This window comes from Varanus komodoensis, unplaced genomic scaffold (assembly GCF_004798865.1).
Source record: "Varanus komodoensis strain SLA01 unplaced genomic scaffold, ASM479886v1 scaffold62, whole genome shotgun sequence".
In the NCBI taxonomy this organism is placed as follows: domain Eukaryota; kingdom Metazoa; phylum Chordata; class Lepidosauria; order Squamata; family Varanidae; genus Varanus; species Varanus komodoensis.
The window spans coordinates 3,607,673-3,677,910 of record NW_025336248.1 but is presented as its reverse complement, the minus strand read 5'-3'; the positions used below and the strand labels follow the sequence as shown (position 1 = coordinate 3,677,910).

Sequence of the window (70,238 nt, the reverse complement as noted above, 5' to 3'; positions counted from 1 at the left end):
AATGTTTTTGTTGCATGCAGAAATAATTTTTTTTCTCTGTAGCAGTTCATTGATTTCATAAATGCAACACACTATAGTTTTTTTATACATAGCATAAAGGTAAAAATGATATATGCAGTGTTATCTTCATTTTAGATGTCAAAAGGGTTTGCGGCTCCCAGTGTTTTCTTTTCTGTGGGAAATGGCTGTTTGAGTGTTTAAGGTTGCTGACCCCTGTCCTAGGTCCTGAGGAGACCCAGCAGAACAAACCACCTCCCACTGCCTGCAGGTGTGAAAGCTCTAAGGTCACAGCTGATACCAGGGGAAGGGAGGGGAGACCTGACCCAATATACCAGCCCATCTCAGCTTGTAGACACAATCAAGCTGCAGTCATGGGCAGGGACAGGAAGGAGTACATTCAGCTGGGTCTCCCTGGAAGAAACCCCAGGGACCATGCTGTTCACCTACCATCCTCCACCTGCAAAGTCTGCCTCAGCCAGGGGCAGGATGGTGAGTTCCCACCTAGTATACTCCTTCCTGAGTACCAAGTGCTTATAAGCAATCTCATCAGGAGTTACAAGATGGCATGACTCTGCATCCCCCACTTCACCTTACTACCTTCCTCACCTGTAGCTGCTGAGTGGGAGATGGCAGAGATGGGGGGGGGGGCTCCATCCCACCTGGCTGCCATGGGGAAGGGCCTTTCAGTGTGTGGCCTTTTTCTCCAGCCAGCTCACAGGGTGACACAAATGGCACTACCTGTTTGGCACCTGGGTGGCGCTGCGTGGCAGGAGTTTCTGCACATTTGTTAGGGTTAGAATTTGGTTTGTGGCATGGACTTGTGGGGAGGTTGAGCTTGCTGGCATAGAAGAGGGGACAGATGCTTAGTACCTGTCCCATCTCCTAGTTCTTCCTCTAGCCCACAGATACCAGGTAGCCCTATCAGCTTTCCCTCTGGCCTGTTGGTGCTGCTGCTTTATGGCAGGTCAGTCTGTAGTAAAGCTTCCCTCATCCAGAATTTAATTGTGGATGTGAGGGCTGACCTGGTATGTATTACTGAGAGCTGGGTGGGATTGGAAGGTGGACTTCCTCTCACTCAGCTCTGCCTCCCCCTTCACCACAGGTTACTCAGTGCAGCACCAACACTGTCTGGAGGGACAGGGAAGAGAATTGGTATGCACATTGGTGTCCACAGTGATGCATAAGTGACCACCCTACTAGTGACCTACTTGCTTCTGACAGTGAGGTTTGTACTGGCACAGAGAAATCCTTAGAAAGAAGCCAAATCCTATGAACTGGCAGTGATAAAATTGGCAATGATTAATAAGATACATGCACACATGCACACACAATGGCCAGGTGAGAAAAGAAACAAGCAAAAGCTTAGGGTGATTATTAGATTATAGGGAAGGAGAGGCAGCTACATTTAGATTTTCCTTATTTAGCCAATGCTTATCATTCCACTTGCTTTAGCTTATTATTTAAATATTTGGAGTGCAAAGTATCCACTGACTTCCCCATATGGGTGATGTGGCAGCGTCAAAAGAGAGAACTACCCAAACTGGCAGGCCTTGATATCAAGTTTCTAACCTGTATTATTTTGATAAGAGTCAAAAGTTTTGTTTTAACTTAGTGAGTGACACTGGCTGTATGTTTACTTGTGTGCCAGTCTTGTCATTTAGAGCTAACTCTCAAAGGGGCATCTCCCAAAAGCACACCGACACCACAATTAGGTCTAATTATCACTGAGAAGTCCACAGAGGAGTTCAATTATGGGTTGTATCCAGCAGGCAAACTAAGTTCAGAATGAACTTTGCCAAGTAGCTGATTATTAGTTGCTACAAGGAGAGAGATTGGCTCATCAGTCCCTTGGACACAGCTGTTTCCTCTAGCACAGTTCTCTCTAATAACATCAACAAGTATATGTCACAGCTGGTGTCCAAAGGGAAATACAGAAGCAATTGGGGCAGTGCAGGCCTACACAAGAAAAAAAGTTTGAAACTTTCCCTTGATTCTGAATGATTTCTCATGCCACAATTTTTACTCAGACAAAACTCTTGCAGTATCTTCTTCTAAATTAGCTTCTCTTCTGCTACTTCTGCCATCACTGTAACTATGGAAAAGAAAGTGGAAATGAAGCACTTGTAATGTAAATGAACCCTCAGCCTAGCAAGCATTAGAAATCACCTGAAGCAGGGAAGGCTTTAGCAAGTTAGTGCAGTTAGATTATTTTAGACTCTGGATTTCATGGGCCTATGACAGGGCCACTCATTAATGGCCTGGCCCACACAATCACAGGGAGAGGGGATGTGACTGGGGTAGCTTCCAAACCATCCCAGAATCCTATAGCAAGCCATGAAAGCCACGCAACTCTTACCAGGCATGGACACTACACAGCCCACAAGTGGCATGCATGGGGAGGGGGAAAGAATCCACTGTTACTCCTTTTCTTCAAATGAGCAAGTAAACCCAGCCAACATTTATTATTTTGCTTCCTTCAGAAGTGGTAAGCTAGCCTCACTATGTTCCAGAGCCCTCCTACAATCTCTGCTGAGTGGGGCCAGGTGTATTATTTCAGTTGTGAAATAGACAACACTTCACTTTTCCCTCCACATCAGATCCATGCCGAACTTTACAAGCACTTTTACATTAGCAACAGACTGAGTGAAAACACCCCACATGAAACATGCAAATATCATGCTGCAAATCTTGATTTTAGAAAGGAAGGAAAGCACTAAGTCTGTCCAGTTCTGTACTTAAAATTCAGCTAAACTGTAGCATGCAACTCACACACGCACACACAGAACCATGACTGCAAGTATAAAATGAACATTGCTTTCTGAGTTTCTTGTGTACTGAAACAATAAGCCCTAGGACAGGTATCCACAGCCTAAGACCCCCCTCAGCAACAATAAAACCCCCACTTAAAAATCTCAGTTCAGACAATATACTTTTAAAAATAGAGGTATTATGCTGCATCTGCAGAGTCAAAAGGAAGGTCTATTGATAAACTTCAGAAAATCATTTTATATTCTCTAGGAAATTACAAAAAGGTGAATTCATTAACACATACACACCACTACAAAATTCAATGTCCTTCATGTTACAGCCTCTCAACAGGTTGTTATTCCCATTTCTACCTGGTGGGGAAAATTCCACTTTGAAACTCAACTTACTAGATTTCAATAAGTAGAATTCTCCCTTAACCCCTGTCCTGTTCCCCCACTATTAACAAGAGCCCTGATATTCTCCTGCCATTATCAAAGGGAGCGTGAGGGTCTTCCAGATGACTGCCTCAAGGCATTTTAATTTCTCTGCTAAAGTTTCCAGTACACCTGGCTTACTTATTTCTTTTCCAGTTTTATCATGGGCAAAGATCTACATCTTGGGATTTCTGCTAACCTAACAAAAGTTGTAAAGGAACCACAATAAAAAATGTCCCTGTCCCTTCTCCTTTTTCACTCCTTTATGCAGCATGAATTGATATGTTAAGATTGTAGGAATTTAAAAACAGAACAGGCAAGTTCAAGTGGTCTTTTAACAAGAAACAATTTTATGATGGGAACATAACATAAACTGGAACAATAACAGAAAAAAAGATTTCTATTTTATATATGTAGAACAAAGATATAAGCTAAAGAGGATTCAAACAGATTCATTTCCCTTTACCTTTAGTTTGTTCCCTCATGTCAAATTACAGTCGAGGTCTTTATTTTGCACTTCTATAATGTATGTCTTTGGATTGAACATGTCCAAGACACCTCTGGTCCAGTCCAAAATCCTAGACAGCTACCAGCAGCACTTGTTTCCTGAAGGACATTCATGGGTGCATGTGCAGGAGAGTGATCAAGTTTACTTAATCAGACCACCAATGACTCTCATGCCCTCACCTGCTTCCATTTTCTAAGCAACCAGAAATTCTCTACTCCTGGGTTATTGTCACTATATCTGAACATGGAAACTCTGGATTGTTTTGGGATCCAGCAATCCAGAGTTAATGCATAGATTACTGTTGGGTTAACTCTAGATCTTTTGACATCCAGGCAATTTGGGGCACCTGGGTTTGGAAACAAAGATTTAGTTTTAATTTTTGAATTCCAGTACAAGCAAAGGAAGGGAAAACACAAAAGAGAAGGGGGAAAGATGGACAAAAGAAAGAGAACATATTATAAAACATTGATATGAAGTAATCATTTCCATCACCCTTGAAATTTAAAAAAGAAAGGGAAAGAAGGATTTAACATTTCTGTTTCAAATGTGCAAGCTGCCCGCTTATCTAGACAAACATCCATATGAAATTGACAGGTGTAGGAAACTGAAACTGCCCAAGGACAATGGACAAAACAACTCATAGTTAACCATTATGGCAATTTCTCCCTGATTACATGACTCCAGTCCTCCATCAGCTTCACTGGCTTCCCATTGAAGCCCGGGCCCAATTCAAGGTGTTGATTATGACCTATAAAGCCCTAAATGGCTTGGGTCCTGGCTACCTGAACGAGCGCTTACGTCCGTATATGCCCGACCGCCCCTTGAGATCTGCGGGAGAGTCCCTTCTCCGGGAACCCTCCATGAAAGAAATTAGGAGAGTAAGTACTCGGAGGAGGGCTTTCTCTGCGGTTGCGCCCAACCTATGGAATTCACTCCCCAAAGAGGTCCACCTGGCACCGCCGTTACTGGTTTTTCGGCGCCAGGTAAAGACCTTTTTATTTAAACATCATTTTAATTGTTAAAACATATGATCTGGCCAGGGCAACTTCTTCTTCCTTCTCTTTTCTCCTCCTATATTATTTATTTACTTATTTTATACTGATAATTTTAATTTTATATTATTATGTTTGTAACTCAGTGTATTTTTTGTATTTTTGTATTTAATGGTAATTTATTATGCTCTTTTGTATTTCAATGTATTTTATTGTGTTGTAAGCTGCCCCGAGGCTTCGGCAAGGGGCGGCATAGAAATGTTATAATAATAATTATTATTATTATTATTTGGCTCAAATCTGACCTCTGTCTCTTTCACCCTGAAAACATGGGGGTGCTGTGTGCTTCCATGCTTGAAATAGATTTAGTCATAGAGGTTAGTGAAGGTCTTCAGCCCTTCCCTGACCTCTCTCAAGTAGACCCACAGGAGAGAGAATAAACATGGGCACTGCAGCTGTATAGTCCTTTTGCTTGATCTGGGCTGCAATCATATCTCCCAATCCTAACCAAAGCAGGCATGTGCTACCTTCAGAGCATGAGCAGAAAGCAAAACCAAAAACTTTAAACACAGGAAGAAAATCTTTCTAAACTGATGAAACTGACTTCACCCAAGTGCTCACCCAGCAGATATTAATATGCAATTGGGGTTCCTAATGGGGGAAACATGACACACATGGTCCAGGCTTTCTCCTTGTCTCACAGAGCAATCCAAGGATGTTTTGCAGTGGTTGGCACTTACAAAAGAGATGTTTTGGATACTATATCAAGGTGTGAGACTATGCCAGACTGTGACATTATGCAGGGACTGTGGTTCATTTATCTGACACAGCATCTGAACATGCTGATGCAAATATTAAGGAATTTGAACCTTAAGGTTTGCAATAATTTAATTAATATTAATTCATTTAATAATTACTACCCTTCACTCTTAAGCACCCATTAGCACCTGGGGAAATCCTGGTTTTTAAACATGTTGTATCCACCCTTATTATTCATACAATACAATTTATGAATGGGTAACATATTATGGGTACTGCAGGTGGCGTAGTGGTTTAAACCACTGTGCTGCTGAGCTGGTTGATCGAAGGTCACCAGTTCGAATCTGCACAATGGAGTGAGTTCCCATTGCTCCGTCCTAGCTCCTGCCAACCTTGCAGTTCAGAAACTTATTATGGTGGAGAAACAAGATTTGCTGGTTGCAGCCAAACTAGCAGAGAGCTTTGTCATACCTTAGAAATGAACAAATTTATTGTGGCTCTTGCTGACCAAGATGAGGGCAAATTTAATTAGCTTCTTGGACTGAGGAAATGTATTCACTCAAGTTTCTATCCTACAAAACACAAGATGCAGTTGGAGGTCATAATAGGGGGGAAATATAATCTAGATTTTCTCCCTTGCTTATAAACTAGCCCAAGACAGCTTTGCAACAGTAAGTCAGCCGTTTTCAAAGGGAAGTTCTGAATGCTGTACCAAGTGAAGCCATAACATCATGCTGCTGTGCACATGTGCTCTGACAAGATTCCCAGGTGTGCACGAGAGATGGCCCATTTTGAGCCATCTGATAGCTCAGACATGGGGGGTGATGTGGGGATGGCTGGACCAGAACAGACTCAAAGCTCACCCTCTGATAATGGAATTGTTGTTATAGCTGATAGGCCTACACCTGCTCTGGATGAAAATAGCTCAAGGACACCCACAGGGCCCAGTCTACCTTCCACCTGTGGGAATGGAGCAGATGAAGGATGGGAGGAGGGAGATTTGGAACTGGGTAGTCTCTTGAGTGGAGAACACGAGGCTTCTCAAGACATGGACCCAAGGGCCTGTTGTCACACCCACAGGCTGGCTCAATTAGGGGCTCAGAGTGCAGAACACAGATGTGTGAGTTTTCATAGCACCCCTCCTTCCAGAGACCAGCCCTGAAGGGTTCTTAAGGAAAACTTTGGGTAAAGAGGGGCAGAGAGGGGGTCAACAATTCTCTTCGTGTAATCTCAGAGGCTTGTGAATGCTTAGATTTCTTGTGCAGAATAAAAGATTTTACAGGACATGCTAGAGTGATTGTCCTGCTTGGAAAGGCTCTCCTAGCTCACAACACATGCTAGGACTATGAATCATTAATCTGACATTGCAGATTAGGATGATGTGTAACACAGGGGCCCAAATGCTCCCCTTTAATTAAAGTGATTCACAAAAAAGCACTCCACAATTCTACGCATGAAAATTCTTCTGCTTAAAATATGATGCCTGTTTAACCAATAACATGAAACTTTGCACCTATGATCTACCCAGGGAGGTTTACAGTTGTGTGTACAACTAACGTATACATATGTATATATACTACAAGTACAGAAAAGAAGGAAGGTGGGGTAATAAAATGAACCCAAAAGCCCAAGCAATGCAATGCAAGCAATTGTCAAGCAAGGTGAACATCAAAAAAAAAAAGAAAGAAAAAAATCCAGTAAAAATAAGAATGAAACACCCTGGCAGTTTCTCATGACACAAGAAGCCATGCTGGTTCCTTGAGCAGGATGGTCTGTTGTGTCATCTACACCCTATCAATTGGTTTTCAGAAAGCACAATGAGAAACAATGTTGTGTTCTACGGTTTCCCCTCTACTTTATGGTTTCTCCACTCCTCCAAACCTGGCATCATGGCAGGCACCATCCTGGGAGTCAGCTACTACAGAATCCCCTGAGAAAAGCACCAACTCCATGAGCTGCTCCAGCCACCCAACAATGGATTGAAACTTAGGTGTGGTGGCTGATGGGTTACATGTCAACAGTAGAAGGACTGAACCAGGAAGGTGGAAACCATGCTAGCATAGAAACCACTTGATTGGCTCTTCCAGCACAGCAAGGCAAAACTGTGCATCACAGAAACCCCTTAGGGTTGTTTGTCATGACATGCGTACCCAGCCTCTGTCTGTGTTAGGTGATCACTGTCATGTATGTAATTTTGGATTAAAATTTTCTGATGAGAGCTTGGGGTTGAAATGTATGGGGCATGGACAGTTTTGATGAAACCAACTCCTGGGTTACCTTTGTCTGTGATTTTCTCTGTGTGGCTAACAGAGGCCATTTTTCAGTCTCACATTACTGGTTTTTTCACTTTTTCCCCATTTTTCTTGGGGAAAAAAGTGGCTGATAGTCCAAGAGAGGAGCATGGCCACTGGCACCCTCAATATGTCTCACACACATTTTCCTCCCATTTTCCCACTCTCAAAAACATCTGAAATGCTGTCTCACTAGATTCTAATTTGGAATATATGCACAGATACACACAAAGGGAAATTTGCAGAGATCCTCGCAAAGTGCAAGTCTTGGCTTGCAGAAGGCATTCCACAGTCACTGGGAAGGTGAGGTCTCACAGATAAAGGGAAAAAAGAGAAAGTGCAGCCAAAGATTAACAAGCATTCCTATGCAATCTCCAAGTCTCAGGTTGCAAAACTTGGGGGTTTGTAGGAAATGTCCCCAGGACAGCTACTGCTCCACAATGAAAACCCTTTTCAATATTAGTCAAATAATGTGGACCTTGTGCAACAAATGAAAAGTAACTTTGCATTTATTGTGCATGGAAAGTACTTATGGTGGGAGAATGCCCTAAGAGATGTCTTCCCACACAATCATCCACAAGCATGACACAATCACTTTTAAGGCTTCAATCATATGGTCACTAACTTGGGCAACAAACTCTATTGAACTCAGAGGGAATTAGTTCTGAATAAGCACACATAGGATTGCATTCTTTATCTTTCAGCAAAGGAGTAGTCTTCATCAACAATGATACAGTTTCCAAAAATTAGATTGGAGGTTTTTCTATATGAGGCATTTAACCCAGTGCTTTAGCAGTTTTTTAATTCCCCCAGGAGTTTCCTCTATGCCTTTTTATATGTTCCTATATGTTCTGTTGGGACTGCAGGACACAGTGGTTTAAACTGCTGTGCTGCTGGGCTGGTTGATCGAAAGGTCGCCAGTTCGAATCTGCACAATCTGCTCCTGCCAACCTTGCAGTTCGAAAGCATGAAAATGCAAGTAGATAAAACGGTACCACTTCGGTGGGCAGGTAACAGCATTCCGTGCACTTCAGTGTTTAGTCATGCTGGCCACATGACCATGGAGACTGTCTGTGGACAAACACTGGCTCTCTTGGCTAGGAAACAGAGATGAGCATCGCTCCCTAGAGTCAGGCATAACTGGACTTAATGTCAAGGGGAAACCTTTACCTTTACCTTTATATGTTCTGTTACACAACAGCAGGTGGCACTGTGCTATAGAGTGAAATGCAGCTTTTAGTCAATGCATCATAGCAAATAAGAACATCACCCTGTGCATAAGCCGTGTTCTAAAAGAAGCCACAAAAATGACTGGGAAATGCAAGAAAGGCCATGGGAGGATGAGAGTGTCATGTGAAAAAGTGCACAATAAAAAGAAAATCCTGTAGAAAAGCCCTGCATCCATTCACCCCAGAGAAGTAGTGCTCCCCATAGCCCCATGCACCTTGGTGTTCAGGACAGGCCTTAAGATTGTCCCAGCCTGCATCACAGAGAAAGAAAATTAGAGTGACCCCAGTTTTACCAAACAGCTGTAGGAAGGACAAAATCCTACATTCCTTCTATGATGGGGTTAGTCCTCAGTGATCAAAGGTATGGAGGTTGATTGGTGGTAAACCCAAGACAAGAAGGACCCTCCTCCATTCCTACCACTCACCCACACCAAGATCCATATAAGTTGTTTAAATAAATTGATTAAATGAATAAATAAAATCCAGACAAAGAGGGGAGGAGAATTAAGACTAGTCCCTCAGAAAAGGAAAGGCATAATAATTTATACTGTGTTACCTTTGCCCATAAAAGCACAGTTGTGGAAGCTGCAAGTCCCCATTGACTTGGCCACTACCATCTTTCCCTTTGAGGTGTCTTTAATAGAAGTGATGTTGAATATCTCATAGAGAGGGACTAACACTTCCTCTTCATACTCAAAAATGGACATTTCACTTATCTCAATTCCCTTGCAAGTAAACAACTTGAAGAAGGTTACACTCTGAAACTTCTTAGCCATGTTTTGGTCCAATGAGGTGGAAGTAAACTGCCCAAACCGGAAATGATTTCTGACAGAAAACTCTACACTGACACCTCTGTAGACTTTTGCACATTTGTGATTCTTGGGCCGGCGTAGTCTGGATGTCCTGGTTAAGAGGAAGTGTAATGACTTAAAAGGGTAGTGTCCATATTCCTCAGGCCCCTTTCCTGCTGTGCATGTGGCAGCATTGAAGGCTCTGTGGAGTGGGGGGCTTTCTATCGTGTATGCCCAAATGGCCACCTCAGAGAGCTCTGTGACATTCCGTGGGTTGAGCCAGGACTGGTTGGTCTGCCAGAGAATCAGGACCTGATTCCAAGCTTCGTTATACTGCTTCGAAAAGCTCAGCTCATTTTGAATGAGAGCAGTCAGGTGACTCTCCGTGCTTGCCATGCAGCCTTTATACCAGTCATCAAGGGAGTAGCATGCCATGTTCAGTTCTGGGTTGGACTTGTTTGTTGACATCTCATCAGAGCCCATCTGAAGCCAATTGATAAGGGCAACATATGAGACAAACTTTCCTCTCGGAAAGTATATGCAGTTTTGCTATCCTAATGCAGGTTTTCTGGTGCAGATCAATCCAATCCACTCATGTCTGAATAGTCCCTTTCACTATGTGCCTGGGGTGTGGAATGTCTGTAGGCTAAACCCAACCCAGGGGTTCTACGAAGTTCTTTTCTGGTTTACACCTCCTTTTTCTTGATCACACCACCTTTCCTCAGACTACCAATCATCCAATTTGTGTATTTTTTCCATTCTAAAATGTTTATTCCTTATGTACTTATTATATTCACATCCTGCCTTTTTTCCTGCAAGGAGCCCAAAGCAGCTTACATAATCCCACCCCCTCCCCATGTTCTTCTCATGACAACCCTATAAAGAAAGTTAATCTGAGAGTCAGTGAATAGTCCAAATTTACCCTGTGAGCATCATGGCTTAAGCAGAGACTAGAACCCAGAATCTCAGTCCAACCCTACTGCCTCTAACCCTAACCCCACTTCCTCTCACCCACTGGAGGCTGGTGGCTCCAATGTCAGCCAGTGAGTCCATTCTGAGTTGCCATTAGAAGGTTTATGAGCTGTCCCTTGTACTGAACTTATTAGGGAAGATGGGACTCAGCAACATGACTACCTCCTTCAAAGTTTAGACTAAAGCCTAGTGTGAATACACCACCCCACAGACATTGGAGTCACCAGCCTCACCAGCCTCCACTGCTCCCACCCACTCTGGGCAGACAAATTCCCTAAAAATAAACAGTTACTTTTGTACAATTGCTCCAGTGAATGCTGTAGCATATGTACCACACACTGTAGTGCATGTACCACACTTGACCTTCTCCTATTCCCTTTTGACATTTGTGACAGAGTTTTGGCACTTAACTTTCAGCATCTGGCACCCTGAGTAAGAGCCAATGGGTGGGGGGTGCTTGAGGGACTGCTCCTCCTTCTGGCAATGTGGTCCTAATCCAGCTGACTCAAGCCAGTATGGACCCATGAACTTATGTGAAATATGCACCCAGAACCCATTGGCTCACCTTTTGTACTTCACAGAGCCTGGAGCCCTCCCTCCAGTAGCCCATCCCCTGTGTTTGCCTGGAAGCACAGCCTTCCACAGCTTCAGGGCACTGCCTTCGCACCCTCACATACCCTGGTGCAGTTTGGTTGAGTGAAGGCCTCTGTGTTCTCTTCTGCTGCCTGGCTAAAGCTGAGCAACTTCTAGGACATTGTGGGGAATGGGGTACAGTCAGCAAGGTGGCGGGGCATGACAGAGAGAGTACAGAAACCTTTTCTCTGCCTGCAGAAGTGAGTGAAGGGCCAAAGCAACACTGCCGCTGTCTGCTGTGGGTGATCATTGAGTGGACTTTGGAAGTGGAGGCAGTGGTTGCAGGAGAAGCCATTTTCAGGTGAGTGAGGAGGACATGAAAGGGAGCTAGAGAACAAAAACGTGCTTATTTTGGACCTGGGGGCAGAGACTGAGAGGACAGAGAAACTAATTCAAGAGACATTAGGAGAGAGCAGTGAATAGATTTTTCCACCTATTCATGGATGATCTGGAATTAGGAGTGAGTGATGAAGCGGCCGAGTTTACTGATGACAGCAAACTATTTAAGGAGGTCAAAACCAAAATGGAATGTGAAGCCCTCCAAAATTATCTCTTCAAGCTGGGAGAATAGGAATCAAAATGGCAAATGTAGTTCACAGGAGGAATCATGAGCTACCCAGATAATTTTTTTTCCTGAATTTGTTAAGCACCTAGATCATTTTTAACCCTGAACTCAGACATGTTCTTAATTCACTCAGGGCGCGACATGGGTGGGTAGGTAATAAGTCTAGAGGAAATTACTGTTGGGGTGTCCTGGAGGTGTTCTTCTTGGAGCAAGATCTAGGTAGCTAATGAGTTCAGGAAAAATTATCTGGGTGGCTAAAAATTTCCTCCTGTAACCCCCCACTCCACCTTCTGTTTTCTACCCTGCCATCTGCTCCAATTGGTACCAGTCTCCACTGAATCCAATAGCAAGATATTGGTGAACCACTGGACCTCCTTACAAAAGACCTGAAATGAGACTCACAACTCATAAATATCTTCTTAGCACAGTGAGGATACTGATCTCTTCCCCTTCCTTGCTGCATTACATCTTTTCTCAAATTTGGAGGAAACCCTGAATGTTTTCTTGGCTCAGCTTTCCCAAAATAGCCACTGGTCACTTCAAAGGGAAAGTGTGGGACTTACCTCTGTCACACCTTGAGTGGGCCATGGAATGAAAGCCACTAAAAAGCACACCATGTACTGAGGTTTCTCCATCCTGGTGACCCACTTCATTCTCACACTGGTGCAGAAATTTTGTCAAGTAACACTTGCAGAAGCTTTACTCTGCAATTTAGAAATCCAGATCCAATGGCAAAGGACAGAATTCCTAAAACAAATTAGGATTTTTTTTCTGTTGGCTATATGTAACATTGCCTTATTAACATTGCATGATTCTGTCCACAAAAGTGGGAGGGAAGGAGTTAAAACCATAGACAACATGAGATGGACCTCTCTACTTAAACTATGTCCTTCCTGTCCATTTGTCTTCCCACTTCACCTGGAAAGGCAAAAGTCCATATGACTATTTGCCCCCTCCTTCTCTCTTTCCCACTGAAGAAGTGTGTTTTCCATCTCCCCATCTTTAAGCTAACTAGCCAACAATGAAGCAAGAAATCCTGCATGAACATATCAATATCTCCCCTTAATGCACATTACATTTGAGTTGTTTATATGTAAATAAATCTTCTTACCTTTTGTTAAAAAACCTCTGTGAGGATTTTGACAGATCCAGATGCAAGCAACAGCTTCTTAACTAAATCTGTTGTTTAATGCTTACCTCTGTTGAGCCTGCATATAACCAAATATACAACATACTCTCAACACTTTCCTCTTTGCTTTCTGACTGCAGTCTCTTGGTCCTCTTTTTATAGGAATCTGTAACATGAACAAAACTTAATCCAGCTGACATAAAGCCACAGGATGGGTCATATGACAGGTTTAAGCATTGCTGGGAAGATAACAAGATAGGTACACGGTATCTGTGGGTCAAACCGCTCAAGTGTAGAGCAAAGATATTGTCCATTATCTCATGAGTAAGAGGTGATCATTCTACTACGAGGAAAAGAACTATCAAATGAGTCCTTCATACCATTATGGATGGACCCTGGTCCAAGTTACTACAAGCAACTTGAGAAGAGGTACCATGTTGGAAAAGAATGTGAACAGTGAACTTTGAGAAGCTTGTTTCAGCCCTAGAGTTTAAAAACCCAGAAGGCTGATATTTTAAAAGCACACAGTTAGACAGCCGAGGTGCCACATAGAACTTGGCCAACACAATCTGGTAACCTGTGGTTTCTCTACATGAAGCGTATAGTCCAGAACTATATTGAGGCTTCTTCTTCCATTTGCTTTGCAGAAGAATTACAGCATCCTTCACATGAGAGTTTTTTCTGGAGGTTTTCCTCTCTGCCTTTCTATATGTTCATGCATGTTCCAGAAAAAGCCACAAAAATAGCTGAGGAAAAGTTATTCCCAGTCCTTTAGAAATTGCATAGAATTGTATGCATATTGGGTCTTCAAGGATTCATCCCTGAAATGTTGCCAAGCTTTTCACCAGTGGGACATGAAAATTAACATCAGTGTTATTTGGCTAGATTCAGACAACATGATAACCCGAACTCAAGGGTACAAACAGGAGTACGAATACAAACTACCAGTGAAGAGAACCCATGGTTTGTTGTTGGGTTGTGCACTGTGGGTTGTTCACTATAGTTTGTTATCCATTCCATTTCTCTGCCCACATATAGGTTAGAAAGGTTTGAAAGATCATTTATAAAATAGAGGATTAACCAGAAGGCCAGTTTGTCTTCAGAGCCTTTTGCAAATCGTTATGCTCATCACTCCACTTGCCCCCTTTCATGGGGTACTGTCTATCTTTTTTTGCCCAAGAAGACAGAGAGAATTCTTACAAAAGTGCAACCAGCCACTTGTGCACCTGGCACTTTTCTGCCTTGACTTGTGAAAACAACAGGGTAAGGCATGCATACTTGTACCACACATCTGGTACAATGAAAGCTTCCTTTTGGATCCATGGCAAACAAGATTTGCAGAGTCTTTAAAAGTAGATGGTTCACAGTCAGAGCATGCCACATGGAATTATTCCCCTTGAATCTCTCCTTTTTGAGATGGTCCTATTGAATTAAACTATGGAATGTTCCCATAGTGATGGTTTTAAAAGGGATTGGACAAATTGATGGAAGAGATGTACATTGGTCCTGATGATCCTATGCTACCTCCAATAGCAGAGGCAGTGTGACTTTGTATTATTATTATATGTCTATACTATCTGTAGCCAAAGCTCTCCGGGTAGTAAACAACATTTAAGTCACCCATCCATATTTCAACCAGACCTGACCCTGCTTAGCTTCCAAGATCAGGCAGGTTCAAGCACTGCAGGCTACATGCAAGCTATGTTCATTGCTTCCTTGAAATTTGGGCAAGGGAGTGCTGTTGCACTCATATCCTGCTTGCAGGTTTCCTGTGAGCAGCTATGTGTTTCCTGTGGATCACTTTGTGACCAGAATGCTGGACTAGATGGACCATTGTTCTGATCCAGCATGGCTCTTCTTATGTTCTTATGTTACAATTGGCCCAAGTACTGCAGCACAGCACCAGGTTGCTATGTTCAATCTGTTGAATGTTCTCAAGAATCGCTTTCTTGGGCATGTGGGCAAGAAAGAGATATCATATGCCTCTGCTATATCCTCCAAATGCATTAACCTATCAGTAAAGAGATCAGTGCATGAGTCACATGGACCAAAGTGATAAAGCAAAACAACCCGAAACAGTCACCCGGATGGACAGATTGCTGCTGCCTTCCATCAGATACCCATGCGTGCTGCTTTTCATTATGCATCCTTCTGCGATTTCTGTCTTTCCAGCAGGAAAGTGGGGACAAGGGGGCAGGCAAGACAAAGATCCAAGACCTTTCAAAAATCTATAGGGACCTTATACACAGGTTGTCTGGTATTAGGGATTCACTAGCCTCCCTGTATTCACCCAAAATGAAAATGGGTCTTTGCATCTGTTCCAAGTAAATGTGTGCAAGTATCCCAAATGCATCTTGGAAGCACCTGCAACTGCCATCTCCTTCCTCTGAGTGAAGGGTGGGGGGAAGCTTTAGGCATGGAAAGGGAAAGCAGAGGCAAGGGCTACAAGCACTGTTTGCCTCAGTCCCGGTGGCAACTTTTCCCACTGAGACTAGGCACACAGAGGCTGGGTTCAGACAACTTACACCCAAGGGGTGAAGGTGGATTGAGTGCGGATTGTTGTTAATCACTGTGTTGTCTGAACCCAGGTGAGATAGCAAACCATGGTGAGAAACCCTTGGTCCACAAGCCAGCAACAAATCATGAGTTCTTTTCTTGGGTTGTTCATGGTTTACAAGCCACAGTTCATTATTGCAGCTGGGTTCAGACAACACAATAACCCACATTTCAGCAACTACAATTCCCTCTAGGGATGGGGCTGGGAGGCAGGAGGAGAGGGGAGGAGTGAGGCCCTCAGCAAGAAAGGGGTGCTGCACATCAGCAAATCCTCAGCAAGAAAAAATGCTGCTGGGATTGGAAGCACCCACAGCTGCCCCTGCTCCTGCCAGTTCCACCTCTACCATGCCTACCTGGCAAGAAAAGTGACAAGGGAGCATTGGAGGATCCCCAAGGAAAGGGACAAGTGGTAGTAACAGAGGCAGCTCACAGGGCTGGAGTAAGTGCAGCCCTTCTTTGTGAGCACTTCTGATTGATTGCTAAGGTGTCCTTCATGTCCCATATCAGGACATGCCATGCCATACTTGAAGGATCAATGCAGATGCACCTTTCCTCTGGCACTTGTACTTTCCCAAATTTCCCCACAGAGGGAAACTTTGCAACTTCTCCAATCTATTCAGCTATTACTTAAACAGCTTGTAGGTTAATTCAAGGGCAGTGATAAACCAACAGCAGCCTAATTGGATAAATTGCCACCGAGAGATCTGATTCGTTATCAGATCCTTCCTTTATTGCCTCATCTGTTTCCTCTTGTGTTTTCTATCTATCAAGGATGTTCAAGATGATTTCAAAAATCTATAGCTGAGCCTTTCCAGATAATATGCATCGACAGCAAAGGGGAACGGGTTTGTGGGTTCTGAGTTGGCAAGATGGCTCTTTGCCTCTTTGCCTTACAAGGCTACATAAATGATCATCTCTTTTCCCTGTGCTTTTGTAGCAGGTTTCCTGCCTGCTCTCTGGTTATAATATACAGGATGTCACAAAAAAAATTGACATTATTTGAAATGTAAATATCTGAGTAACTACATGTCCTAGGCAAATGAAATTAAATAGGCTTCATGTTGAACAATAAAATATTTATTTATCAAAATTCGAACAAGAGATTCAAAGGGATGTAGATTTTCTAACTGATTTCACAAAGCTTCACAAATGTTCAATACGTGCACTGCCTGTGACACATCACAGGTCAAGTCGGTAGTCCACCTCCTGCCAAACATGCTGTAGCATGTCTTGCATAACATTGCATAACTAACATTAGTTAGTTTTTACACATTTCGTTAAAATTTGAGATCATTTGAGCCAGAATCGGCTATGTTATTAGACTTCGAAATTATGTCAATCTTTTTTTCTTTTCTTTTTTTTGGAGGGGGGGACACGCTGTACTTACAGTGCACAACACATCTGCAATATGCTCTGCTTAACTTGCTTTGCTCTCATGCAGTTTGATTTATTGCTTTGAGATTTATTGACTGCTCAAGAGGAGACAAGTTGTTGTGAACATGTCCTTGCTGGCATGGGATCCCAAGCACAACTTATTCTGGGGCTCCCTGCACAGCACTACATTTAGGAGTCATTCCTGGTTATTTTACTGAATAGCAAAAGAAGGCCAGCATGTGCAATGCAAGGATTGGGGCCTGAGTAACCCTGCAGTCAGCTGGAGCTCTATCAAAGGGCTCCCTGCACTGTGAGCTTGGACACAGCACCATGGGCTGTTGTTTTTTTTTTTTATTTATTCTGCTCGTTGGGCAGCTGCTTCATGGTCCTGATTCTGCCTCCAGTCTGGCCTTCAGTTGTCCCTTGCTTCCTGCCTGCTCCTAACTCTGCCCTTGCCTCCCATCTGACTCAGCCTTGCTGGATGCTGGATGGTCATTTTACCTCTGGTTCTGTTTTTCCTAGTTGCTGTTTGCTCCTTGCCTGTTCCTGACTCTGCCTTTGTTTCTGGCCCTGACAGGCTTTGCTGGACATCCAGTTCTCATGTGTGCCTGACTCTGCCTTCTCCTCTGGTCAAGCTTTGATGGAATCTGCCTAGCTTGGCCACAGCCATATGTGTCTTTGCAGTGCTTGCTTCATGTTCTTGAGCATGCCACCCCCCACCCCATCTTGTGTTCAATTGTGCCTTAACCTGATTCTTACCTACACTCTAACTCTACTTTGCTATGTACCTGACCTTCAGCTCTGCCCCTGCTATGCCTTGCTAGGTATCTCATCTTTGCCTGCTCCTGACCTTGCCTTCACTTCTGGTTCTGCCATGTCTTGCCTGGACAAAGGTCTTGCTGGTTATCTAACCTTCACTTGTTCTGTGTGGGCAGGGGGCATGACATTTTCACTTCCCACAATGCCCCAGAATGGCATGACTTGGGGAGATGGATTGTGGAAAATTAATATGGAAGTTACTGCTCAGTACTGAATCAAGAGTCTTGCTACTGCTGCCACAAAGCAAGTCTGGGGGGGAGGGGGGAGATGCCAGAGTAGGAGAGGACCTACTAAAAGCTACCCGAAGAGGCAACCTTATTTTATACTACCAGGCAAAGTCAGCCTGTGTCGAATAAGCCATGTGCTACTTTCTTCATGTTCTCTTTCAAAGTACTGAAAGAAAAGAAGAATTGGGGATCAGGTGAAACCATTTCCCTTGCTGTTTTGCAGTGTGTAATGCTGCACCAAGGGCTAAGATGTTGTGGAAGTGAATATCTCCCATGTCATTAACAAAATTACTGGCTGACCTTTCAAAGGGATTCAAAAGGCCTCTAGCAAGGGCAAAGCCAACAATAGCTGAACCTGAGAGAAGCCATCAAAACCCACAACAGAAGCTGGATCTAGAGAAAGGAAGGTCTCTTTGAAAGTTTTAGGCATTGTATTTTCCTCCAACTAATTACCCTTCTTTTTAGAAACACAAAAATACACATTTTGAGCAACTTGGCACCCTGGACTCATTTTACAAGGCATATTCAGCTGCAGAACTGTACTTTATAAAATAGGTATTGATTAACAGAAACTTACTGCAGTGTCTGTTATATGTTCTTTTGGATAAACTGTATATAAGCTTTTAACCTACCTTGTACATTATCACAGGTTTCCTAGCTACTATCTTTTTTAAATAAATTCTGATTGAAAATTTAGACTTTTTAAGGCTTTTCTTTAAATGAAATGTATGTACTGATAGATAGATAGACAGACAGACAGACAGACAGACAGACAGACAGACAGACTATCCTTGAAGGCTTCCTTAAATAATTTAAAACCAGTTAGCACATTCAAGCAAACATCTTGATTCCTGCCATTGAGCTGAAGCTGTGTGAGAGTTTCAAAGCAAACAAAGGCATATTATTGCCAAAACTACATTCTATTCATCTTGCACCAGGATATGGGAGTATGCTGTTCTGAGCTACAGATGGGCAAAACATAACAAAAATGGATCACTATTAACTGTAGAGAACTTTACAAGGCCAGAGTTTATCTCACTGTTCCAAGAAGGTGGCCTGCCATTCAATGATGGTTGTGACTATCAGAGGCTAGTCAGTACCCAGATACTGCTTAAGGTTTGGTGCATCTATGCCCGGAGGGTATATTCTGTCATCAGAGTCATGCTGAAATTGATGCTTCTGTTTATTCTGCTACCAGGCACTGCATGCAAGATTCATTCCATTAATTGTTCCATTTATGATGATCCTCACCCTGTTCTGCATGCATTTTATCAGCCAGGTCACCTGCTCATTGGCGCGATTGTTTCCCATATCTTCTTCTTTCATGATACTCCCTCTTTCACAGAACGGACAACACTGACACTGTTTCATGAGCCTATGTAAAGAATTATTCCTATTTGTTCCTGTTAAAAATGTCCAGCGCATAATCAGACAATAACATGCTCAAACAGCACTTAACTCTGCTTCCAGAAAAGTATTTGGGCAATTGCCCAATTTCAAAGAATTATAATAGGTCCAAACATTGTCACTTTCCATCAGTAGTCTTTGTGTCCACTACTTTATTGGTCTCCTTTTCTTACCATGAAAATTCAATTAAAGAGGAACAGAATAACTGCACAAAGCATTTGTAACTGGCTAGTGGGGACTCTCAACAGGAGCCTTCAGCACTGCAACTTTCTATTGCAGGTCCTACTTCCCCTTTACAACTGGCACATTCATTTTGGGCTGAAGGGTGCCTGTGTACAAAGAGAATAAATCCAAGGAAAGTTAGCAAGCAGTTCCTTCCAACAGTTTAGTTCCATTCTTGTTTCAAGAAATATTCTAGGGGGCTTCCTTCAGTCTTAAAAACAGAGGTGCTGGAGAGGTAGGAAATAGCCTGGCCTACTCTTGTGCAAAGTAACAGCCATTCATGTTATGTGCAGTAATCAGCAGGTGAAGCTTGCAACCATGTGGAGATAGATCCGTTGACTGCAGCAGATCAAACAGCTATCAAAGGCTTAGCTAAAAATTAGTTCAAATGTCCATAGCCTTGTTGTGATGAAGAATTATGTTAACATATTTAATGTGAAGTTAAACAGCCTGTCCTTCTATTGCAGTTCACTGTCAAAGATCTACCAGCATGTCCTGGCCTTGGTATTTGCTGTAAATGAGATCAATGAGAATCCCAACCTCCTGCCGAATGTGACGCTGGGCTTCTCCATCCTCAACAGCTATTCTATTCCAAGGCTGGTTTATAAGATCACCCTGGGCCTGCTTTCCACAAAGGGCAGGTTTGTCCCCAACTTCAGGTGCCACACTCAAATGAATCTAGTAGCAGTGATCGGAGAACTCCTCTCTAAGACCTCTGTCATGATGGCCAACCTATTAGCCACCTACAAGATCCCTCAGGTAGGCTGATTGCATGTACAGATAGGCAGGCTGTATGCAGGCATAGCTTGCATGCAAGAACTGTAGCACTGTAATTCACCATGCATTTTTCTTTCAGCTCACCTATGGATCATTTTCTCTAGTGCAAGGTGACAAAAGCCCATTCTCTCATCTGTACCAAATGGTCCCCAGTGAAATCTATGAATACATGGGGGTTGTCCGGTTACTTCGTCATTTCAAATGGACATGGGTTGGGCTCCTTGCTGCAGATGATGCCTATGGGGACACCTTCTTGCAGATGGTGGTCCCACTGTTCTCCCAGAATGGTATCTGTTCTGCCTTCATACTAAGAACACCAACACAAAGTTACTCCGATGAGTTCGTACAATCTACTTTTAGATTTCTGGAAAAATTTCCCATTCTCCTGGACAGAAATGTCAGTGCATGTTTTGCACATGGAGAACATATGCTGGTTTTGGGAGGGGTGTTTTTTGTGGCAGAACTGTTGCTATTTCCACCACTGGGCAAAGTGTGGATTACTACATCCCTATGGGATTTCTTATCACTGTCCAGTCAAAAACCTTCAAATATACAAAATTTTCATGGTACTATATCCTACACTGTTCACTCAAATGAGCCGTTAGGATTCCGAAACTTTGTACAGAAAATAAGGCCATCCTGGGTCAAAGGAGATGGCTTCATCCAAGTCTTCTGGGAGCAGGCATTCAACTGTTCACTCAAACTGTCTGATGTGCTTGAGGGAAGCGAGAACATCTGCACTGGAGAGGAGAAGTTGGAAACTCTTCCTGGAACTTCATTTGAAATGGGCATGACTGGCCACAGCTACAATGTCTACAATGCTGCCCATGCAGTGGCTCATGCCTTGCATGCCATGTATGAATTGAACTCTAAACACAGAAAATGGACTAAAGGAAGGAGTCTGACTTTTCAGGCTGTGCAGCCATGGCAGGTAATTGTGCCAGACCACTTTTTAAAAAAGGAGAGTTGTTTATGATCCAGCAAGGGGCAGGGGGATCTAAATCTGAACAAAAAGACTACAAAAAATGGTTTTGCAAATGTATTTGGATCAGTGATGTTTAGGATCAGATCCAGATTTAGCGTTTTACTGAAAGAAGAGAGGCTGAAAGTTTGAAATCCAAAAAGCAGTCCAATAAATGATCCAGGCATGGAGAGAAGTCTATCATCGTAGAGCTGCATAAAGCAATTCTACTAAACTTGTGTTCATTCACCTTTATAATTGTATGCCATTAACTAGCAGTGACATCCTTGTGATTAAAATACTGAATCTTCCACATCATTCAACAGGCTTGAGTGGGGAATATTTTCTTGGTGTTTGATACATTTTTCTTTAGGTACTAGTGTACTAATTGGATTGAATTATTTGTTTGCATTTTAAAAAATTGAAATAAATGCAATCAGGGCAAAATCACTCCTGCTCAAAAGCATCATACTTTGCCAACCTTCTCTTCCATCAAAATGAAAAACTAGAAAGGAGATTGTATTCTAGCAAAATAAAACCACCAAATACTCCAGGTTGAATTAGAATAACTCTTTTTTTTTTAGATAAGCAAGGATTTACCTTAGCAAAGGTTTCACTGCCCTTTGCTCTGTGTGTTTCATTCTTTCTTTCAACCTAGCTGCATCACTTTCTAAGAAACATCTTGTTCAACAACAGTGTCAGAGACACGGTGCATTTTGATGAAAACAGAGAACTGATTGCTGGTTTTGATGTTACAAACTGGGTAACTTTTCCAAATAACTCTTTTGTTAGAGTAAAAGTAGGAAGACTGGAACCTCGAGTTCCTGCAGGAAAAGAACTAACCGTTCATGATGACCAGATTGTGTGGCATAAAAGCTTTAACCAGGTGAGATACAGCTGCAAATGTTTATAGCTATGAAATAATAGGCAAAAGTTCAGTTTTGGCCCTGTTTCATATACTGATTAGAGGGCTGGACTGGGACTCAAGAGATCCAGGATCCCAGCAGTTATCTTGGTGATCTTGCAAAATACTGTCACTGTCTGCATCCTGAGAATCAGTCACCTATCACATCTGGAATCCAACATCCATTCTCAACAGTAATCAGATATGGCAAAGGTGGAAAGAATTCCAGATGTTTTGGACATCAACTGCCAGAAGCCCATGTCTGCAGAGTCAGTGGTCAGGAATGCTGAGAACTGAAGTTCAAAACATCTTAAGAGCTACTGATTGCCACCCTGGATAGATGGAATTGCTTACTGTCTGCTCCACAAATGGAGCTCTGTGTAGTTAATATCTCAAAGCAAGAGCTTATAACAGTCGGAACAGGCTTCTTGGTTGCTTCTGTTACTGCTAATCTCCCTTGTGTGCTTCCAACAGGTGCTGCCGTGTTCTGTGTGTAATGACAACTGCTATCCTGGCTATAGGAAGAAAAAGAGGGAAGAGGTGCCCTTTTGTTGCTATGATTGTGCTGTGTGTCCGGAAGGGACAATCTCTCAGCAGAAGGGTAGGAGAAGTCATGCACAAGAGCTTGGCCAGCAGGCTGTAAAAAAGATAATTCCTGTCTGGGTCTTCTGCCTTTTCTTGCTATCTACTGTGCAGAAATCAGGCTTGTGTGCAGCCATTTTAATGCAAGACACCTTGCTGCAGGTCAGACTTTTGTTATGTCTGCAGGATTGTTATGGCATAGGCAGGATTGCCAGCAGCATGAAGCATCTTTGGGCAGCTCCCAGTCAAGTTCTACTGGCACTAACAGCTGCTTTGACCCATCCTCCTTTCTCCAGTATTGGGATCACAGCACATGTGTTAACCTAATAACCTTAGGATGGTGGCATGACAAGTGAAGACCACCAATTTGGAAGACTTTAAAAGGAGATTGAGCAAATTCATGGGGGATAAGGTGATCCATAGCTATTAGTCCTGATGGCTATAGGCTGCTTCCAGCAGCAGAGGCAGATGGTGGGAAGGTGCTGTTGCCTTCATATCCTTCATGTGTGTTCCCATGGATGTCCACAGTGTCAGCAGAATACTGGGCCAGATGTGCCTTTGATCTGTTCTCCTGTGGCTCATCTTACGTTCATATGAGTTGCTGAAGTCCATCTAATGAGTTATTGGCTGAGATGAGATATAAATCAAAGAGTTCCTGACTCAATATTGGTCACTATTCTACAATCACTGCAAGCATATTTTCTACAGCAGAAAGGCAGTGATGGCATTCTCAAATCCAGGACACCTATGTGGTACTTCCTGTCTCCTCCTTGTGATGATTCCTCAAAATTCACCCTTTCCAAGAAGACTTTGACCCAAGTGTTGATCTTTATATCCAATATGCAGTGGCAAGATAACATACATGTCTTACTGAATGCATATCATGTAGGAAAGCATAATATTTTATACTTTTGTGTAAACATTGAGGGTACAATGTGGATTGGAACAATAAGTGTGAGTAGACAGGATTAAACCTTCCCACCCAGCCACTATTTTTATTCAATTTCCCCTCTGTTTTGATGAGTTTTAAGGGGTGGTGGATTCCACTGAATGATAGTAATGCAGAAGAACTTTGAAGTTTACAATGCAGAATTACTTACTCCCACGTCCAAAAAAAATGTGTACTTAGGAGTAAGCCCTACTGAATTTAGTGAGGCTTATTCCCAAGTGCATAGAATTGCAGAAATTCTTTGATCCTCATAGTTCCAAGTCTTAACATACTTCGACTTCTGCTCCTTTTTCCAGACCTGGATGCCTGTATCAATTGCCCAGATGATCAACATCCCAACATTGACCAAAATCAATGCATTCCTAAAGCTCTAAGCTACCTCTCTTATGAAGAATTCCTGGGGATCATTTTAGCGAACTTAGCTATTTCTTTCTCTTTGATCACAGGTTTGGTGTTTGGGATATTTGTGAAACACCAAGACACCCCCATAGTCAAAGCCAACAACCGGAACCTCACCTATATCCTCCTCAGTTCCCTCCTCCTTTGCTTTCTCTGTTCCTTGCTTTTCATTGGACAGCCTGGAAAAGCAACTTGCTTTCTCCAACAAGTAACTTTTGGCATCATCTTCTCTGTCGCCCTTTCTGTCATTCTAGCGAAAACCATCATTGTGATTCTAGCATTTATGGCCACCAAACCAGGATCCGGGATGAGGAAATGGATGAGGAAAAGACTGGCAAACGCAATCATCCTTTTCTGTTCCTTTATTCAAGTAGGGATTTGTACTGTTTGGCTCAGTACTTCACCTCCATTTCCTGATGTGGACATGCACTCACTGAATGGGAAAATCATTCTGGAATGCAATCAGGGTTCAGCTTCCATGTTTTACACTGTATTGGGCTACCTGGGCATCCTGGCTGCTGTCAGCTTCACTGTGGCTTTCCTAGCCAGGAATTTGCCTGATGCCTTCAATGAGGCCAAGTTCATCACCTTCAGCATGCTGGTCTTCTGCAGTGTATGGCTGTCCTTTGTCCCAACCTACCTGAGCACCAAAGGAAAATACATGGTGGCCGTGGAGATATTCTCCATCTTATGCTCCAGTGCTGGGTTACTGGCTTGCATCTTTTCCCCTAAATTGTACATTATTGTATTTAAGTCTGAATGCAACAAGAAGGAGCATTTATTAGGAAGGAAAGGGTGAAATAATGGGTTTGCCTCTCAATTCTGTTCTAACTGATATTTCTTTAGAAATTTCTGAGAAGAATACTTCCCAAGCCTCCATGTGGAACACCCAGTCAATCTTCAGAGTTAATCTGGTTTGGAACTAGTTTAAATATGTGAGATTCTCCCATTTTTTAAAAGAAAAGCTACTCTTTTAACTTGTGCTATGCAGCTTCCTATAACCCTGAACCATTTTTCAACTAGTGTTGGTCCAAAAGGAGGACAGAACCAATAGAAATAGAGGCCTATCCACATGCGTGCATTCGTAACTACATGCAATGTTTAAGCACAACACTGATTGGGTTCAGATACCATGATAATCCACACTCAAGTGTTAAGAAATGGGTTGAGTACTGGTTGTCCTTGAACCATGACTTGTTTGTAATATGTGGGTTATTGTCTTGTGTGAACCCAGGTTCTTTCCAAGCAAAAACTATCTGAAGAGAACCCAGCATTTGTTGTTGGGTTGTGAATTGTGTTTTTTCTATGGTTAAGATACCAAGTGGTTCAGTTCAGTAATTCACACTCAGCCCAGACTCAGCTTTGAGTGAGGGTTATGTATGAGTGATGTTGCTTTTTGCCATTCAGTGTGTTAGCATCATCCACAGATCAGCTTTTCTCAGTCTGGTGCCCCCCAAGTGTTTGGACTACAGCTCCCATCACTATTGACCATTTGATTGGGCTTGTGGGAGTTGTAGTCCAAAAGATCTGTAGAGTGCCACACTGGGGAAGGCTGCCACAGAACTTTTTGGCACATTAGTAGGCACCATTTTTCCAAAATCAACAAGACATCCAACCATATTCCTCTAACGGAAACAAGGATCACAGTTGCCTCCTCTAGGACATTTCAGTGCTTAGGCTTACTTTGAGCTGGGAGTGTGATAAGCTAAAGAATTCCCAGATGCAGACATGCACTTGCTGAACGGGAAAATCATGCTGGAAAACAATGAGGGCTCTCATGTTTTATTGGGTCCTGGGCTACTTGTCAGCTTCACTGTGGCTTTCCTAGTCAGGAAGTTGCCTGCCAGCTTCAACGAGGCCAAATTGATCACCTTGCTGCTGGTGTTTTGCAGTGTGTGGCTATCCTACCTGAACACCAAAGGGAAATACATTTTGCCTGTGGAGATATTCTCCAGCTTACACTGAAGTGCTGAAATACTGGACTGTATTTAGCCCTAAATGCTACATCATTGTGCTAAGGTCAGAGTTGAATAACAAAGAAAAGCTAGGAAGGAAAAATTAAATTAAATTAAATTAAATGTTTCCCTCTCTATTCTGTTTTTATAAGCAATTCCTGGAACAGTTCAAAAAAGTACAGTCCCCGTAGTGATGATAAATTAAAGAAAGTGGTGATAAATTAAAGAATCACTCTTTTTATTTATTTTAGCATGATCATTGTCTTCCATGCATTGGCCGACTCACATGCTGTGGCCATAAAATTTATTTCCATCCAGTTGTCTTGTGCTCAAGTTGAGAATCGGAAAGGTTAGCAGATCACAGGAAGGCAACGTGGCTGGAATAAAGGCAGATAGAAAGAAGTACAGTTTGCAGTGAAGAGGGGCTTATCTAGCTGCAGTGAGCATAAGGAGGGCAAGGGATTATAGATGATGGGCAAGGGGAGGCAGCTGTGTGTTTCTACATGAAGCTTTTAACATGGCTTCTGTTTGTGGAGCCTTCGCAGAATTCTTTGTGCAGCATTTCTTTCTCCACTTTTCTATATGTTCTTCTCCATAACCATGAGCTAGTGCTGCAGTTTAACAGAATTATGCAAATACGTGAGGTTTTCATGGGACCATTCAGGGATATACCAGCCATTCCTCATTAGGAAAAAAAGCCAATAGATGGTTGCAGAGCAGGGGAAATATCTGCAAATTACCATGCAGGAGGGATTTTGAGTGCACCATAAATGCCTCATAAACCTGGCTCTAAATCTGCCTTACTTAACCAGGCTTTGGTTTGCTTTAGCACAGTATGCCAATCTTTGGAACACAATGTCCCCAGTGTCTTTCCTATTAGAGACCTAGTTGGGCCAAAGAGAGATTAATCCAAACCCGAAGGCCTGGATAACTTTCTAATCTGTATTGATTGCAATAACAGCTCAAAGTTCCACTCTAACTTTGTGAGGGCATCAGCTGTAGCCTATGTTTACCTCCATGCTGCTCTTGCCATTTATTGCTAACTCCCAAAGGGGCATCTCTCAAAAAACACAAATCAAGCCAAGACCCTGTAATTAGGTCTAATTGTCACAGGCTAATCCAGCCAGTGCAACTAGAGGTCACATCAAACTTACTTTGGAACAAACTTTGCCAAGTAAATCTACTGAACAGCATTCATTCTAAAGTTAGTTTGCATTCATATGGAGGAGGGTGAAACAAGTAGAAAGACCAACTTGACACTTGTTTTAAATTAGGGTATGTGACATTTCCTGTCACATACTCTAACTGAATAATATCGGCAAGCAAATACCTCAGTCGCTGGCCAAGGGCAGATACAGCAGTGCAGGGCAAAACTTGGCTGATACAAAGACTTTTACTCTTTCTCTTCTGCATATTCAGGATCAGACCAAGGCAAGTTGCCGCCTCAGAGAAAATAAGCCCATTCTAGATTCAATGAGAAAAAGTCTACTATATCCAAAGTAGAAACTTGTTGATTTATGCACGTCATCTTTATATATGAAGTATATAAAAAGCCCTAACTGGTTTACATATACATATTAAAAGGAAATTAAATGTTAATGTTAAAATGCAATTTAGAATAATCTCATAGAGCGGGACAGGAGCAGTAAAATGAAGGAGTGGGATTGATTTAAAGAGAAGCCAAGGAAAGCCTGGGAGAACTTGAAAAGGAAGGTATTTGAAAGATGCCACATTCTTTGCCACCTGAGCCACACGGGAGAGTTTTCCAAAGGCTGGTCTGCTACTGAGAAAGCTTTCTGTGGAGATGTTCATGGCAATGGTCCATAGATTTCAGAATACCCAGCATGGCCTACTCCATTTATCTTAAAGGATGTTTGGTATATATATGGGAAGAGAGTCCACTAGATATTCTAATCCAAGTTGTTTAAGGCTCTGTAGGACAACAACATAACTTTGAACATGGGTCAGTAGCTATAGACAGCCAGTGGGCCTTTAATGCAGATCTTATGAGAGCCTAACCAGGTGCTCAGTGAGCACCAAACCTCCTACACTAGCTGCGGTTTCTGAACCAGGCCCAAGGGCAACCCCATGTAGAGCACATTACCCTAATTCTGAAGCTACCAGTGCATGGATTGCTTTAGCTAGGCTATCCCTATCTAGGAATGAGAATAGTTAGCATATCAGTTGATGTTGGTAATGGGTGCTGAGGTCACCTGAGCCTCCCATGAGACAAACGGATCCAGGAGCACCCTCAAACTTCAGAGTGCAACCTATTCTGGTACAGGTAAATAGCCCAGTTCTCAGACCTGAAACTTCCATCCCATAGGGTTTCTATCTTATTAGGATTCTCTTTCAATGCATTAACCTTCCTCCAAGCCATAACTACATCCAGGAACTGGCTCAGAATGTTTATGGCCTGTCCCAGTTCAGATCTCACAGAAACATAGAGATGAGTGTCATTACTGGACTGGGGACACCATGCTGAAATCTCCCAATTATTGCTTCCAGCAGCTTCATATGGTCATTGGGCCCATGGCAGACAGTTTAGCTGCCATGGGCCCAAGGTGCAGTCATCTCATGTTATTTTTTGGAACTTACTTCACAAGTATGAGTGGAACCCATGTAGGACAGTGCCTCCAACTCCCAATTCATGGAAGTGGTCCACAACAATACCATGATTGACAGTTGCAAAAGCATGGAGAGATACAGAAGAAGAAGCAGGCTCACACTCCATTGTTGCCCTTCCAAATAAGATAACCAAGCCCAAGTCCACCCCAAGACCTGGCTTCAGTGCAATGGCCTCACCATCCCATAGTGTGACAAGAACTTCATCTAAATCACCATCTCTAGTTACTAGCCCCACTCCCACAAAGCATTTAGGGATCCCCTTGATTCCATAAGTCTCCAGGGGTGGACCATCTTAATAGGTTCCCCATCCCTACAGGGAGGGACAGGAAGTGATTGCACTATGGCAATGGAGTGATTTTAAGCCCACCACCCATATCTAGACCATCGTTCTCAGAGGAAAAAGCCAAGGCAGGAATATACCCTGCTGTATGGGGACAGTCTTTCTGAGCTCACCCCAACTTAAAATGGGTCTTTAACCTCCAGTGCGGTGCTGACCCTTTCCATGTGTGTCCAGAATCTTTGCAGCTTACAAGGCAACCCCCTCCAACCTGGTGCCTTGCAGATGTTTGGACTTCAGCTCCTATCAGCCTGAGCCAACATGGCCAATGGCCTAGAAGTCTAGACTGATATAGTGATTCCAAGGCATATGCATGCCATTCTAAGCAAGCCAATGTGGAAGGCATTTCCTGAAGACAGAAGTTAGTCGTGTGGAAGGAAAACAAACAATTGCAATACCAAGAAATCTTATCAGTCAACTCTGTTAGGTACAATCCATCATTTTTATTAGGATTCTACAGTACTGTAGAGAGACACCCTCTCCAAACCGATCTGGAAAGGTTATCACCCCTCCCAAGTAGAGTAACAGGAATAGACACTTGTAAAAATACAAAAGCAGAAGCGAAGGTTGATATGGGGCAAAGGCTTGTGCAGGCAAGCAAGTCAGTATCTTGTGATATATTTAATAACTTAGCATATAACAACTTCCCTTCAGTAACACTGTACTGATGGTAAACCTGCGTTTCTTACCAACTAAGACCAAAGCAGGGGGGTGGGGACAGCACTTGCCACTCTAGGGCTTCTCCTTGCTGCCTTAGCCATTCAAAAGAAGCTCCCTGCCCACAGAAAGCAGTGATATGTTCCCCAAGGGTCACCACTGTCAAAGGGGGAAGTTGGACATTCAATTTCCACCCCCAATAGACCACTGCCACCATGTCCATCTCAGGCAGAACAGTTTGCAGATGGGCAATGTCATTATTTGTATTGCATCTTACATTTTTCCAGGGATGTTCTGACAGTCAGATTGCTACAAGAATCAAGACCCTCCCACCTCCCACCCTCTCTTTCCCCAACACTAGCGCTCCTTCTCAGAACTTTCTTAACTAGCGACTTGTAGATCTTTTTCTCTTCCTCCTCTGTGTGTGGTTTCTCTTCTGGGACTAACCCCTGCTGACTGGAAAATGTTAGGCTCCTAACAAAGCCCTTTGGAATTGGGAGACAGTTGCCTTCCATTGTTCTGTTTGCTGTGGCAGTAGCTACATAGGCCTTGGAAAGTTGCTCTTGCCACAAAAGATCAGCTTTCCACCTCTGGCACTGGCAAGAGAAACAGAGCACCACATGTGGAAGTGGACTGATCAGCAACTCAGAGGCCAACGAGGTAAAGAACTTCCTTCTCAAAGACGAAGCGTGGAAATCCCCACTATTAGACTCAGCATATTTCATGGGCGTGTCTTTTACTATTCAGTCTTCACATTTGTTATGCTTCCTTATCAGGACTGTGGGCAGCCTAAAACTTTGGAGGGAATTGACTAAAAAAGTAGGGGCACTTGGTACGGTCTGTGGCTCTTTAAAAAAATAGCCTCTACTACCTCTACTGCCCATCTACAATCCTCCTACTGATTCTAGTTCTCTATCCCAATCTTTTTCTTATTTCTCTTCCCAAAACTCAGATGAGGTAGCATATTTTACAGCAGGGGCTGTATACCTGTGACTCTCCAGAGAACGCTGAGCTATAGACCCCAGCTACATTGTCCAGGCCGAATGGTGGCTGATGGGAATTGGATTCCAAGAACATCCAGAGGGACTCAGGATCTGCAACAGTGATTGTATGTACAACAATATGATGGCATCTTGCTCCCATAAATTCTCTGAATGTTGCCACCTACTATCACTATCACACCTAAATCTGAATTTCTTCTATGAACTGCTGAAAAACCTTTACAAGCTAGAAATGAAATCAGTCATAGCCCCTGCAAATCGGTGTGCTATTGTCTTTAATGTCACTGTCTTTGATGAAAGGCAATGCAAATGTTTTATGTTTAAAGACTCTGCCAAGAATAGAATTCTGGGAGAAAGGGCTGTTGAAATGGCAAAAGAGAAAAAAAGGAAGTGAGTTACAGATTTGCCTGAGTTCGCAAAGTGCAAAATTATACCAGTCCACTGGCAAGCTCCCTGCAGGAGAAATGAGATTTCCAATATGCATTTTAGAAGTTCTGCTATGGAGAATTTAGTGTTGGAACACAGAAAGTGCTCTTATAACAGTTCAGCCTTCTAGCCCTGCATATTGTCTCCTCAGATGGACTGCAGCAATTCAAGGATCCAGACTTTTCCAGCAGTGCCTGGAGGTTTCAGGGAGTGAATCTGGGCAGGGGTGAGCCAAGATACCTTCCTATGTGTGGCACAGAACAAACTGCTCCCCACCCCACCCCCATTCCACATATCAAAACCAAAAGTGCTAGTAGTTTAATCTTTCTTCAGTACTGGTAACAGAACACTGCACACAAGGGTAGTCAACTATCTGATGCGGTGTAAGGTATTCTTGGATCTCTGGGTGATTTTGCATCAGATCAGCAAGAATGCCTGACTCCCAGTTGTTGTAGAAAAGCAGCTTTGAAAGGACTGCCCTCTTCCCCATCTCTAAATTATAATGCCAAGATGAAGAAAGTCTGGGGTAGCCAGGGCTAGGACTGTGCACACTGTTCGTGTCTTGTGCGCAAAAGCAATGGTACAGCTACATCAGGTACATGTGCTGAAGTCCACAGCTCCTCTGCACAGGAGGCCCCAAGCAACCACCCAGAAAGCAGTCCTGGTATTGGGACCTGGGCCAGCAGGACTTATTGGAATGGCATTGGGAGCTACGACATCCTTTCTTCTGGTGTGCTTGGGGTCAGCAGAGATCGCCTTTTGGAGATCACTTCTAAGCCAGTCTCTAATTACAAAGTGATTCAGAATTCCCCCTTCCCTCCCACTCAGCAGCTCTTGAATTGGAGGATTTGTTCAGCCTGAACTGGTAGCTGTTATTTGGCTAGGCCTGAGGAGTAGCAGAAAATCAGGTTGGAGAGTTTGAATAGAAAAAGGAGAAGAAAGCCAAACTGGGATCTCAGGGAAAAAAGAAAAAAATCCTATTTAGTTGAGTGGGAGCCAGAGGTCTAGTAGGCTGGGAATGTTGTGAACCCTCATCTTTGAACTGAGTGTGAATAAGCCTTCCATGAAAGAAGCACCACAAGCCTTGAGCATCTTCTTTCTCAGGAAGCTGAAAACTGACTGATTAATGTTGCCCCTGGAACTCCTCACCTCCTAGAAGAAGCATAACATTTTGTTCTTATCTCTAAAAGCGTGTTATATTTTTGAGCCAGCTGGCTATGCATGTGGTTATTGATGCACTTTTTATTAATTTACTTGAAAGGATATTATCTTCTTTGGTAACAAAAGGAAATGTATCTGGCATTAGGACAAGAGAAGCATTATATTTTGTGTAATCATTGCTAAGCCAAAACTTAAGTGAATTTAAAAGGCAAAACTTCACACTTTCAGACAGAGATGCTATGAGGGTAGACAAAGAGGGTTTTGAATGAATATTTAGTCTAACATATCAGGAATATACATGCACTTACACCATGGAATGGTGGAAGTGAAGAAAGAAGAGGGATATTATTTGCATGCTGCGCATCATGGAGAAAGCTAGGAAGTTCCAGAAAAACATCTACATCTGCTTCCTTGACTAGGCTAAAGCCTTTGATTGTGTGGATTACAACAAATTGTGGCAAGTTCTTAAAGAGATGGGAATACCAGACCGTCTTATTTGTCTCTTGAGAAATCTATATGTGGGTCAAGAAGCAACAGAGAAAACTGGACATGGAACCACTGATTGGTTCAAAATTGAGAAAGGAGTTCAGCAAGGCTGTATACTGTTGCCCTGCCTATTCAACTTATATGCAGAGCACATCATGAGAAAGGTGGGGCTAGATGAATCACACGTTGGAATTAAGATTGCCAGGAGAACGATCAACAACCTCAGATATGCAGATGATACCACTCTAATGGCAGAAAGTGAAGAGGAACTAAAGAGCCTCTTGATGCGGGTGAAGGAGGAGAGTGCAAAAGTTGGCTTGAAACTCAATGTTAAGAAAACTAAGAGCATGGCATCTGGTCCTTTCACTTCCTGGCAAATAGATGGAGAAGAAATGGAGGTAGTGACAGATTTTTTTTTTCCTGGGCTCCAAGATCACTGCAGACGGGGACTGCAACCAAGAAATTAAAAGACTCTTGCTCCTTGGGAGGAAGGCTGTGGCAAATCTAGAAAGCATACTAAAAAGCAGAGACATCACCCTGCCAACAAAAGTGTGTATAGTCAAGGCTATGGTTTTCCCAGTTGCAATGTACGGCTGTGAAAGTTGGACCATGAGGAAGGCTGAGTGCTGAAGAACTGAGGCCTTTGAATTGTGGTGCTGGAGGAGACTCCTGCGAGTCCCATGGACTGCAAGGCAATCAAACTGGTCAGTCCTAGTGGAGATCAACCATGACTACTCTTTAGAAGGCCAGATACTGAAGATGAAACTCGAATACTTTGGCCACCTAATTAGAAGGAAGGACTCACTAGAGAACACCCTAATGCTAGGAACAATTGAAGGAAAAAGTAGGGGATGACAGAGAATGAGGTGGCTAGATGGAGTCACTGCAGTAGTTGGCGTAAGCTTGAGTGGACTCTGGGGGATGGCGGAGGACAGGAAGGCCTGGAGGAATGTTGTCATGGGGTCACGATGGGTCGGACACAACTTTGAGATTAACAACAACAACAACTGAAAGTGGGAACATTCAAAAATTATTAACTCCAAGATCTAATATTAACTAGCTGCACCACTGCTCAAATCAAGTTTCTGGGTTAGAAATTCTTTAATTCTTAGAGTACTTCTCAATAAAGCATTGAGTGTGCAAATCCCTACCTCAAATAAAGGATTTAGTGGGAGGGGAGCATCTTCCATTTGTAACCCTCCTACAAATTCTCCCATCTTCCTTCAGAAGATCAAAAAATAAAAAATCCATTAATGATGGAGAGACAAAATAGCTTCACATCCTGTTTTTGATAGCAACTATAATTTTCACTAGACTCTGGTCGATGGCTCTCAAGGTCCAGGTAAAAAGCAGAGAAGGTTTCATAAGCCTAAATGTCTTACACATGTCTAAATCCTGATTTTGAGGGTGGGAGACAGCCTCACCCAGATTTATCCATTCACACCTGGGCACTGCTTCATAATCCCCAATGTCTGCTGTTTGAGAAACCTGCCTAATCTCACCTGATATTGAGTTAGTGCTGAATGGATATGATTGCATGATTGAAATGGTTGGCCCAAGTTGGTAAATAGGTGGGAAAATTAGAGGACTGGGTTCAAAGAACAAGATAATCTGCATTCAGGGGTAGAATATGACTTCAACATGGGTTGTTGAAAAGTGGATTATAGGGTTGCCTGAACCTAGCAAAGATAGCAATCCATGGTGGACAGCCCAAAGTTCACAACCCAAAGGAAACCATCAGTTCTCCTCAAGGGTTTTTCTTGATTAACACAGCGTGGGTTGTTAGTGCAGCCAGATTCAACCAACCAGACAACCTGCATTTATGTTGCTTGTTTCTTTTATTGTTGTGATTTTAATGGTATCTTTAATTTGTTTGTTTTGAGTTGCATTTTTATGAAGATTTTGGTCTTATTCTAGAAAGGTAGGATATAGAATCAGTAAATATATTTTGGGAATGGAAGCCAGTTTTCTGAATGATTTTATCTATTTGTTTATTTGTTTGTTTATTGCATTTATGTGTATACCATCCCAATAGCCCAGAGGGCTCTCTGGGTGGTTTACAAACATTAAAACCCCAAATACAGTGCCCAATCCTAAACAAATAAATAAATTGGCTACACAATGACTGAGTACAAAATAACATGGTTAAAATGAATTAAATAAATATACCATTAAAATTAATTAACTTTAAAATATTGGTTAAATAAAAAGGTCTTGACCTGGCACTGAAAAGCATATAATGACGGCGCCAGGCAGACTCCTCTAGGGAGTGTATTCCATAGTTGAGGCGCCACTGCAGAGAAATCTCTCCTCTGAGTACTCTGTCTCCTAACATCTTTCAAAGAGGGTCCCTGGAGGAGGGCCTCTGTTGCCGATCTTAGGGGGGTGGGAGTGCATATAGGGAAAAAGGCGTTCCTTTAGGTATCCTGGTCCCAAGCCATTTAGGGCTTTATAGGTAATAACCAGCACCTTGAATTGAGCCCGGACTTCAATGGGAAGCCAGTGGAGCTGATAGAGGACTGGACTTATATGAGAATAACAACCAGTCTCTGACAGCATCCTGGCAGCTCTATTTTGCACCTTCTGAAGTATCCGGACCTTCTTCAAGGACAGCCCCACATTTATCAAACCCACAGGTCTGAGCTTAAAAGGTGAGTGAAAGGGACAACTTTTAGGAATGTACAAGAGGAAGCTGAGGTACTGAAGTTGTGTTTCTTGAGGAGGAAGAACTAATCGGATGTGGGGAAAGGGCCACTCCATAAGGCTATGCCAGGAAAGGAATGTGTCTTGAAAGCAAGAGAAGAAGCAAAAAGCAAGTGTTAGAAACACATTGAGGAGATGATGTGCTATGTGTCAAGAGGAGTACAAGGTGAGTAGCAAGGACCCAACCCAAGAATACCTGGGAGGTAGGCAGGGCTGTGAAAGGAAGGGAGAAGGACAGAATAGGAAGTCAAAGGAGGCATTTTGCTAAGTGCTGTCTGAGGTTCAGCCTTCTCATTCACTCCAGTGGCAACTGAAAGTCAGGTCAGGGGCTTGACTGCCCAGCCTGCTCACATGCCCACCTGACCTATGGTCAGTAAGGGAAGTAAACCCTCATTAACACTGCTAGAAGCCAGGAACCATCCAGAAATAGTTGATGCAGCCCTGGTGCTCCACCTCTGCTGGCCCCACGGTGTGCTTGGGACCCACTGCATGTGCAATGAGGCTTTTGCACTTCTAAAGAAAAGCCCGCAAAAATGACTGGGAATGTTTATTTCCACATCAGGACAGATCTGTGGAGCTTCCTTCTGTGAATTCTTATGACCTGTGCCATTCCAGAAACGTGTGCTTCTGCTCCTCTTGAATTAATCTCAGAACTGGCAAGTTAACGTATTTGCTTCCAAGACTCAACAATCTATCTCTGTTTCTCCATAGATGACTGGAAGATACTGGAAGAACCAGACTGCAGTGAATGGGTTCATTTTGTTGGGATATCAAGAACACCCCATTCTCCTCTTTATTTTCTTCCTAGCAACATACATGGGAATTTTATTGGGCAATGGCTTGATTGTAATGGTCACAACATGGGATTCTGCTCTGAGCTCCCCAATGTATTTCTTCTTGCGCAGTCTCTCAGGACTGGAGATATGTTACACCTCAGTCACCCTGCCGAAAATGATGGCCAACCTGCTCTCAGGAAATCACTCCATCTCTCTGCCAGCCTGTGCCTCACAGATGTTCTTCCTGCTCTTCCTGGGTGCCACAGAATGCTTCTTGCTGGCATCCATGGCCTATGACCGCTATCTTGCCATCTGCCTGCCACTCCGCTACATGATAATCATGAGCCATAGACTGAGGATGGGGCTGGTGACCGGCTCCTTCTCCATCAGCCTCCCCATGCAGTTGTTGCAAATTGGGCTCATCTTCTCCTTGCCTTTTTGCAGGTCCAATGAGATTGACCACTTCTTCTGTGACATCCCGCCAGTACTCAGCCTGGCATGTGCTGACCTCTATGCTAACGAAGTAGCTGTGTATACAGAAAACTTCCTCTTTGTCATCATCCCCTTTTTTCTCATCTTGGCCTCCTATGTGTGCATCTCCAAGACCATACTGCGCATGCCATCCACCATGGGGCGCCAGAAGGCCTTTTCCACTTGCTCCTCCCACCTCACTGTGGTCATCCTCTTCTATGGCTCTGCAATGCTTGTGTACCTGCAACCCAAGACACCTGACTCTGTGAAGGTGGACAAAGTGCTGTCCCTACTCTACACAATCATCATTCCTCTCTGCAACCCTCTCATTTACACCCTGAGGAACAAGGAGGTGAAGGCTGCCCTTAAGAGGCTCTTTCAAAGCAAAAGACCATTTGAAATAGGCGCAAGTAGGGCAGATTGAGTCCACCCGCACAGCCTCACTCATAATAGTGCATAGCATTGATATATTGTAGTATATTAGTGTATTAGCATTGGTATCAAAGTGCCCAATAGCTCTATATGGTAAAGGAGCATGGCTTTTCATATTGCATATGGAGGAGGGGAGCTGAGGCTGAGAGACTTGGCTAATGCTGCCTCATTTCATGACCATGGGTCTGGAGGTTCAGTGCCTCTCCAGAACTGAATCTGAGCCCAGCTGAGACACTGGCCACTCCACTCCAGAGGGTATCCCCAGGGGCCCCTAACACATCCATCCTCCTATTAAACTTAGCCTTCAGAGATCACTGAGCCCCTTGATGTGATCACTGCTTCCTCCTCCTCCTCTTCCTCCTCTGCTTCAGGAGCTTTTGTTGAGTTTTCAATAGCATTTATTTTTTATTTATAATTTCTATTTGATTTTTATAGTCTTTCAACAAAAGCAAACATCAGTGTAAAACCACTGAGAGTAGAAAACAAGAGCAAAAATGCAACAGGAGGAGCTATGTCCAGCCTATAGCAGATCCTGTAGAGAACTGTCCAAGGTGCTAGTCATTTCTGTCTTGCCAATAGTTGCCTGCTGCTATCAATTATCTTGAGTGCCTGACTGACTGAGGTCCTGCTATCTCTGGGACCTAACACCATCCAGGATATGTGGTGAGCACACAGCAGAGATCAGCACACTGGGGACTTCCTGATCCTAAAGCTCTGTCTCTTAGGATCTGCTCTGTATCTATTATCCTGCCCTTTAGTTTGTTCAAAGTCCACTTTGTCCAAATGTTGCAAATATATGCCCATGCCTGAAGTCAAAAGAAAGATGATAATCTTCAGCTGGCCAAGTTGCTATGAGAAGGGAACCTTACTTATTGGAAGGGCAGATGTGACATCACAAGGAGTGCACAGATTCCTGGACTTTTTCTCCCAGAACCAAGTCCCTTTCTTCTGTAGCATGGTATCCCCAGCTGTATGGAACTAGATAGTCACTTTCTACTACAGTCTGCAACAAGGAGATGAGCTTTTCTAGGACACATATAGTCATTTTCTTGTTCTCTTTCACATTTCTTCCCTCTGGTTTTCTCTCTTTTCTCAAATTTGTTTGTCTTCTGTTTTTTCCATCTCCTGCTCGTGGTACAATGCTATTTCAGTCTGCTGAAAAGTAAGACCCACTGGATACAATGGGAATAATCCCAGATAAGTGAGTATAGAAATGCAAAATGATGGTTGGTAGAAGGAAAAAGAATGGGCAGGTTTCCACCATCCCCTGGAAAAGAAGTCATGGGGGCCTCTTCTCTCCACCTGTGCTGGTAACAGGCCACAGATTGGCCTAATTCCACTCCTGGTGCAGGAGTTGCTGGGTCATCCAAGCCTGACACAGTGCACAGTTGGGGGGGGGGGGTTGAAACTGCCCAGAACTTGTCCAGGGTCATTCCTTACTCACTCACCTGGGAGTAAAACCTATAGAACACAAATGGGATTTACCTGAGAGATGTGCAAAGTATTGCTCTGTCACTCTCTCTCTTTCCTACCACCTCTCCCATTTTTTCCTTAAAGGTGATGCCAGCGCTGGTTCGTTCCCAGGCACCAGGGGAGATTGCTCCAAGGCTTATCCAGCACAGGGTCCAGGTGTGGTTTCCCCACAAAGGAGAGAAGACCTGACACAGGCACCTGAAGACAAAGAGGGCCTTCAAAAAACCAAAGAGGCAGCTTACACAGGGCCATGCTAATGAGGCTGTATTTTCATAGAATCATAGAATAGTAGAGTTGGAAGGCGCCATGAAGGCCATCGAGCCCAACCCCCTGCTGTTGCAGGACATCAAGCTACACCATCCCACTCAGATGGCTGCCCAGTTTCTTTTTGAATGTTTGAGTGTGGGAGAGCCCACCACCTCTCTGGGCAGCTGGTTTCACTGTCGCATTGCTCTGACAGTGAGGAAGCTCTTCCTGATGTCTGGCCTGAATCTGGGTTGCCGCAACTTGAACTAATTATTCTGTGTCCTACACTCAGCAAGACGAGATCTTGACCTTCCTCTTTGTGACAACCTTTGAGGTACTTATAGAGGGGTATCATGCCCCTCCCCCCAGTCTTCTCTTCTCAAGGCTGAACATGCCTACTTCTCTCAGTCTCTCCTCATAGGGGTGTTTCCAAGCCATGGATAATTTTTGTTGCCCTTTCCCCCCCCCCCTTTGTTTGTCTTTTGCCACTGGTGTGTTGTTTGGACTGCTTATTGTTGTGTGCTCAGAATTCAACCACCCTATTTACTATCCTGTACTTTTTTGAGAATACCTAATAAATCTTTTACCCTGTTTTCACCAAAGCGTCAACTGTCTGCTTTGGGGGTGAAAGGGGGAGGCTCTCAAGGGGGTGCACCATGTTTTGGTCACACTGCACTGTTTCAACACCACGTTGCATGCAACATGCTGAACACAGTCTGAAACTTAGCCATGTTCACCTAAGCGTACAAGGGAGCTGCCGAGCAGCCCCACACAAGAAACCCTGCTGGAATCTTGGCCAGTCATCCCCAAGGGACTGAGAACATCTGAGAGCTGGGGAGCCTCGGTTGGTTTTACTTTCAGCAGGGGCAGCCAGTACCAGTTGGCACCAATGTACCATGCCTTGGGACCATACAGGAACACCTCAGTTACCATTCCACCGCCTTGAGCTGATTGCCAAGCTAGTACTGAGCCTTACTGTTGTTAGTTCAACAGTGTTGACATCCAGGAATGTGTTCCTTTTTTTAGGATTGTTTACTTTCCTTTTTTAGGATTCAGAAAAACAAACACACCAAAGAGTAGTGGCTGAAGATTTTATTAAGCAGGAACAAGTTAAAAGAGCAAGAAAGCAACACACTACAGGGTTATCATTGCAGCAAGCAAATACAGAGCAAAATTATACATATTATGTCCTTCCAGTCACTGGGAACCTCTCTAAGAATCTGTGAGGAACAAGCTTGAATGGGCTTTTATGCAACACCTCCTCCTTGCATCAAGGTTCTGACCTGGGAAGGTCTCAGGGCCACATGTGCTCATATTAAACCCTCCTGCATCCTTGCTTTGCTCCAGTGACTTTGGGGATGTTTATACACTCTTGTAAACCAAAAGGATGACTTTTGTAACAACTGGCTATCCCTGAGATCTCAGCAGAGGCTGTCTCAAGATAAACAATAGCTTCTCAAGCTGAACAGTCTCAAACATATAAGTGACTGACTGTAATAATGAGAGTCAGTCTCATTCAGAATTAGAAGAGAAAGCATTGCTTAGTCTAAAACAACAGGCCTAACTGGAAGTCTAGTGCACAGAAAGAAGCAATTTTTGCTGGCCTTTCTCATTTCCACCACAGGGTGTTCAAACCCTTACTGCAGAAATGGGGATATTGCTGTCCTTCAGAATGCAACTCCCATCAGCCCTAGCCAGTATAACCAAGAGTTTGGGATGATGGGATGTGTAGTCCAATGTCTTCTAGAGGGCCACACGTTCTCCATTTCTACTTTGCTGTGTGAAAGTCAGAAGGTGCTCGGGTTGCCACTGAACAACAGCAGGTCAGTGGGAGAAACAGGAGGTGGAGTGGTCATCAAAAGCAGGAGTGAGTTTGATTAATAATAGGCAGAAAATGATGAGGGACCTCTTTTTCACAAGTAGGACAAAGCATGTTGGGTTTTGACAGGTCAGGGGCTGGACTTTAGTGAATTGGGAGTCAATACAACATTTTAAGCCCCCTTGAGCTCAACTCAAAGTACCTGGTTTGTTCAATAGCATACCTGAAAGCAAACATGAAACAAAGAAACATAGAAACAGAGTGTGTCAGAAGGGGCCTTCTGGGCCATCTAGTCTGACCCCCAGCTCCAGCCAGCTCCACTCATGGCATGCCTACTATGTATATGTCCAGCCTATCCTTAAACACTCTCACTGATGGGGCCTCAACCACCTCCAGTAGAAGCACATTCCATACCCTAGGGATCCTGTCAGGAAGTATTTCCTGGCATCCACCCTAAATCTTGGTTCCCTGATCTTTGCTTCATGGACAGAAAAAAATATTTGATGGTTCGCAGCCCTAGGGGCCAGTTGTATCTTCCTGTTCTCCCAAACATGCAGAGCCTACTACATGTTAAAAGTTTTTCTTTTTGTTTTCATCTTCCGCTCTTTGTCTACCACATTTCTTCCTCTGGGACCTCCACAACTAGCTAGCCTTTTCCCTCCTCTGCATGAATAACCACTCTACAGATACCTTGGGAAGGTGTTTGCCATTTAACGCTGCACGCAGAAGCCCATAGCTTTGTTTCTAGCAAGAGAAAAGAGCACAGAACTGGGCACAGGAGTACCTTGGTCGCAAAGAAGGTAAATATTCTTCCTTCCCTGTGACACTTAAGTAGAATTGGTTAGAAAGCAGGGAGTCCACAACTTTAGGGAGTGCAAAAACCTTTCATCTTCTTTCTTACTGCAAAAAGTTCATGAGGAAACAAAACATGGAATGCCTGCCTGATGACTTCTGAAGGTAGCACAAGGAGCCCTTTGTCTGGAAGTATTCCTAGATTAAAAATTAGCCTCACTTTCTTCCAGTTCATCAAACTTAGATGCATTCATTGCGAGACAGAAATGAAACTTTGCTGAGGAACTAATTCCCTGTGGAGGAGACATTTACCTCACAATGAGAGAAATCTAAATTAGTAGACTGAATTATTGCATAAGAGATATTTCTTTCCATTCTATTAGAAGCTCAGGGGTTTTTTTGTTTGTTTGTTTGTTTTGGCTTAATGGATTAATAGTGGGAATGGTAGGAAGGGTGTGTAAATGATTTGCGGAGCTCTGCTTTTGAGATCAAAGCACTGGCTGGGAAATGTTTTGAAGCTACCAGCTCCATCCCACCACTAAAGGCTGGATCAGGAATCCCTGGAACACCGAACCTCCTAGATTCCTACTACTTCAGCAGCAACAATTTTCCAAGAGCAAGCACAAATTTAAACAAAAAGCGCAGGTCAGTCTTGAATGTTAACATGGTAAATGTTTACATACCTTCAGATGTACATTAGCATGCCTTCCCCTGAACTTCCAGTCTAAGACATTCATGAGCTTACCACTCTGTAGTGAAAGTGTCACATGTTCCTTTCTAGTGCATTATCTATGTTCTGATGAATCAAGTGACCTTAGTAGGTGGCAGAGCTAATAATTTGCTGGAATGGTTTCAAGAAAGTTTAGTTCTAGGCCTGTTGTGAACCACCCAGGCAGCTTTGGATATTGGGCACTATAGAAATGAAATATGAATGAACAGAGATGGTGGTGGTGGTGGTGGTGGTGGAAATGGAGCTTTTCAAACTCCATGTAAATTGGCTTGCTTACTTACTTTGTGAGCCTTGTGGTGGCTGATTACAGATTGGGGAAAGGAGTGGGGTATCTCCCTGAAGGATCCTAGGGTACATCACACTCAGCGAGTGACACAGGTGTTTGTGTGTGCCCGCACATGCTGGACAGTCCTGTACAGAGTGAATTGTTCATTTATGTTCAGAGTACGTTAAACCTCCTCAGATGTCCTGTTTACCTGCCTCTGTTCTTTTGTAGATGAATATTGAGCAGATCAGACACTGGGGGAACCAGAGTGCTCTGAATAAGTTCATCCTGCTGGGACACCATAAGCACCCTACCTTCCTCTTCATGGCTTTCCCGGCCATCTATCTGACTATTCTACTAGGCAATGGTCTGATTGTGGTGGTGACAACATGTGACCCTGCCCTTCAGACCCCCATGTACTTCTTCCTGAGAAGCTTATCAGGGCTAGAGCTGTGCTACACCTCCATCACCCTTCCCAAGATGATGGCCAGTCTGGCTACTGGGAACCGCTCTATTTCCCTAAAAGCCTGTGCCTCACACATGTTCTTCTTGCTTTTCCTGGGTGGGACCAAATGCTTCTTATTGGCAGCCATGGCCTACGATCGCTATCTTGCCATCTGCCTGCCTCTGCGCTATATGACTGCCATGAGCCATAGGGTGCAGGTGGGGCTGGTGACCGGCTCCTTTGCTATCAGCTTTCCAATGCAGCTGGTGCAGATTGGGCTCATCTTTTCCTTGCCATTCTGTGGCTCCAATGAGATGGACCACTTCTTCAGTGACATCCCACCAGTACCCAGTCTAGCATGTTCTGATCTCTACACTAATGAGCTGGTCATCTACACTGAAAATGTGCTGTTTGTCCTGGCTCCCTTTGTGCTCATCTTGACCTCGTCTGTATATATTACTAGGGCTATACTGCACATGTCATCAGCCGCAGGACGCCAGAAGGCCTTTTCCACTTGCTCATCTCATGTGATTGTGGTCAGTCTCTTCTACGGCTCTGGAATCTTTGCCTCCCTCCTCCCAAAGACTCCTGACTTCACGAAAGCTGACTAGCTACTTTCTCTCTTCTACACAATCATCATTCCGCTTTGTAACCCCCTTATCTACACCCTGAGGAACAAAGAGGTAAAAGCTGCCCTCAAGAGGCTCTTAAGTAGTAAGTGACCCTTTGACATGGGCATGGACTTGAGAGCATCAGCTAATACCTCCCATCCTTTCAATCTGTCCAAAATACCTCCCACACGCATGCTTAGTGTTTGTTTTGCAGAAACAGGCCTCAATAAGAGAGGGAAAATGGGACAGTAAGATCCAAGGCAGCAGCTTTCGTTGTTTGTTCATTTTGAGTGTATTCTTCTTCTGTGGTCTGGTGGGCAACATAAGTTTCTATTTCAAGCTACATTTCCTCATGGGTAATTTGCTGGGGGCCACACAATGGCAGTAAGTGGGGCAAAGCCAGCAACAGACAGGTTCAGAGCCAAGGGTTGTGATAGGCCACTCTTTCCCCCTCTGTTCCTGCTTCTTCTCAAATGCTGCTGCAATGCTGATCAATTTAAGTTCTATTCTCAGGGGCAGAACATGCAGGCTCCAGAGCTGAATAGGGTCAGGGCATAGATCTGTCCATGGGTCTCCACAGCATGCTTTGCCAGGCCACTGACAAGAGCAAGGCCCAAGCATCTGAGGGAGTCCACTGCAAACTGGGAACACGGACCCTTCCCCTTGCCCCCATCACAAATTCATACCACCTGTATAATTTCATAAGGAAAGAAAACTACCTATTTTTGTTCTGCACTTACATTTTCTACCATTCTGAAATCTGAAATTATCATGATCCACACAGGAGCTTTTCTACCAGCACCCAAATACCTGTCACTTATGGCAGGAACTATATCAGCCAGCCAGCCAAAAAGGGGAAAAAATCTGGCAATGCTTGCTGACTTGCTTTGGAAACCTTTTAATAAAACCACTGAATTGCCAGTTTGGAAATGAGTCCCCCAAGCAGGTCAGGTGCCAAGGGTCTTCAGAGGGGGCACCCGCACCCAGCCATGGTCCTCTGAGTAGCAGCCACTTGGAGTTCTCCCTCCTCCAAAATGCAACTTGCTTGTTCTGGCCACCGAGAAGAGGAAAAGCAGGATCCACCAGCAGATAAGCCAATACATGACAGCCCCAGTGAGAAAGTGGGCGAAGGGCAAAAGGATCTGGGAACAGAAGAGGGCCTTTGAGGGCCATTCTTGCCCAAAGACCCTCGGAAACCTGGAGCTGGCGCTCCTCGAGGGGCTGAGTAAAGTTCACGGGTGCGTTCCGCTTCCAAAGTGGGCTTTAGAAGCCCCGCTCCGGATCTTTACAGAATGTGTTAGCATATTTCTGAGCACTAGGGGGAGCAGCAATCCAATACAAATGAATAACTTCTCCCAGAGTACATTGCAGAATTTCTCACGCTGCCGGCAGCAGCTGAGCGGTGGAGGCGAGGACCGGTGCTGGGAAAACATCTCGTTTTTCGGGAACTCAGCTCCACTGCAGCAGATAATAGGAATTAAACAGCTCTTGGACCTCCGGCCAGGAAAATCCTTTTCAAGTAAGTGCCCCTAGAAATCTTTTTCATACTGCACTATTGTATTTTATTTAAAACATTTCTATGCCACCCCATTCGCCGAAGCCTCGGGGTGACTCACAACATAAATTAAAATATAATACATTAAAAATATAAAACAAATTAACAATATAAAATAAGTTGCCCTGGCCAGATAAAATAAGCAAATAATATTAACAATTAAAATGACGTTTAAATAAAAAGGTCTTGACCTGGCGCCGAAAAACAAATAACGATGGCGTCAGGGGGACCTCTTTGGGGAGCGCATTCCATAGATTGGGTGCCACCGCAGAGAAAGCCCTCCTCCGAGTACCCACCCTCCTAATTTCTTTCACGGAGGGTTCCTGGAGAAGGGCCTCTCCCACAGATCTCAAGGGGTGAGCGGGCGTATATGGATGTAAGTGCTCCTTCAGGTAACCAGGACCCAAGCCGTTTAGGGGTTTATAGGTCATCACCAACACCTTGAATTGGGCCCGGACTTCAATGGGAAGCCAGTGAAGCTGACGGAGGACTGGAGTCATGTGAACATAACGCCCCGTCCCCATCAGCAGCCTGGCAGCTCTATTTTGAACCAATTGAAGTATCCGGACCGTCTTCAAGGGTAGCCCCACATAGAGCGCGTTACAGAAGTCAGGACGGGAAGTCATCAGCACGTGTGTCACTGTCGCCAGGCAGTCATACTCCAGGTAGGGGCGCAGCTGATGGATCAGCCGAAGCTGAAGGAAAGCGCTCCTTGCCACTGCTGTCACCTGAGCTTCCAGTGAAAGCTCCGGGTCGAGGAGCACTCCCAGACTGTGGACCTTGTCCCTAAGAGGGAGTGCAACCCCATTCAGGACTAAGTTCAATTCACCCTCTCCGAAGCCCGATCCGCCAATCAACAGGACCTCCATCTTGTCTGTTAACACTGTGGTAACACTGTTAGTCTGTTGCAGCAAAAGCTATAATGACACCTGTGGCATCTTAAAGGCAAACAGATTTCTTACAGCATAAGCCAGGGGTGGCCAGACTAGCTCAACAAAAGAACCACATATAGTCAATGCCAGTAAATGTTTGAGACCTACAAGCAGGTGCTAGTAGGCAGCGATGGCAGTGGGGGGCAGTGAGCAGCAAGCAGTCCCCCCCCCCCGCCCCCCAGGTATGCACAACAGCGAGCAGTGACCCGCAAAATAGACTCAAAGAGCCGCATGCAGCTCCTGGGCCTTGGTTTGACCACCCTGGCCTAAGCCTTCATTTGCTGCAGTTTATCTCTTGTATGAAGTGTAGGAGTCTCCGTAGATACCTGATGACATAGACTACAACCCATAAAAGCTTCTGCTATCATAAACTGGTTAGTCTTCCAGATATGACAAAACTGTTCTTTTCATATGCAATTCTGGAATGTAATTCAGGTAACCTAAAGGGGGCTTAATGAAACTCCAGACAACAGAGAATATTTATTATTATTTATTATTATCTTCATCTCACCTTGTTTTCTTTTGCAAGAAACCCAAGTCAGCTTACATGGTCCTTTCCAGTTTTATCCTCACAACAACTCTGTGAGGTAAGTTAGGTTGAACCTCTCAGCCAGAACATCACTGGTAGCAGCTGAAATCTGATAAATAAAATGACACTAGGTAGACATGTCATGAGCAGAGTTGGCTGGAGACAGGGGTCAGACTAGATAGTCTGAGAGACCCCTTCTGATTTGCTCTGTTTCTGTGTTTCTATGAAAAATGGATGGGGAGGGAAGATGATATTTTGTGTGTTCCAAGCATAATAGAGCACCTGTCCTCACCTTTAGTTATTAAATCAGAAAGGCTGCTTATCTCCATTGGTCAGGCCATGTTGCACAGCCATCACTTCATGGCAGACCGTATTCCTGCAGTGACACGGCTGTTTGTCAGAAGCTCAGCCCTTTTCTTGGGAAGCCAAACACTTTCAGGAATACTTTTATTGACCTGAGGCACAGCTGCTATTCTGCAGTAAGATGGAAGTAAGATGCACGTTCCAACATGTCCCACCTTGTTTGGTTTTATTGTAAGTCCTACATTTTTGAGTAAGTGTGTGTGTTACAGTGACTGTGTATGAACTGCCAAGAAAGAGAAAATGTTTGATTCAAAAAAGAGCATGCTAATTTGCATCAGATTACTTGTGGCAATTTATATGAATAGATGCATTTTTAAATGACTATTTAATGGAAATAGGTAGTGCATCTCAGCTAGTGTAAGCAACTGAGACCAAGTGATCTGTGTGCATGTCTATTTAGTCTGTCCTGTTCAGATGGATGGGCAACTTCAAGGCTTTCCATACTTATGGCCCTTGCATAGGACAGTCTTTCATACAGAGGGATGTCCTTGCCTTCCTTCACTCTTTACGGATGTGCACGTGTATGTGTATAAGTGTGTGTGTGGGATGCATTAGAAATCTATTTGTGTTCACTTTTGATCAGGAATTACTCAGGTTGCATCTTCCGAACTGAACATTTCAAAGATGTGTACAATTGATGCATACATTTGGGAAAATGCACAGAAAAATATGCACAGCTTTTTTGTATGAAAGAGAAAAAAAACAAAGCTTGCAATCTGATAAAGAAGAAGCTTCAAGATATAATTTAAAGAACCTGAATGATTCACACACCTCTCTCAGTATTACCACAGCCTTCTTCAAATAAGCTTGAAGCTTATACAGTGGTACCTTGGCTCACAAACTTAATCCGTTCCACAACTCTCGTTGTGAACCAAATTGGTTGTGACCCAAGCCAAATTTCCCCATAAGATTCAATGTAAATAAGGTGTGTCTCAGGGAACAGGCATCTCATCAAAAAGCAAATCTTGGGCCTGGATGTAATGCTGGGTGTCTTGTAGGAGGCATCCTGGCAGTGGGCAAATGCATCACATGGGGTACTTAAAACTTATTTTAGGGGCTCAAATGCCTTTGTTTCCTTTTTCATGACTAGAGCAGCATGGAAAGAATGCAAGTTTTTTCATTTAATCTTCTTATAACATACACAGCCAACCCCCCTGCCCCAGGTCCACCAGACTTCCCAGGGCAGTGATAATTATTAAAATAAATCAAGAATGGGCTGTAATCCTGAACATACTTTCTGGGGAGTAAGTCCTACAGGATACCAAATGGGAATGAGTATTCTTATTCATAGGCACAGTCAATGTGGGGATTGATTGAGGGGAGAACGCTAAATTAAGTGCCCTCTGCAGCCTCCATTTTAATTATGCTTCCAGTTGATTATGGAACATCAGCACTTCAAGGGCCTGAGTGTGGAAAAGGCCCCAGAGAAAGAGCAGGCCCACGAGAACAGCAGCGCTGGTGTTCGAGAGACAGATGCCCACACTGGTGGCTGTGTGCTTTCCCATGTTGTTTTGGATCCAGTCCATATAGGAAGTGACTCGGGTGTAGACCCCAGGTCGGTTGGACTGAGAACAACCCAACCCAAAGCTCACCACTCCAGCCAGGAACCAGGTGCCATTCAGCTTGCAGGCCAGGGGTCCTCCAGAGTCACCCTAGATGGAGAAAAGAAGGCAATGGGGACCACTTCTCTCTTGAGAAATGACTGTTAAAAACGTCTGACATTTAAACTGACAGTGTGAATGTGATCCACTGACATTTCTTCCTGGAATGTGTTCTACTTAGGAGATGGCCCATCCTTGAAAAGGAAAAATGATATTTTACACACACACACACACACACACACACACACACAGAGAGAGAGAGAGAGAGAGAGAGAGAGAGAGAGCGAGCGAGAGAGAGAGAGACTGTAGTCCTGTGGTACTTACATCTTTAGGGTTTCCATATTGCTTTAGAGCCAGGGATCCAAAAGCTCCAGTCTTAAGATCCCCAGAAGCCCCTTGTGGCTTATGCAGATTTCCCTTCCTTGCTCCCATCCTTTGAATGAGGCTTTTAACAAGGCTCAATTGGTGGCAAAGGGGGCTTGTAAAAGCCTAATTACAGTGAGGGACAGTTACAGGAGTTGGAGAGACTTACTGTGACTACTCTTGGTATGACCAGGGCCACTGCCTTCTGTGTTATTCACCACTCTTCTTGATTTTACTTGGGATGCTGAGAAAATGTCTCCCTTTTTCCACACTATGTGTCTCAGAACAAAAACCCAAATGAGGTCTTTCAAAAGCCTCATTTTAGTGACCAGAGAGACTCAAGACCTCCCTCCCTCTCTCTCTCTCTCTCTCTCTTCACATGCAGACCACCTTAGTGAAGTGAAACCTCTCTTGAATAACTGACAGTCTTAGACTTAAGATACCAGAAACCCAACGTCTCATACTAAAAACAGGTTCTAGTTTAGCCCTGTCATGACTAGTCCTGCAATCAGGCAGAGAGAAGTGGCTGCCTCCAGTGACAAACATGGAGACTGGACAAGGGTGAGATGGTGGGAGACAGCATTACGTATACAGTGTGTCCTGCCCCATGGCCTGCAAACTAGTCTGCTGCCCTCGGGTGAGGCAGGAGGCAGTATCTCCTCTCCAGTGTTGAAGTAAAAGTCACCATCTTGTAGGGTTCGATGCATGGAAGAGAGAGGCACCATGTTGCCCTTTGCTCTGGCGGCAACATGTCTTAAAACTTACTGTCAGCCTCTCGCTCTTGCCTTCCTGGAACACAACCACACACCTAATATCCCCTGGAATGATCCCCAATGGTTACCTGGCAGGAGTCCTTCTTTCCTTCTGCGTACCCAGCACAGATCATGTCATCGTAGATCAGCCTGTACCCCTCTGGCACCGTCTCAGTGTCACTGCTGCTGTCCGAGTCATTGTGGTACATTTTGTCACACTCATCTACATCTAGGATTGGTATCTCCAGCTCCTGCAGGGTCCGAGTAGAGAAGGGGGCTGGTGCAAGAAGAGGGTGGCACTGAAATTGAGCAGACTTGATAGCAGTGAATGTGGGTTGTTTATTGCCCCTGGCCCTTCGACAGTCTCAAAACAAGCCATGTCACTGACATTCGATTGTCCAGTTCAAAATAAACTGGACAATCTGCTTGTAACTCTTGAATATATTCTGAATTGAGCATCCCTCAAGAGCAACAAAGTCCTGCACTGCCTTAAAAGTTAGGAAATTTGTTATGTGATAAACACTACCTTAATAAATCCGCTAGTCTGTGAAATGCCACAAGATTATTATCATTTTTCCTGCAACATGAGCAACCACCTCAAAATTATTTCCTAAAGAAGTTCTTAAAATGAGGATATGCCCATTCAAGAGCTTTCCAGGCAAGCCTCCTTGTGCCTGCGGTTCCTTGCAGGTGCAACTTGACTCTCTCTCTCCAGGGGCCAGTTGGAGAGTCTAGCTATTCTAGTCCAGACTTCTCCAGTCTGGTGCCTTTCATTTCCCAGCAGGTTCTGCTAGAATGACCAGAAGCAAGGAAAGATGAGAGATGTTGTCAAGAACATCTGAAGAATACCCATTTGGGGAAGACCGCCCTAGCTCTACCTTCTTATTTATAATTATTAATCCATTTTCCTATTTCAGATCAGATATGATTCCAAACAAAGCTTGTGCCCCCTCCTCTGTCCTGCAGCTCCAGTAACACTTTCCCACAAAGCATCATCACCATGCATAAACCTTCTGCAGACCAGGCCTCAGGGGATCTCCGTATGTCCCAAAAGCCTTTCCTGCAGTTGTCTTAAATGGCTTGCTTTGATCTATGACCCACTTGTTTGTCTTTCTGTCAGTCCAGGGTATTCACAAAGATCTCCTCCAGCACCATGTTTCGAACACAACAATTTCCTACCTGTCAGCTTTCTTTTGAAGATCCTTTTTGAATAGGTTAAAAAGTATCGGTCCTAATACAGAACCCTGTGGGACTACACTCGTTATGTGCTTCCATTAGGAGAAATTGTCTGAGATAAATGGGCATTTAAAGACAGTTAAACTAAGTATTGAGCAAGAACTTACAAAATTTTGAGCTATGCTTTTTGCAGGCAGGAGACTTGCTTGCTTTTAAACAGGCATGCTTACTTGTGAATAGTATTTGGGGTGCTATTTGAAAGTGCTGCAGATTCAGTCCTGCTCACCTCTGAACAGACACACAGAAGTTTTGATCTGCTTATGTCAGAGTAGGCATAAAATAGTAATAATCACATCCAGCCCTACACACTTGGCCCTGCCTAGAGGTGGAATATGGCCCCAGAAACATTCTTATTTTGCAGTTTGGCTGCCAGGTTGGAAACATGTCACCACCCCTACCATAAATACATACTTGATCTAACAAGACTCCAACTTCATTCTTACCTTCTGGGTAGAGGTTGCCCCAGCCAGTAACCCAGCATGACATCCCCACAGGGAAGGGCTCAGGGTCTGAAGTACTGGGCAGACATATGGGCAGGATGGTCCGGGAGAAATTTACTGGCTCCACCAGCCGCACCAGTGCAATATCAGCACTGAGCCCGTCTCCAGCATAATACGGGTGCACTATTATCTGTCCAATGGCAGATGAAACCATGGTGTGTGCAGGTTTGGGGAGCTCATACTCCCCCAGATGTACTCGATATACAGACGGATTCAGTGGCCTGTGGAGCCAAAGAGACATCAGCGTCTTCTACACTGGAAAGCCTGGGTTCAGATTTGAAGTTCACTAGGAAACCTTTAGAAAGACACTATCACCTGGCTTAATCTAACCTAGGGCTGTGGTTGGGCTTGGGTGGCCTGGTAGTGGCTAAACATTTCATACACTAAGGAACATCAGATCACAGCCAAGCTGATTCAGGTTTGCATTGGTGTTGATGGCATTTAGAAATTCAGATTAAAAGTAATAAATTTGGTGACTAAGTTGTACATTTTCAGTTAAATACATACAGTATTGATAGAATACTTTTTCTGAGTGCTGAAATAAAACTTAGTTATATAACCGAATTTAGGCTGCAATCCTATATCCACTGACCAGGGAGTAAGCCCCAGTAAACATTATTTATTCTGAGTAATCATATAGCATTGCACTTTAGGTACATTCTCCCAGCAATGCCCACATCAGTCTTGTATGTTAAGCACATCTTATTATTCCCAGGGAGAAAATTCTAAGGCTAAGAGATTAGCCACCCATCAGGTTCACAGTGAAACTGCTATTTGAAGCATGAATGACTCATAGCACATGTTTGAATCATGATACTTCATCACATAAATTATAAACAATGCTGATTATGTTGTCAGCATGGCGGTTCCTATTAGAGCAGTAAATTACATTTGTATCTCCCATTGGAATGTTGATAGTTTCTATGACATGAACAGATACACTTGTAAAGGTAAAGGTTTCCACATGACATTAAAGTCCAGTCATGTCTGAGTCTTGCAGGAGGTGCTCATCTCCACTTTCTAGCTGAGAAAGCCAGGGTTTGTCTGCAGAGAGTTTCTGTGGTCATGTAGCCAGCATGACAAAAAACCAAAGTGCACGGAACGCTGTTACCTTCCCACCAAAGTGGTACCTTTTTATCTACTTGCATTTGTATGCTTTCGAACTGCAAGGTTGGCAGGAGCTGGGACAGAGTACGGGAGCTCACCCCATCTGCAGATTCAAACTGTCGACCTTTCGATCAACCAGCCCAGCAGCTCACCAGTTTAACTCACTGTGCCACCGCATCTCAGAGACACTTATAATCAGCCCTAACTCCAATTGTTCCTTCACTGGAGAAACATTTTTCAGGTTCACAAATAATTTCATCTTGGATTCCTCACAAAAGGCAAACAAGTGGGGTATAAATGCAATGTGATAATAATAAAATCTAATAGCACTTTACAAATTTTGCATTGCAAGCAACATGGCACTTATCTACTACAGAATTCTGTTGAATTGCCCATGCTGCTATCTCTCCGTCTTTGCCTACTAAGATGTGCATGGACATAACTATAAGCCCCATACGTAATTCTAAGCCAGGAAGGGCAAGGGTCTAACCTCAGTTCTTCAAAGATTCTGTTCTCATCCTTGGGCTGTACAAATTGAAATGTATCTATTGTAACTGAACAAACAGGAGCCAGAGTTACATCCCCCAGTCCTGTACTGCTTCTTGGATCCAAGATGGCATGGGCATTATCACTTTGATCACAGTGTTGGGCACATGGGTAATAGCAGGCTATCAAACAATTACCTCTTCTTGTTATCCAGACTATAAAAGACTTCTGAATAACCCCCCCTAAAAAAAAACTTCACTGGGCAACTCTGAGAAGACACAACAGTGGCAGAAAAGTGTTCTACCTGTGGTGCCTTCATTGCTACTCAGTAGGCTTTCAAATGAGGTCTAGTCTATGTTTTTACAACACTTGTTTGAGGGGTTTTGCCTTCTATTACTGTTGTTTATGTGCCACTTGTTTCATTGCCTGCAATTCCCTAGATAACCATGGAGCTCATTTGGCTACATTCCATGGGAGAAGGTGCTCTGGGGTAACCATATTAACCTCCCAGCCCATTGTGCCGTTCCAGAGATCAGCCAGGGCTTCAACAGAATTGCCTGCCAAGGTGACAGGAAAATCCACAAGCACTGTCAGAAGGCTATCTGGATCCATCAGATCTCCTTAAGAGATATCCTGCTCCTGCAGAGGGTTCAAGTCCTAGGAAGTGTAAGTCCACCCAGGTAGTGGTCTGTCCATGACAATGGAACTCCAAAAAAAGCTCCTCCACCTTCAAATGACCATCACCCCATCTGGCATAGAAAACCAGTCCAAAGTGTTCCCTGCTGAATGAGTGGGATCTGGTACTCATTGGACAGAGCCATGGAGGACATGAATTCTTTAGCCACTCCTGACAAAGTAGCCTCAGCATGTGGCTGAAGTCTCCCAAAACCAACCCTGAGTGCTCAGAAAGTTTGATGTTTGAGCAGCAAGATAAGCGATACACCAAAAGAATCTCTTTTCTACCTAAGGCCACACATCCTTAACATGATGTCTTCTACTCACCCATCAAAGCAGTGAGCAGCTGTCACCACCCATTGAGATGAGACAAGGCTTCCACCACACACATGTAGTCGGTTTTCCCGTATGCTGACCTGCCATGGCCACTCCCCTTCATCAGCCTTATGCCCTCCCACGATCCGAAGTGAGTGCACTTTGGGTCGGCCACAGACTGCAGAGGAACGGAAGAGAAAGAAGTTGTGGGCAAAAGTGAAAACAGGCTGATGAACATCAGCACGCAAGCATTTTCATAACACATGTAAAACACAAAGAAGTAAGTTTGCACAAGGCCCACACATTGTGAAATATGAGGTACAGACTCAGAATTGTTCTTGTTTTAGATGTTTCTGTGGGATTGTAAAAGGGAAGAAAATAACAATTTACCACAGAGTTCTTGTTCCACTGACAGATCACTCGGAATGTTAAAAATGCAGTCTGTTTTAAAATGTAGTTAGAATAACAAATATAAAATTTAGATTTGGCTATTTTCATTTTAAACTAGGTTTTTTAAAAACTTGTTTGCAAAGTAAAATCAATTATAATGATATACATCAGAACAACAGGGATAATTAGAATGAGAGAATAAATAGAATGGAAGGATAAAGAGTGGGGAGGGGAGAAGGTGGGTGGTGTGGGGGGGGAAGCTAGGCTGACTTAGGATAAGTGAACATATATGGGTGAATTAAAACTAGACAGGAAGTAGAGAAAGAACACATACAGTTGTGAACTGATGGATGACATAATTAATAAATGACCGTACTTTTTATTATTATGTATACAGGGAACCACTTTCTGATCATTTTATTCTGGATCAAGTAGGGACTAGATAGGTATGTGGACAGGTGTTTTTAGTAGCTGCATATATGTGGTATTATCTTCCACTGGGGTCCCACCAAAACCAGAATCTAGACATTTTCCAGGAAAAAAAAGCTGTTCTTTATCTGTTGGACCAAGTTGTTTATGGTTTTCAATACCTTTTTCAAATGTTACCTGCCATGTGTCTGAAGGGCAATATGGGTCATAACTGGAAATAATTGAAGCAAAGCTAATTATACATCACTTACCTGTTGTGGGCAGAAAGAGAATGACAAAGATGTACAAGATGTAAGCAGATGGGTGTGGATCAAACAACAATGGAGTGGTTAGATTGTTACACAAAAATGTTTAGAGAAATAAATCAGGGAGTTCTTTGAAGAAAGGTAGGTATTTATGAAGAAAGAAAAGATATGACGATACTCAGGGGACTTTTGTCTAGAAGTATTTTGGCCTCTCAGGCATACCTATCCAAAGCTTGATCACATCCATATACAACCCATATGATTTCTCTCCTGTGACAAATGTGGAAGTGGTGGAGGGTTGTGGACAAACAGGAAGATCTGTTTCGTTTGGGTATGAGTTTGCCCCCCACAGCACACTTCCCCTCTCTGGTGTATATACTTCATGTTTCCAGCTTTGCTCTACAATGGAGCACATACAAATGTGTCCTTCATCAACTGGCAAACCAGTGTTTATCTTATTTATCTAAGTCTTTTCAGGCTGCTCCAAAAAAACAAAACCCAGAAATGCTTCCAAAGCAGCTTACAAATGATCAGTAAAATAAAACCGTTCCTGCCTACAAAATTGCAACCCAAAAAGATAGGGCAAAAAAATGAAAGGAACACCACGGGGCAGGGGGGGGGGGGGGGGAATGGTAAGACTGATGAAAAAAAAAATCTTGCTTTGCTGCCTGTTTCCTGAGATAGGGTAATAAAAATTGAGCAGCCCTGATGTTCTTTCATCCTGCCGCTGTCTTCCTTGTTCCTGCTCTTGCCCCACAGGACAGTTTTTGTCAGATAGCCCTGAGGGGCAAATGGGGGGGGGTGTTGTGCCAGCTGTTTCCCCCGCTATTTGCTCTTTAAAAGAGTAAGAGAATCTGAGCAATGGGGAGGGTCACCCAGACACATATGGGTATCCCTGCAATCCAGTGTGTGTGTTGTGTGTGTCTTTGGGTGTGGGTGTTTGGGTATCCACATGGGTATCCACCATTCATTCATGTGCACTGTGCACCACAACAGAGCAGGTCCCTGCTCCAAACTTACAAACTTACACTCGATATGGGGAGTTAACACAGGAACAGCAGCAACTGGAAGCAGGGTAAATAGAGATGGAATGAGCGTTTGTTTCGGATGCATGTAATTATTCTTAGATACAGACCAAGTAACTTTTCTATCTCCATATAACTGCAAGGCTCTTCTCATTCCATCATTATGCTGGATTGTCTCTTGCAAGATATGTTTTCTTACCTTTCTGAGTAGTATTTTCAGCATCTGTAAATGGAAAAAATATGGGAGTCAGGATGGAACAGGAGAGGGAGTTGAGAAAGAAGACAGAAGTTGACCACTACAGCTTTGCACTGCTCCTGACTCACAAAGTATGATCTACAATGAAGGCAGGGGATCTTCAAAAATGTAGTCAGTGGAGAAAGAAGGCTCAGCCCAGGGCATGGCTTGCCAAGCAAGAGCTACAGAGGAATGCTAAAAGGAAACTTCTCATCCAGCACTGCAATGCGATCTGCCTCTGCGGAGTGATAAGAGCAATCCCAACCTCCATAAAGTTGCATTGCAGAAACGAGGACAGGGAAGTAACTCAAGACTCCCAGGGGGCCTGACAGAGACAAAAACTCTTTTAGTCAAGCTGAGAGTTAGCTATGAAGCTCATTGCACAATACAAGAAAATTCCTAAATGTTGGGTATTTAATTGCCCGAAGGGAAGTAATCCCACCTTCCATTCTCTGGAATCTTCTGCACAGATGTGCAGACATACATAATTAGGATTGCTCTCAGCATTTGGGGGCATTTACTAATGGCATGGCAGGCAAAAATTAAACAAGTGAGTTTTTCCTATCATGGCATTCCCTAAACAAGAATAGTTACACCTGCTGAATATTTGCCAGCTGTGTAAAGAGACACAGCCATGGCTGAGGAATAAAGCAGTACTTAGATCTAAGAATTTGCTTTTAAAGCTGCAATTGGTATGCTGTTTATAGTAGATTTGTCATAACCAGGGATCCTTTAGAGGAACTATAGTTCATAAATTTTAGAATTAAATAATAAATAAAAGCTAATATTTAGATATCCTAGCTCCAAGATCTCGCTGTGCTAACCTACTAGAACAGCATATAGGCATCCTGGCACCCTCCCAGTGTTTTGGACTGCTATCATACCAACCCCAGCCAGCATGGCCAATGGCCAGGGAGTATGGGAGTTGTAATTTACAAGAAAAGGAGAACAGTAAGCTGTTTACCCTTGCAATAGACTAATTTTCTAGCCAGCCCCTGTCTTCCCAGAGTCCTGGTTCTGGTCATTTCATGCTTTAAAAGAGAAGCCCACTCTGAGGTTCCCCAGTCCCTATGACCTTTGCTGTGAAATTGCCCTTGGAAAGAGCTGGTCAGAGAATCCTTGCTCCCATATCCTTCTGCCCATTGTTACTTCCTTTCAGAGAGAACCCAAGAGTCCTGCACCTTTCCATTTCAATGCAGGATGTGGTGGCCCATATAGGACAGAGAACAAGCTTGTCTTCTATCTCTTGGAGAAGAGACCAAGGATTGTTCCTCTATCCTTAGCTCGCTCGCTCTCTCTCGCTCTCTCTCGCTCTCTCTCATTCTCTCATACACGTACTCACGCACACACACAGCCACTGACCTCTCAACAAAAGGAGTACAAGAACAATCTGGAAGCAGCAGAACTGTCGCATGGTCCAGGATGAGCAGTCTTTGGATCAGCCCCTTCTGATGCCAACCCAGGAAAGAGGGAAAACACTGGGACTGGGATGCTGAGGCCAGGCACCTTTTGACAGGATTGATGCACTGTAAAAGGAGTAGCTTCTTGGCGTGGTTATGTACCAAGGAGGCTGCCAATAAGCTAAACCTGAGCTCTTGAATATTGTCCTCCACACTCCACCCACATTTAGCTGGTATGGCCAGCTCAGCTGCCTACTCACCAGGAAGCCAAGCTGTCTTAACCATACCTAACTTCAGTGCCGTCACTACATGGGAAGATGAAGCTAGTGGCTTTAGGGCAATATGAAAAGTAGGGTGTGTGTGGGAGAGAGGGGGAGAGGGAGAGAGAGAGAGGTCAGGGATTCTCTAAATCAGAGAGGTCAGAGAGAGAGAGGTCAGGGATTCTCTAAATAGCACCAGGGAACAGAAAAGGTTCAGCTATTGTAGCTGTTGGGGGGCTTTGCTGAAATTCCCTATTCAAGAACTGCGCTGGTTACTAGTTCCTTTCTTGGAAACAGGAAACCAAAGGAGCCTATTCCACCAGCCTGCCATTTTCTTATGCTCAGTTAGATTTTTGTGTTTTGTAAGCTGTCCAGAGGCTTTTAGTATTGGGACAGCATATAAAAACTTTAAATGAATTTTAAGGAATTGTACTACAGCACTTCAAGTCTTTTTAGAGCCAAAATACACATTTTGTTCATTACATCACACGTAGCTGAAGCTTGTCTTGTGTTGTATTTTACAATACAGTGCCCAATCTGCATGGTGCCTAATCAGATTGGGCACTGTGCATTCTGCGAGTGGATGAGTAAACCTGAGAAGCACCTCATTTTCTTTACTGTCCTTGAATCAAGTTGGAGGATTGTTTTGATATGCAGCAGCCGTGGGAAAATGCTACACAGTCCAAATCCTGACTGGGAGCAGCTGAACTTGTGCACATGAAGCCTTCACCAAGTTAAGAGAGGCTCAGCCTATTTCCATTTTTGAAGCCCTCTCATTATGTTAAAGAAATAAATGTCAAAACAGGGTTAAAATGTTATGTGGTTAATGTTAACATTTGACCACTTAACATACTATAAAAATGATACAATGCAGTAATTCCTGATAAATGTTCCTTTTTTATTTACCAGCTGGTTATCTAACTTTTTCTGTGCAAATTCACGAAACATCATGGGGAGGAAATAGTTTTCTTACCATGTCACACTTTATGTGGAGCATACCAAGACCATTCCAATGATTTTGTCCAATAGTTGTATGATGATAATTCCCCATGCGCTTCACTGAAATTTTAGGTCCTCCATGAATGTGAGATCTGAGCCTTTCTGACCCCCTTAAAAGTAATCCCTTTATGGATATAATTTGTAGGGACACTGACAGAACAGATCTGAGAGATGTATCCTAGCCAAAATATTGAAAAGAGAAAGGAGAATCACATACTAGGCCTGAAATTTGCTTGGGTGTTATAATGGGAACAGGTACTCCTTAACCTCCTGTGGTTATGTGATGTTGAGAAAAAGGCATTCTTGGCCATGCATGGTGATAGCTTCTCCTTTATGGAATGTAGTGTTTTGATTAAGTATGCATACCATAAAGTATGCATAGTCATAAAGTCTCCAGCTCAGATCTCACCTCGATCACAAACTCACTAGGTGGCCTTTGGCAAGATTTATTTGTTCAGCCTCAACGCCACACAAATGCAGACACCAGAGGTGGGTGGTATTACTGTCAACCTGCCATATAGGGTTGTTTTAAGAAGGAATACGATAATATTGTTGAATAGTTTGGAGTGCACTAAAACATACTCTAAAAGCCAAGCATTATGCTCTCGAACAGTGTGGGCACATTTCAATAGATCCCAGACTCATGGGATCTATTCCCAGGTCCTGGTTGATGTCAGCATCCATGCTGAAGGCATACTGTCTGGGCTGGCTTAGGACTTCATGAAATCCAAGACAACCATGGGGCTGTCCAATATGTTATTGGCCTAACACACGTAACAAGACACACTCTGTGTTTGTTTTTTTCAGTTGGATGGGGGTTAGTGATTTGAAGGTGAGTGACTTTGAATCGGTCCCCTTGTCATAGTCAGATCACTGCCTGGTGAGATTTAGATTAATGGTAACTTTTCCCCTCTGCAGGGGTGGGGGACCCATTAAGGTGGTCCAGCCCTGAAGGCTGATAGATCCAGATGGTTAACAGAGGGCTCTGGGGGATTTTCAAGCTGATATGGCTGGTGATCCTGTCGAATCTCTGGAATACAGAGGATCTGGGTGGCTGACACAATCACTCTTCTGTGGTTTACCCTGGAGCTGAGAGTGTCCAACTAATCAGGAGCCCGGTTTTGGCATAAAAACAGCTTTCGTCACCCTGTATGATGACCTATGCTGGGAGAGAGACAGGGTGAATGTGACGTTTCGGTTCTCCTGGACCTCTCAGCAGCTTGTGATGCCATCAACCATGTATTCTTCAGGGGTGACTGTCTGAGTTGGGTGTGAGAAGCACTGTATTGCAGTGACTCCACTTCTACCTGGATGATAGGCTCTGGAAAATGGTGTCTGGGGAATATTGTTCTGCCCCTTGGTTCCTCAGGTCAGGCTTGTCCCCCCTGTTATTTGACATCTACATGAAACCACTGAATGAGGTTGTCCGAGTTTTGTCATCAATATTCCAATGACATGCAGCTCTATCTGTCCTTTTCTTCATCAGCAGGTGAGGCTGTGGAAGTGATGAACTAGTGCCTGGCTGTGCCAATGGACTGGATGAGGGCTAACAAACTGAAGGTCAGTCCAGACAAGACTGAGATGCTATTAGTGAGTGGTTTTTCTGAACATATGAAGGGAATTCAGCCTGTTCTAGATGGGGTAGCACTGCTGGTTGTTAGAAAGGTCTTAAGATTGTCTTCTAGTTATTACAATTTGTACAATCTGTTTTAAATTTTGTTTGATTTTTGTATGGTAAACTTTTCACGATGTTTTATTATGCTTTAATACAGTGCATTTCCTATTGTATGTTTAATGTGTTTTTATGAACCACCCAGAGAGCTTTGTCTGTTGGACTGGATAGAAAATGTTTAAAAATTCTGTGTGGGGGGGTGTCATTTTTTTTGTTTTTTACTAGAACCAAATGGAGTATCATGCAAAAGAACAGTTCAGATAGGCAAACACAAATGAGAAATAAGGGACAAAGTGCCTCAGAACATCATCTCAGCCCAAGAATTTGTTTTTCCAGTATTAGGACTGAGGTCACAGTCCTTTTGCTTTCTCCTTGCTTTTCCCTCTGCCCTCAATAATGGAAAAAAAATCCTTTCTGTGTAACATATGTTAATGGCTTTCCATGCTCACTCAAAGCTTAAAACTGTCAGGATGTGAGTGTTTGTTGTTGTCACAATTCTTAAACAATTGGAAATCAGAAATCCTTGCCAGCCTTTGACAAATTACACCAGATGTCTAATTTCCGTCTGCCTCTTGCTTATTCACAGAACCCAGGCTCAGTTCTGCCTCTTCCCAGGGCCAGCAAACCACACTTAATGTGTATCAGGATCAAATTGCTTAAAAATTGTAGCTCCTCCAGTTTCTCCCATAATGGAAACTCAGCTTCCATCCTGTCTTCACTGAGTTTCTGATCCACCCTCCAGCCCACAATCATCTCCCATGGGACCAAGCATTAGCCCTGACACTGGAAAAGCAGGTTTTCCTGGAATCCTGCAAGTAAACAGCACTGCGCCTAAGCTATTAGCATCCATTATCCCAGCATGCCCTGCAAGGTTGGTGAGTCACACCAGCAAAATTCCAGCACCAGTCAGTTTGTGCACCATCATTTACAGTTTGTATCTCTGAACATGCACATTTCTCCAGATACATGAGTCATACACATGTTCTGTCTGGTGCAGTTACAGAAGTAGCTTTGCCAAGGCTGATATTTAGGGAGGCCCCACACACCCAGGTCCCTCCCTGAGGGTCCCTGTCTGAGGAACAACAATGTTTCAGGTCATGTGTGTTTATATCAAAGACTAACCATTATGTCCACCAGCTCACTGGGCCTACACAGTGACAAATTCCCAATAGGTGGCCACATTCATATTATATCAAGAAAAAAATGGGCCAGTGTGTATGTGTGTGCATGTGTTTGGACAGGGTTTCTCTTTTTGTTTTTAGTTATCTAATCAGTATTTCATGTATATCCACCTTTTTCCTCTTGCAAGGAACCCAAGACACCTTCTATATTCATTCTTCTCCTTTCCATTTGATCATCACAACAAGCCTGTAAGCCTGTCACAAATAGGTTGAGTTACAACAGCATGGTGTGTAAGCAGGTTGTTTTGGGCAACTTTAAACTATGACCTCATGGTTTAAGGATGCTCTATTTAGCTCCATTTTAATCTTTTCTCAAAATTGGTAGTAGCTTTCTAATCTCTCAGAGTCTCTGTCACTTCTGAGTATTCTGAAGTCCGGGCCCAATTCAAGGTGTTGGTTATCACCTATAAAGCCCTTAATGGCTTGGGACCTAGCTATCTAAAGGAGCGCTTGCGTCCATATATGCCCTCCCGCCCCGAGATCGGTGAACGAGGCCTTTCTCGTGAAAGATATTAGGAGGGTGAGGACCCGGAGGAGGCCAAGATACTCCGAATTTTTAGTGATATTCTATCTTATGTTTATTTATTCTTTTTGAAAGCCACCCTGAGGCTTCGGTGATGGGTGCGGCATAAAAATGTTATAAATAAATAAATATCATCTCTATTCATGCGCAATGTTTTATGTATTTCTATATGTCAGTCTATACTTTTCATGTCTTATTCATCTAACATGCCATAGTGTTGCTTGGCCTAACTGAAGCTTAGGCTTTAAGCAAAGACAATTTTGTTGTTTTTGTTGTTAGTCGCGTAGTTGTGTCCAGCCCATCGTGACCCCATGGACAACGTTCCTCCAGGCCTTCCTGTCCTCCACCATCCTCCGGAGTCCACTCAAGCTCACACCAACTGCTTCAGTGATTCCATCTAACCACCTCATTCTCTGCCGGCCCCTTCTTCTTTTGCCATCAATTGTTCCCAGCATTAGGCTCTTCTCCAGGGAGTCCTTCCTTCTCATTAGGTGGCCAAAGTATTTGAGTTTCATCTTCAGGATCTGACCTTCTAAAAAGCAGTCATCATTTCTGCCCATTCTAAACACATTTCCAACCATCAAAATCATAATAGGATGCCTTGGTTTTGTAACCCTAACCCTGCCCTCATGCACACCCCTAACCCTAATATAGGGCTAAAGTTCCATTGAAAAGAGAGAGGTTTTTTAAAAGCCTTCCTTTAGTAGCTGTTTCTGCACAGCTCATTTCTGCCCATTCTAAACACGTTCCAACCATCAAAACCATGCCAGGACACCTCATTTTTCTAACCCCAACCCAGTCATGGTGAACCTTTTAGAGACCTAGTGCCGTAACTGCAACCCAAAACCCACTGATTTATCGCACGTGCCAACACTGCAATAGAACCTGAAATCTAAAGTTTTAGTTTAGAAAAAGCAACTCACAGCCAGTTCAAGCAAAAAATATATATCCTTGGCAGTGCAATGACTGGCCATGCGAAAGCTTGGATGAGTCGCAACTAATGCGTCGCAGCTCATGATGCTATCACCTGGCGCCACTACTCCTTTCCAAGCATGTGCATGGCCCCTATGTGTGCTGTTATCAGATGCTTGGCTGCTGGGGTGATGCTGGGGCGACTTGGCTTGTGTGCTGACAGAGAGGGCCCTAGTGTAGTCTGGACCTCAAATAATTAATCCCGCTCTTCCTGCAACTTGGACATTCAAGAAACACTATCTTCCCCTTTGCCCCAGCTAATTTTAAATTTTCTCCCAAAGGAAAGGAGTTCACAGTTTGTGGAACCCAGGTGATCTGCTGCTCCATTTGGGGGGGGGGGTCCTGACATGGTTGACAGTGCTGAGATGAGGCTTCTTTGCTTCACTTGGGTCATAAGGTGCTCTCTGCTTCAATGCATCCTGTCAGTGCCAGATCAGCCTATTTTTGATAAGGGGAAAAGTCTGTACTGCTGCTCGCATGTTGAAACAACTTTTCTGAAGTCTTGTTCTGATTAGCAAAACCTGTGGTTTGCATGATAGGCAGACATCCTGAAACAATCATTTCAAGAGTCACAGTTCAGACCACAGGGCTGGGACTCAGGTGAACTGCATTCTGGTCCACATTCAGCCATAGAGCTAGCTGGGTGATTTTGAGACAGTCACAGACTCTCAAACCAGCCTATCGCACAGAGTTGTTGCTGTGGGAATAAAACTGAAAGCAGGAGGAAGAGAATGATGTAAGCTGCTTTGAATGCTTTAATGAAAAGGGATTAATCTAATTAATAAATAAAGATGTGAAATGTTGAGGAAAAACTTACATGAAACACAAAAAGTATTCTCTTTTTAAAAATATATTAACTAAATTCTTTTGACTGTTTCACTATTAGGCTTCACTCTGAACCACAATGTGTGTTTTCTCGGCCATCTTTCTGGTACCTTTCCAAAGGGCAGGGTCTGTGAATTCTTCTGAATTTTATTCTTCCAGTGGCTGATCTTTAACAGTCCCCGCTGTTAAGTTTCTCCAACTGCATTTCTGTTAAGGTAGCGGGCCCTGGGAATGAAATGCATGGCATACTTTTCCCCATAACTTCAATAAATGGGCAAGGGCTCAGCAAATCGCTTCCATTTTGCAGCTCCTGATATTCTTGAATCTGCAAAACTACTGTTGTCTACAACCTTCTCAGCTTCTGGGAAGCAGCTGGTTTCCTTTAGCCAGTCTTTTGCAGAAGTGGTCCTTTCTTTATCATGCTTTGCCTTCTCCCCCCATTCTATATTTTGTACCTGCCATTCTCCTTCTTGGAATATTGTGGTGCCCCCTTGCCTGAGCAGAGGATCCTTGCCCTTTCCTCTGGACCCAGGCCTGCTTCCCACCACTGAAATGTGACCTGGGGAGATTCTCCAAAACAGAACGTGGGCTTCCGGCCTCAGGAATTCCTGCTCCCACAAAACCACCCACAAAGAGACTTTGCTTTGCACAGTCCCAGATTCCACCCCTGGCATCCTTGGCCAGGACTGGGAAAAACTCTTGCCCACGTCTCTGGATTGTCCCTGCTGGTCAATCGCATGGGCAACCTGCACTGGACTCCCCCTTGGTCTAACAGGGTAGGTGGCAGCCGCTTCCTCGCTGCCTATCAAGTTGGTCTGCAGTTAGCGTTAGAATTTACCGAGGGGGCTAACGCAAAAGCAGCGCTCCTCTCGTCGAGACAGCCCCAATGGTGCGAGCAGCCGCGGAATTCGCTGGCACTCTCGCGGAGAAAAGGGGAATTGCATCCGAGCCTTCAGCAATACGCAACTGCTTTCGGTTTCACGTAGCTGCAAAGAAGGCTTCGAAGCAAACGGGTGGCTCTTTTCCAGGTACGTAGGGAAACGCAGCTATCTCTCGCCTTTTCCTTCTGATTATGAATTCCACCTCCGCAGTCCGGGAATCCTAGATTAAGTAGGATTCTCGGTCTCCTTCCGTTCTGTATATCCTCAAAGTTGGCGGAGGGGTGGAGTGGAGATTCTGCCTGAAGCTGGGAGACCTGAATTGGCTCGATCTGGCGCTGACTCTACTCTTTGTTTTCATGAAAGTAAGTTCTCCCTCTCAGATTAATAACCGCCCCCCCCCCCCATTATTTGGACAGCAACTCCCAAAACTCCCTGTCAGTAGAGCCCATGGTCTGGGATTTAAGGGAGGTGTGACAAAGCATCCGCCAAACAGGTCGCCAGCCTCTGAGAAAGGTTTTGCTGATCCTGCCTGCCCAGTCTCCAGAGCTTTCAGGTCTGCGCCCTGCAGAACCAGGGCTGGATTTCTGTGGCGTGAGCTCGGTGGAGAAAAGGGAGTGATGAGCTCTTGCAGTCAGTTCTCTCTTTTTAATGGCCTCCAGCAGCAAGAAAGTGAGTCAGCTTGCTCTTAGGAAGCAAAGCCAGCTTCTGCCAGCCTTCTGTAGAGGCTCAGCTCATGCTCCCCCCACGCCCTGCTTGTTTGTGCACTGGAGGTTACTGTGAATTTTCTGTAGAAAAATAGAACACTGGAATAGCCTTCGCCAAGGGGCACAGCAGCACCTACACGTACCCTATTGTCACGCCCTGCTGTGAACATTGATTTTTCAAGGTCTCAGACATCATGTATTGCTTGTTCTCTAGGCAACGGCTTCTCCAGCAGTCATCAACAAACATGGCAGCCTGTGGCCTTCTCACACCTTCTCAGGAACCAGGTAAATAGGCTGCTGAAATTTATTCATAGATTGTGTGCCAAGTGGCAAGCCTTGGTCGCATGCAACAGTGGTAAATCATGGGTCAATTAACCCACAATTTGCCAAGCTACTTTCTTTCAACATGCAACTGCAATTGGCAGAATCAAAGGTTGGTCCCCAAAGTTTGAAGTCAGATTTTACCAGTTAATCATGAGTTAACCCAACATTAACCCGCAATCAATTATTAAATTAATTTGGATTATGAATACTATTGTCTGGATCAGATGTCACAGAACTGTCCACAACTGGAAGTGGCGCGTTCATGATCTGTCACTACTATGTACAAACAAGGTCACTGTATGCTAGTTGAAATGGCCATTATAAAAACGGTTGTTGGGTGCATGCAAGGTGGCATTGGGTGCGCGTGGCAGCGACTCGCACACTCAGAAATCTCCCAGCAAGTTCAAAACCATCTCCAAGTGAGCAAGCCACCGGCAAGCACGCATGCGTGGGGGAGGCAGGCGGTGGCGACTTGCTAGCTTGAAGATGGTTTTGTACTCACTGGGAGATCTCCCAGCGAGTCCAAAACCATCTCCAAGTGAGCAAGCCACCGCCTCCCGTGTGCGGTGAGCGCACACGCGCAGGCAGCAAACAACAGCGCGGGCCGGATGAAAGGGCATGATGAGCTGGATCCGTCCTGCGGGCGGTAGTTTGAGGACCCATGTCCTAAAGCAACTGGAGTTCCTAGGAGTGGGCTGAGGAGCCAGAGAACCTACAGCCATGTTCTCTAGGGTCTGGGATCCCTGCTCTGAACCAAAGCAGGGCTTGAACTTCTGCCTCACTACTTCCTTGCCCCAGTGCCACTGCAAAGCATCTCCGTGGATGTGATGGTGCAGGGTTTCGTGGCTGATGTGGTATCTAAGCTTCAGTACAAGAATGAGGAGAAGAACCCAGTGGAGGTGATCTTTGTCTTCCCTGTGGACGATGAGGCTGCAGTGTATGCCTTTGAGGGCTTGATTGGTGGCACACGCATAGAAGCCCAGATCCAAGAAAAAAAGCAGGTACTATGGGAGCCCTACTTTTGGGGACAGGGTGGCTTAGTTTCTCAAGGACACCAGAGGCTTTCCTGGTAAGACTGGATTGCCACATAAAGATCTTATGTCAAGAAACCTACATGCTGTTTATGTTCCCCCTGTGGGTAGAGAGCCAGTAGGAAGCCTCATTTAGTTCCCCATGCCCTGGGCCCTGCTCTGAGCTTGGATGTTCATGGCTTATTTATGTATAGATTCTCCTGTAACTTGGCTGGTTAGAATTGTACGTGCCATTAAATTCATTTCTTTGACTGAATAGAATGGATACAGGAAAGTCTTCCTTTCTTAGCCATCTTATTCTTTCTGTACCCATATCTTAGAAATGGAAGCACTTGCAATAATTTACACAAGCAAATTTAAAAGCATGAAAGCCAGTCAATTAAGTCCTGAGTGCTTCAACAGCCTAGATATGTCTGGACTTGAGACCACACTGCCTCTGCCCTTGTTTTTTTCCCTTTCTTCTGTCGACCACCCGATTATAGGCTGAGCAGGAATATGATGATGCCCTGAGTGAAGGACGTCAGGCTTTCCTACTTGAAAAAGAAGAGACCAGTGACATTTTCCGCTGCTCCCTGGGTAACCTTCCCCCTGATGGGGAGGCCACACTGAAGCTGTGCTATGTTCAGGCATTAGCTCCAGAACCTGATGGGGCTGTCCGCTTCGTCCTTCCTGCAGTCCTGAACCCACGCTATGTGCCTCAAGGTAAGACACATTTCCCCCACAAACACAAGATTCAGGTCCTAAGAAAAGCATCTCACTAAGGTGACTTGCTACCTCCAGGCCAGAGTGTTCTACCTTAAATTTGTATTCTGCTGCATATGTAGAACAGCCTGAGTCTCAGTTTGACCCCAAACCCTCCACTAGGTTCCTCCACCTAGCACATCCTCATTTTCCCTCCCTCTGAGGCTAGAACTGTGCATTGTGGAGGCTAGAACTGTGCATTGTATAGCATGGGCATGCATTCTTCTTGTGCTCCAGAGATACTTCCTGCTGTCTTTCAGCTCTCTGACCTTGCATGCTCCTCTCTCCACAGGCTCAAAAGAGGGCACAGTCACCAAGAGCATGCCACGAGTACCCAGGGGGAAGCTTCCCTACACACTGGCCCTCAGTGCCAAGCTGGAATCTCCCTATCGCATCAACCGTGTGGAGTCGAAATGCAACCTTGAGCCCCTACACTTCACTGCAGAGGATCACAGCACAGCCCTGGTAGGATTACTTATGATTTGGGATTGGTGGCAGCTTGTGTAAAGAAGCCCACATACATCCCACCCTGACTCAGTGCCATTGCTGGTTAGACTTCTGATCCAATTTCAGTAGGTGGTTGTTCATGTCATTTGATGTGATTTATTTTATTTTATTTTAATTTTGCAAATGCCCAGTTTATATGGCAGGCATGCGCAGTAGGGAGACTTCATCCCTTTAGCTGTGCCACAATTCCAATCATAACTTCCTCATTCTCCAAGTCTGTTCTTTGCAATGCAATGCAATGCAAAGAACAGATCTTCTTTTTAGTCTAGGATTCATCCAACAGGCAGATCAGCTTATTTATTTATTTATTTATTTATTTATTTATTTATTTATTTATTTATAATTTTTGTATGCCGTCCCATCACTTAAAGCCTCAGGACGGCTTACTTAAAATTGTCAAACAGTTCTTTGCTAACTGCATCCATCTGTTATCAGAACCTGCAAGTTATTCCATAACATGCCATATGGGGATTAAAATCTGCAAAATTATTCATGACTTTGCAGCTAAAACCAACTCTGAGTGGCATCTTTTAGCGGCTTTTTATTGTCCACACAGATTTCCCTGGCCAAAGGGCACCAGTTTGACCAAGATGTAGAACTGCTGATTTACTATGAGGATGTCCATAAGCCCAGTGCCCTCTTAGAAGCTGGGAAGCCTGGAGCTGCTTCAGGTGAGCACAGCCTAAGTGGCTTTGGTGAGGGGGCCTGGGGCTGAAATAAACGGTTGCCGGGAGGCGAGGTGGTCCTACCCTGGCTAAAACAATTGGATCCCCTTTTCCCCTTCAAACACAGGCTCACTGATGGGAGATCCAGCTCTTCTGCTCACCTTGTACCCTAGCTTTCAAGCCACAAAGCCAGAATGCAGTGCTACCAAGGAGTTCATTTTCTTGCTGGATCGCTCTGGCAGCATGAGCGTTGTCAATTACCGCAGCCATTCTCTGACACGCATTGAGAGTGCCAAGGTAACCTGTGGCTAGAAGATCTTATGGGGTGTTTGTAGGTTCCTACATGTATGGGTTGGGTACACTGGAGCATCAGTAGAGAATCTGGTTATTCCCATGGCATCTTTATCATGCCCCTCCTCCAGGATGCTCAGGGTGAGGTATTCGCCCATTTGGTCATCCCAACACCCCTTGAACTTGATTGTCTTAGAGACAGTGCCTGGACCAAGGTCCCAGCATGAGGCTTATGGCTGAGGGAGGCTATGAACCCAAGCCTTGCAGTTTTGCTGCTAAAAGATACCAGCGCAAAACAAGGAGGAGGAAAGATGGGAGTTGGGTGGATCCATGGGAGGATCAGGGTCATATACTGTTGAGACCAGTCTGATAGGGTGGGTGGGATATCCAAGGTGATGCCTGCTTTTCTCTCTCCCCATCTCAGGAGACCCTGATCCTCCTGCTGAAGAGTCTCCCTCTGGGATGTTATTTCAATATCTATGGCTTTGGATCTACCTATGACTCATTCTACCCGTGAGTGTCCAAATGTTGAACAGCATAAGGCATTTTTTCCTTTCATTGGTGTTTCCTTGTGTGGTTAAAAGGTAAAGGTTTCCCCATGAGATTAAAGTCCAGTCATGTCTGACTCTTGGGGGCAGTGCTTATCTCCGTTTCCTTGCTGAGGGAACCAGCGTTTGTCCGCAGACAGTTCCGTAGTCGTGTGGCCGGCATGACTAAACACAGAGGTGTACAGAACGCTGTTACCTTCCCACTGAAGTGGTACCTATTCACCTACTTGCATTTGCATGCTTTCGAACTGCAAGGTTGGCAGGAGCTGGGACAAAGCACGGGAGCTCACCCCATCTGCAGATTTGAACTGTCGACCTCAACCATTCCAGCAGC

The 70,238-nt window shown here is 44.1% G+C and overlaps 7 protein-coding genes across 10 annotated transcripts in view; 5 read left to right on the top strand and 2 right to left on the bottom strand.

The window, feature by feature from the left end:
* Positions 1-1,177, top strand: part of LOC123033465 (vomeronasal type-2 receptor 26-like) — a 12,147-nt gene extending 10,970 nt beyond the window's left edge. The window contains exon 4 of the mRNA XM_044450070.1: positions 1,103-1,177. Coding sequence (XP_044306005.1) covers positions 1,103-1,177 — 75 coding nt within the window. The remainder of the gene's footprint in view (positions 1-1,102) is intronic.
* An 8,326-nt stretch (positions 1,178-9,503) lies between these two features.
* On the bottom strand, positions 9,504-10,220 carry LOC123033464 (ecto-ADP-ribosyltransferase 5-like). The gene has a single exon (XM_044450068.1). The coding sequence runs from the start codon at positions 10,218-10,220 to the stop codon at positions 9,504-9,506; it is 717 nt and encodes a 238-aa protein (XP_044306003.1).
* A 1,843-nt stretch (positions 10,221-12,063) lies between these two features.
* LOC123033463 (vomeronasal type-2 receptor 26-like) lies at positions 12,064-25,027 on the top strand. The gene is made up of 4 exons (XM_044450067.1): positions 12,064-12,071; positions 20,124-20,415; positions 22,773-22,899; positions 24,126-25,027. Exons 1-4 carry the CDS (start codon positions 12,064-12,066, stop codon positions 25,025-25,027), a joined length of 1,329 nt encoding a protein of 442 aa, XP_044306002.1.
* An 11,266-nt stretch (positions 25,028-36,293) lies between these two features.
* LOC123033462 (olfactory receptor 10A7-like) lies at positions 36,294-37,253 on the top strand. Its single transcript, XM_044450066.1, has one exon. The coding sequence runs from the start codon at positions 36,294-36,296 to the stop codon at positions 37,251-37,253; it is 960 nt and encodes a 319-aa protein (XP_044306001.1).
* A 5,657-nt stretch (positions 37,254-42,910) lies between these two features.
* LOC123033498 (olfactory receptor 10AG1-like) lies at positions 42,911-43,642 on the top strand. Its single transcript, XM_044450114.1, has one exon. It carries the CDS (start codon positions 42,911-42,913, stop codon positions 43,640-43,642), a length of 732 nt encoding a protein of 243 aa, XP_044306049.1.
* A 4,676-nt stretch (positions 43,643-48,318) lies between these two features.
* On the bottom strand, positions 48,319-57,794 carry LOC123033461 (serine protease 33-like). The gene is made up of 6 exons (XM_044450064.1): positions 57,743-57,794; positions 56,345-56,368; positions 54,069-54,234; positions 51,417-51,694; positions 49,827-50,014; positions 48,319-48,673 (listed from the first exon to the last, which is right to left on the bottom strand). The coding sequence occupies exons 1-6, from the start codon at positions 57,792-57,794 to the stop codon at positions 48,383-48,385; spliced, it is 999 nt and encodes a 332-aa protein (XP_044305999.1). The 3' UTR covers positions 48,319-48,382.
* Positions 57,795-65,184: 7,390 nt separating this feature from the next.
* The window catches only part of LOC123033491 (von Willebrand factor A domain-containing protein 5A-like), an 18,543-nt gene continuing 13,489 nt past the window's right edge, over positions 65,185-70,238 (top strand). Inside the window, exons 1-9 of one of the 4 annotated variants that reach the window (XM_044450102.1) lie at positions 65,223-65,240; positions 65,364-65,455; positions 66,012-66,082; positions 66,920-67,122; positions 67,635-67,854; positions 68,186-68,358; positions 68,957-69,071; positions 69,193-69,362; positions 69,781-69,869. In XM_044450102.1, the coding sequence (XP_044306037.1) occupies positions 66,043-66,082; positions 66,920-67,122; positions 67,635-67,854; positions 68,186-68,358; positions 68,957-69,071; positions 69,193-69,362; positions 69,781-69,869 (1,010 nt within the window). In that variant the 5' untranslated portion in view covers positions 65,223-65,240; positions 65,364-65,455; positions 66,012-66,042. Of the gene's footprint in view, positions 65,241-65,268; positions 65,456-66,011; positions 66,083-66,919; positions 67,123-67,634; positions 67,855-68,185; positions 68,359-68,956; positions 69,072-69,192; positions 69,363-69,780; positions 69,870-70,238 lie in introns of those variants that run through there. The other 3 variants (XM_044450103.1, XM_044450101.1, XM_044450104.1) reach the window with 3 other exon arrangements.

What these genes read in the sequence shown, in the direction of transcription:
- LOC123033464 (XM_044450068.1), bottom strand. Translation starts at nt 10,220, where the DNA reads ATGTCAACAAACAAGTCCAACCCAGAACTGAACATGGCATGCTACTCC.
- LOC123033463 (XM_044450067.1), top strand. An exon ending in CCACCTACAAGATCCCTCAG is followed by an intron (nt 20,416 to 22,772) that starts GTAGGCTGATTG and finishes TGCTTCCAACAG; the next exon opens with GTGCTGCCGTGTTCTGTGTG. An exon ending in GACAATCTCTCAGCAGAAGG is followed by an intron (nt 22,900 to 24,125) that starts GTAGGAGAAGTC and finishes TCCTTTTTCCAG; the next exon opens with ACCTGGATGCCTGTATCAAT.
- LOC123033462 (XM_044450066.1), top strand. Translation starts at nt 36,294, where the DNA reads ATGACTGGAAGATACTGGAAGAACCAGACTGCAGTGAATGGGTTCATT.
- LOC123033498 (XM_044450114.1), top strand. Translation starts at nt 42,911, where the DNA reads ATGGCTTTCCCGGCCATCTATCTGACTATTCTACTAGGCAATGGTCTG.
- LOC123033461 (XM_044450064.1), bottom strand. Translation starts at nt 57,794, where the DNA reads ATGCGACAGTTCTGCTGCTTCCAGATTGTTCTTGTACTCCTTTTGTTG. An exon ending in GCTGCTCACTGCTTTGATGG is followed by an intron (nt 51,695 to 54,068) that starts GTGAGTAGAAGA and finishes TTGGCTCCACAG; the next exon opens with GCCACTGAATCCGTCTGTAT. An exon ending in GAAAGAAGGACTCCTGCCAG is followed by an intron (nt 48,674 to 49,826) that starts GTAACCATTGGG and finishes TTCTCCATCTAG; the next exon opens with GGTGACTCTGGAGGACCCCT.